General features: G+C 45.9%; 3 protein-coding genes and 1 long non-coding RNA gene across 5 annotated transcripts; 1 reads left to right on the top strand and 3 right to left on the bottom strand.

Moving 5' to 3' along the window:
* The first annotated feature begins 3,119 nt into the window (after positions 1-3,119).
* On the top strand, positions 3,120-8,991 carry LOC141497637 (uncharacterized). Of its 2 annotated transcripts, XR_012471394.1 has the most exons (4): positions 3,120-3,308; positions 6,456-6,555; positions 6,902-7,051; positions 8,509-8,991. It is a non-coding gene; the product is annotated as an uncharacterized LOC141497637 (long non-coding RNA). The 2 variants fall into 2 exon arrangements; XR_012471393.1 differs by lacking the exon at positions 8,509-8,991 and having other exon boundaries at positions 6,902-7,158.
* A 4,024-nt stretch (positions 8,992-13,015) lies between these two features.
* Positions 13,016-21,290, bottom strand: TPGS1 (tubulin polyglutamylase complex subunit 1). The gene is made up of 2 exons (XM_074204933.1): positions 20,748-21,290; positions 13,016-17,538 (listed from the first exon to the last, which is right to left on the bottom strand). The coding sequence occupies exons 1-2, from the start codon at positions 21,167-21,169 to the stop codon at positions 17,010-17,012; spliced, it is 951 nt and encodes a 316-aa protein (XP_074061034.1). The 5' UTR covers positions 21,170-21,290; the 3' UTR covers positions 13,016-17,009.
* Positions 21,291-26,368: 5,078 nt separating this feature from the next.
* MADCAM1 (mucosal vascular addressin cell adhesion molecule 1) lies at positions 26,369-31,281 on the bottom strand. The gene is made up of 5 exons (XM_074200391.1): positions 31,148-31,281; positions 29,113-29,394; positions 27,749-28,072; positions 26,935-27,411; positions 26,369-26,819 (listed from the first exon to the last, which is right to left on the bottom strand). The coding sequence occupies exons 1-5, from the start codon at positions 31,236-31,238 to the stop codon at positions 26,662-26,664; spliced, it is 1,332 nt and encodes a 443-aa protein (XP_074056492.1). The 5' UTR covers positions 31,239-31,281; the 3' UTR covers positions 26,369-26,661.
* A 16,593-nt stretch (positions 31,282-47,874) lies between these two features.
* On the bottom strand, positions 47,875-67,648 carry LOC141501182 (hippocampus abundant transcript 1 protein-like). The gene is made up of 12 exons (XM_074204932.1): positions 67,393-67,648; positions 59,614-59,709; positions 57,606-57,668; positions 56,269-56,396; positions 55,765-55,879; positions 53,686-53,904; positions 53,249-53,362; positions 52,626-52,697; positions 52,415-52,527; positions 51,956-52,053; positions 51,528-51,694; positions 47,875-51,438 (listed from the first exon to the last, which is right to left on the bottom strand). The coding sequence occupies exons 1-12, from the start codon at positions 67,474-67,476 to the stop codon at positions 51,226-51,228; spliced, it is 1,482 nt and encodes a 493-aa protein (XP_074061033.1). The 5' UTR covers positions 67,477-67,648; the 3' UTR covers positions 47,875-51,225.
* Positions 67,649-69,745: the final 2,097 nt, after the last annotated feature.

Genomic DNA, 69,745 nt, shown 5'->3' with positions numbered 1-69,745 from the left:
GCGAGCCCGTTCCCCCCCCCTCCCGACCGGCCTATCCAAGGGGGAGAGGAGAGGGGGGCCGAGCGCGCAGGCGCGCCTCAGCCGCGATCGGGTTTCGCCCCCAGGCGGAGGCCGCAGCCGCCCCAGCCGGGACTACAACCCCCAGACACCTCTTCTGGGGGACGCGGGGCGGGGCGGGAGGTTGCGGGCGTCGCAGCCCGCGGCGGCCCCTGGCGGTCGGGTTGGTTGTTTTGTTTTGTTTTGGTTTTTTTTTTGTGACGTCCCCCTCCCCCCACCTGACCGGGGGAGGGCGGGGCTGGGGCAGGAGGCGAAGGCGGGGTGGGGGGTGGGGGTGGCGACTGGAAGTGGGTCAGCCTGGCTGGCCCGGACCCGGACCCGGACCCGGACCCGGCCAGCCCCACAGATTCTTTTTTTTTTTTTTTTAAAGAATTAATCATGAAGCAACTGGGTGTGTTTATCCTGGAGAGGGGAAGGGGTGGGGGGCTCCAGGCCTGGAAGGGCGCGGCCGTGAGCCCCGAGGCCGGACTGGAAGTAATGAGCCCCCCGTCATTCAAAGGACTCAAGTTCTGGAGGGCCTCAGGGGTCGGTGGTCCTGCTCTGTGCCCCCACCCCATCTGCCATCGCCTCCGGGCTCCTTTCCTTTGTCTGCGTTGGACTGGAAGACCAGGGCAATCTAACTGTGCAGAGGCCATACTGGCCGGAGCCACAGGCACTATAACTGACCCGCCGGCCCTGCGTGGACCCCATAGCACTGACCAAGCCACAGAGGTGCAGGCTTTTATTTATTTATTTTTTTGATACCTCATTATGCCCCACTACAAATGCCTGAGTTAGATGTGATTTGGTCGACTCAAAGCGCCGGCCCTGGAGTCAGGTCTCAGGCCCCATATGTGTGGCCTTGGGCAAGCCACTTAACCCCATTTGCCTTGGAAAAAAAAAAAGAGGTGCAGACTTTTAATAAAGTATCTCCTCCAGTCCTGGCAAGGTCTCTGTAAATCCCTGCCCCTGGGCACAAGACGAGGCCCTATCAACAAAATAATGGATCCCCACCCTAGCCTGAAAACATTAAATCTTTCGGCCCTCAATCTCTTTTCTCTTGAGTTACTGCCCCAATCTATCCCATCTAATGAACTTATCTCCCGGCTTCTTTAAAAGCTAACTCTTTCCTCAGTTGAGTTTTTCTATCTCCCTTTGGGAGACCAGCTCACTGTTGGCAAGCATGGGCCACCCAAATAAACATGCTCATATACCTCTCTTATAGCTGCCTATACCTTGAAGGTGACCCCTGCTCCTATTCTTCTGGTGCTGCTGCTGCTAACCCCCTATCTCTCTCTCTCCCTTAGCTTCTACCATCCAACTTTGTTTTTGTTTATTTTTTTTCTTATGCGAGGCAAATGGGGTTAAGTGGCTTGCTCAAGGCCACACAGCTAGGTAATTATTAAGTGTCTGAGGTCAGATTTGAACTCAGGTACTCCTGACTTCAGGGCCAGTGTTCTAGCTGCCCTTTAGCTTCTGGCATCCACAAGAATATGTAAATAAACTTTTTTGTCCCTCAATTCTTTCACCTTCAATCCACGAAGCCTTTCAGCTGACCTCATTTTCCAGCAACATGATCTTTGCTCTGTTGGAGCAGATGGTCAGTTGCTTCAACTCTTGGATGACTAACTTATCAAACCTTGATACCCCAATTGGAAAGCGTGACCTAGGGCTTGCAGGTACGCAAGCAGTGTTCTGTGCTGTGACTCAATGACAGTGAAAGCTCCTTGAGGGCAGCCTTTTGTTTTGTCTTAGTCTGCCTGGCACGTAGCAGATAATCAGTAAATAAAGACTGGTTCAATTGGAATTTGTTTCCTTTGGCAACAGGTGCTTAGTTCAAAAGGACATGCCAGGGTGTTTAGTTTCTGGGCTGGCTCAAACATCCAGAAAGAGGCATAGCAGGGGTGGAGCTGGGGTTGGGGATAGGGGGGTGGGTGGGTCCAAACACTATTGCCCCAGCTGCTTGTTGATCCACTGGTGAGGACTTTGGTTTGTCACCGTTGATATATCTCTATAAGATATAAAGGTCTTCAGTGCTTTTCCCTATACCCTGCCCTTTATTGTAAGGGTCCTTTGTTGTTGCATTGTTGATGTCTCCCACTACAATTTTGCTTTTATATCCCCCCTTGTGTGGGAGAGACTAAAACATTGGCCTCAAAAGATGGACAGCTAGGATTCAGGACAATCTGACCATACCTATTACATATGGCAAAAAAAAAAAAGTGAAGTCATCTCATCCCCTTTCCCCTAGCACAGTGTATGCCATAGGAGAGGATGAAGCCACCGTTTTCTTTGACCTTGGCCAAGTCCCTTCTGCTCCTCCCTTTGGGTCTCAGAAGCAGCATGGTTCGGGTGATGGTACAAGGCTTATGATCAGCAGAGATATGAATCTGAACCTCCCTTGATGATAATTAATAGTTGTGTGACCCAAGTTGTCCAAGGGACTAAACTTTTCCAAGTCTCATTCTGTCTGTAAAATGGGGATAATGATATCCAAAGCACCTAATCTCATAGGGTATGGAGGGGACCAAATTATATAATACATACAAAGCATCTTGCAACCTTGAAGTACTATACAAATGACAATTATTATTTCCTTTTCTATTAAATGAGATGGTTGGCTTTGTAAGGTCTTTTTCATCTAGGACCCCCTTTGTTCTGTGAATAAATTCAACAGGCTGTCCTGTTCATAGAGAAGAAGAGGGGGTTATTGTCCCCTGAAGGTCTTCAAGCAAAGATTGGATAGATGGCACCATATTGGGGGTTTTGGGGAGGGCATTAATGGTCTGGGATGAATTACACTAGTTGATTCTGCTGAGATTCTGGCAGGTAGAGGGGAAGATAAGACAGGGACAAGAGATGGATGAATCATCTTTCTCCTGCCCTCAGAAACTCACAGTCTAGTTGGCACCCTGCATATGAACATGGAAAGATTAAATGATAGGGCAAGATGAAAATAACTTCAAGTCAACAAGGGGAGAATGTCACAATGCCGGATATGATTCACTGGAAGATGAGCCTGTCAGTGATGTGGGAGTTCAGGATAGGGGAAATCAAGGAAGGCTCAGCAGGGGAGGTGGTATTTGATCTGAGCCTAGAGGGATTTGTTTAGGGGAAGGCATGTGGGAAGGCAGCATAGGAACTTTTTGAGAAAGAGGAAAGGGAACTTCTAGGGGTGGACATCAATGGGCGTGTTTTGGAGACAGAATAAACCTGTCTGACTGGAACAGGGAGATTTCTCAAAGGGAAGAAGGGGGAGCTAAGTTGAACAGGTGAGTAGGTGACAAATGACAGGTTGAAAATATAAACTTTTTTTTAAATAGGGCAATAGGGATGTGTTGAATGTGTTTGAGGGGGGATCTAGGTGGTACAATAGATACAGTGCCAGCTCAGGAGTCAGGAGGACCTGAGTTCAAATGTGACCTCAGACACTTGATACTTACTAAACTGTGTGACCTTGGGCAAGTCAGTTAACCCCATTGCCTCACAAGCACCAACAAAACAAAAAGATTTCATGTTAAACACAAATACGTATGTACAATATTCACCAGACCCTTCGCCTCCAAGGGGAGAGGAATGGGAAGGGAGATTGGAAAGAAATTATGTAACTTAAAAATATATTCATGTGCATGTAGATGAATGTTGAAAAACTTTCATAACATGTAATTGGAAAAATAAGATATCAATTGGGAAAAAAAAAGAAATGTGTTTGAACAGAAGACGGGTATGCTTTGAGAAAATAATTCCGAATCTATGAAGAATAAGTTGGAGAGGCAGAGACCAGATATAGGGATGCCAGTAGCAGATGATGAGAGAGGATGAGGAGAAGGGGAAGGGAATAAGCAATTATAAAGTGTATACTATGTACCAGTGACTATGCTAGGAACTTTAAGAATATTTTTTCTCTGCATACCAAATCATACTATTTTCACTTTTTATAATTTGTTTTATGTATTTTCATTTACATGGTTTTTTCACCTTTAGTTCTGATTCTTATCTCACAACGTGACTAATATGGAAATATGTTTAACATAGTTGAACATGTATAATGCACAGATTATTTGCTGTCAAGGGAAGGGGGAGAGAAGGGAAGGAAGGAGAAAAATGTGGAACTTAAAATCTTACATAATGAGTGTTGATCTTAATGTAATTGGAAAAAATAGAATATAAAAATATATAATAAAAATAATATTTCTCAATGGGTGGAGGAAGGACTGGAAGAAGGGAAAGAACCTGGAATTTTCAAAAATTTGTTTAAATGGATGTTAAAAATAATTTTGTAAACTCTATTCATAGATTCTTTTAAAAATTATTTTGTTTCATGTAAAAAAATTTTAACAATCAGTTTTTAAATGGTTGACTTCCAGATTCTCTCCCTTGACCCCCCCACCACCCTTTCCCCTCCTTGAGAAGACAAGCATTTTTAATTTTATTATATATATATATATATATATATATATGAGATCTTGCAAAACATATATCCATGTCAGCCATGTTGCAAAAGAAAGAACAAAATAAAATAATAAAGCTAAAAATGTTTCAACCTTTGTTCAGAGTTCAGCAGTTTTCTCTCTTGAGGCGAATAATACTTTTCATCAGTAGTTCTTTGGAATTGTCTTATTTCGCTGTCTTGAACAGAGTAGCTAAGACTTTCATTGTTGATAATTTGTGTTACTGTGTATAGTGTTCTCCTGGTTATACTCATTTTTCTTTGCATAAGTTTATATATCTTCCCATGTTTTCCTGAAACCACCTGGCCTAGCATTTCTTACAGCACAGTAATATTCCATCACAATGATGTGCCACAGGTGTGGTGTTATTTGTCCTTCATTCTCCAAGAAGACTATGGTACTGTCATGGCAAAGATGTGAATTGGATTTTAGTGAGGGGTGCTGTGCTAAGTCACCAGTCTCACTTTCTCCTCTAGAGTCATCTGGGTCCATGGCCAGATATGAATCAGGACAACCAAAGATGGCCCTAGATGCCAGGCAATCAGGGTTCAGTGACTTGCCCAAGGTCACACAGCTAGTAAGCATCAAGTGTCTGAGGTCAGATTTGAACTCAGATTCTCCTGACTCCAGGGTTGGTACTTAATCTACTTTACCACCTAACTGCACTACAAGCTGTTCAGCTATTCCCCAAATGATGGGCATCCTCCTTGATTTTCATTTCTCAGCTACCACAAAGAAGCCACTATATATTTTTTTGGTACAAATAGATTCTAATAATAATGGAAAAAAAATTATCTCATTTGATCCTCACAACAATTTGGTGAGGTAGGTGCTATTATTTATTCTTCTCATTTTGGGGGTTGTTTTTCAGTCATGTCTAATTCTTTGTGACTTCATTTGGAGTTTTCTTCACAAACATACTGGAGTGATTTGTTATTTCTATCTCCTGCTCAATTTACCCCTGAGGGACCTGAGATAAACAAGGTTAAGCAACTTGCCCACACATCTGGGAAGTATCTGAGGCCAGATTTGCATTCAGGAAGAAGAGTCTTCCTGACTCCTAAGGCCAACATAAAAATCACTGTGCACTTAGCCACCTATCTTCAGTGAACAGACTTGCCCTGAGCCTCCCAACTAGTTGAGGTCAAATTTGAATTCAGATCTTCCTGACTTAAGGCCCTAGTAACCTACATTTTTATAGCAACTCCCAAGCATTATCTTAATTAATCCTCAAGATAATCCTGTGAAACAAGTATTGCAGGTTATTCTGATTTTACAGAGAAGGAAACTAAAATTCAATAAATCAGTGCCCAGCCTAGGGTCACACAGGTATCACTTATCATGAGGTAGGATTTGAACTCTGGTCTTGGTGACTCCGAAGTCTAGCATTCTAGCTAATGTGAAGTTGGAATCAGTGGGACTTGGAGATGAATGAGATGTAAAGAAGGAGGGAACCCAAGCCTGAGTAGATGGTGGTGCTATAATTAGAAATAAGGAAGCCAGGGGAAGTACTCAAATGGGTTTTGTTTGGGGAAGGAGACAATGATGAATATGGTTTTTAGACAATGACTGAGGGGGCAGTAAACCAGCCAAGCCATGTAAAATGTAGACATGGAGCTCTGGATGGATAGAGGCGGTTGCTGCTTGGGTCATGGTTCTAGGTCACCCCATATATGGGAAAATTAAAAAGAAGGGAGATTGTCAAGACATAAACAGGGGAGAGACAAGGATTTCCATAGCATTCCCAGAATCTCAAAATAAGACCTCCAGATGCCATCAAGGCTAATCCATTCTTGAACAAAGGCAATCCAAGCCAACAAGGATTTATTAGGCACCTACAGTATTTAATAGCAGTACGATGCTAACCAAGCATTAGGAAGAATTGAAAAGCAAAACAACCATAACAGATTTTTTTTTTAAATAGTTCCAATCCTCAAAAGGCTTATGTTACACTTGTGGAATCTATAGGATCCAACCTCTAGAGTTCAGAAACCATTTGGTCCGAACCCTTCATTTTCCTGATGAAGCCCAGACAATCCATTAGCAGCAGCCCTCTGGCTTTTACCTGGTAAGTACATTCATGTTGTGCTAGATTGATTAGGAGAGGGCCTAATCAATCAGAAGAGTTCCCAATCAACTTGATGAAGTTGGGGGAGGGGTCCTTGTCCTCTGGCAGGACCCAGAAGTCTTGATTGGCTCTTGGTGACCACTGAGGCCAGATCCAAAAAGAAATGGATGGCACTCAGGTGGACAGACTTTTCAGAGTTGCTGCCCCACTCTGATACATAAAGGAAGCTGACAGACCAGCTCATCTTCTTTTGCTTTCTTCTTTGCCTTCTATTGGGAAGACAGACAACAGGGGATAGGGAAAGTCCTGGGTTCTCATACCCCTCACCCTTATATCTTTTCTTCAGGTCTAGAAGTGGCTGCATTGAGGCAGAAATATGTGGGAGTTGCATGAGTGTGCAGGTAGACTGAGAGCCCAGAGATCCCAAGAATGGACTTGCTTGTCCCAAAAGATGGTAGCCACCAGGATACCAACAGATTTCCAACAGAAGCACATGGTAAAGAGATCATAAAAAAAATAGAAAAAAACAGGTGTTCAAAAATAATTATAGCAGCTCTTTTTGTAACGACAAAGAATTGGAAATTGAGAGGATACCCATCAATGGGGAACGGTTAAGCAAATTGTGGAAGATGATTGTGTTGGAATTTTATTGTTCTGTAAGAAATTGTGAATGGGTAGATTTTAGAAAAAGCTGGAAAGACTTGCATGAACTGATGCTGAGTGAAGTAAGAACCACACTAACATTGTAGGATGATCAACTATGATAGACTTAGCTCTTCTCAGCAGTATAATGATCAAAGATAATTATAAAAGGTTTGTGATGGAAATGTCATCCACTTTCAGAGAAAGAACTATTGGAGGCTGAATGTAAACTAAAACATGTGATTTTCACTTTTTAAAAATTGGTTTTATATTTTTTCCCTCATAGTTCTTTCCCCTCCTCCACTTTTGTTCTGATTTTTCTTTCACAATATGACTAATATGGAAATACGTTTAACATGTATAACCTATATCAGTTTACTTGTTGTCATAGGGAGGGGGGTAGGGAAGGGAAAGAGGGAGAAAAATGTGGAACTCAAAATCTTATAGAAAATGAATGTTGAAAACTATCTTTACATATAATTGGAAAAAATAAAATTTAAATTAAAAAAAAAAGAAGCACATGGTAAAGGAAGATATGTGTATGCTAACTCGGCCTAAAAGGGTTTTAAGTTCATGGCAATGTTCTGAAGCACCAAATTCCTTGTGGAGGGTAGGTTGACTGGGGTTAGGTATTTTGAATTTTACAGACAAGCCTTATCCTGGAATTTAATCACCATGATAGAGATTTCCTGGGAAACATCAATCTTGAAATTTACTTCATGGATAACAATCCCAAATTTAAAAAAATTCCTACATTTTATAGCATGTATAAGGGTATATTTCTTTTTTAATTTTGATTTCTTTTTATTTTCCAATTACATATAAAAATAGTTTTCAACATTCAATTATTTTTTTGCAAAGTAAATGGGGTTAAGTGGATTGCCCAAGGCCACACAGCTAGGTCATTATTAAGTGTCTGAGGTCAGATTTGAACTCAGGTATTCCTGACTCCAGGGCCAATGCTGTATCCACTGGCAACCTAGCTGCCCCTCAACATTCAATTTTTGTAAGATTTTGAGTTCCACATTTTTCTCCCTCCCTCACCCCTTCCCCATGACAGCAAGTAATCTGATATACATTATACATGTACAAGCATGTAAACATATTTCCATATTAATCATGTTGTAAAAGAAGAATAGAAAAAAGAGGGAAAAAAACCACGAGAAAGAAAAAACATGCAACAAAAATTTTAAAAATGGAAATAGTATGCTTTGGTCTACATTGAGGCTCCACGGTTCTTCCTCTGGATGTGGATGGTGTTTTCCCTCACGGGTCTTTTGGAATTGTCTAAGAGAATATTTCTTGTTGTAGCATGCTTCTTGGAAAATAAGGAGAATCACATACACCATTACCAAATTGTGTCTTACTCTGAGGGCACTTCCAATAAATTACAATAGGGGAGTGTGACCCAGGACGGGAAACGAGGAGTGTTCAGCAGCCCAAGGTATGTTTGCATCCTGGATTTATGAAGGATGACGTGGAGGAAGAGAGACCAGAAACAAGGAGACCGGTATGAGAGATGAAAAGGGGAAAGGCAAGAGAATATACATTTAAAAGAATATATTACATATACTGTGTATACTTGGCTAAGCACAATATTATCTCATTGGATGCATTATCCTTGGATCTTCACAACCCTGGAAGGTAGGTATGTTATTATCTTGTTGAAGCAAATCAAGGTGAAGTGACTTGGGGGAGTTGGGGAGGGATCCTTATCACCAGGTGCCACTAAGAATCTGAGAGGAGCTGTGGAGCATCCTGTGCAAGGTCTATAGAGTCATTATTTAATGTCGAAGGGACTCAATGGCAATATTCTCCCACCAATTTTCTTTAGAAGGGAGTTGATGGACTATCTGAATATATGTTTCAGGATGCATTTCTGGGCTTCCATGAGTCCTTGGGTGTTTAATGCATTCTGTGGAGGGCCCTCCCCTATGGAGCCTATGCATTGCTCTCTTGAGTACTGTACAGGATGGGAATTCTGTTATCCACATATGGGAAAACCTAAACATAAACCCAATTTGAGCCATATTTAGATCTTTTCCTGGAATAACTCCAAGGATGAGTGATGAACCTAAGAGAGTAACTGACCCTTTTTTTTTTTTCCCATTGGGGGGAAGGAGATCTCAGGATAAATGAAGTCTAATCTGTGTGAGCCTAGGGTCTTGAGATCAAAAGATACAACAAAAATTTGAGGAGCGAGAGAGTACATTTAAGAAGATCAAGAAATGGCTGAAGAAAGTTAAGGATCCTAAGAAGAGAATGTGAGGAGAATCCTTGCATTGATTCCCTTCTCTGTGTAAGCCAAGTGTCACAGTTTTCAGAAAGACTTTAAAGGAAAAATGGATCTGACTCATCCAGCTCCTCTGTCTTAGCATTTAAAACTCTTCACAGCCTGGCCTCTTCCTACCTTTTCAGCCTTCTTAGGAAGCACCCCCCCCCCACCTCCCACCCCTGTCATATTAGCCTGTTTGCTGATCCTCACACAGTATACTCCATCTTCTGCATGTCTTTGCAAGGATTGTGTCTTGTATTTGAAATGGGCAACTGGATAGTGCCCTGGAGTCAGAAAGACTCATCTTCCTGAGTTCAAATGTGACCTCAGATACTTGCTAGTTGTGTGCAGGTATGCAGTCTTACACCTCTTGACATGTCCTGGCTCCCTTCAAGCTCTAGACTCTGGGAGAGCTTTTTCTGATTTCCTCATGTGCTAATGTGGGTCTCTCACCTCCCACTCTGTGTGTATGTATATATAAATGTGTGTGTGTGTGTATGTGTGTTTATTTCTTGCTTATATCTCTTTATATACATGTTGGCTCCACCATTAATATGTAATTCCTTGAGAATAGCAACTGGTTTTTCTTTCTGTCTGGCAAAAGTAAAGACAAAATAAATAGTTGATGATTGATTGGGGGCTATCATTTCTTTGGATAGTTTATTTTGGAAGGAGAGCAAGATGGAGAGCCCTAGGGATGGGCATAGTTAACAATTGTTCTTACGCTTGTTTCTACCCACCTGTGGTAAGATGCACTCTACTGGGCAAGGCTGGCTCAGTCTTGGCTTAGCAGTCGAATGCTCTTTCCATTTTCTGATTGTTTACAGAATTGATTTACGCAAGTTCTCTCTTTTGCAATCCCTTCCCTTCCTTTCCCATCCCTTCCTTCTTCCCCATTTACCAGAAGTTGGGAGATTGAGAAGAGAAATGGTCAGGTGACACAACTTCTTCCCAGTTTTTCTCTGTTAGCTTTGATTTATTGTACTATTTTAATAAATCATATGACCACTAAAAAGTCAGTCTTCTCAGTTTTATGGAGAAGTTCAGTTGATCAAAAGCACATTTTACAAAATGCGGGGTAAAAAAAGAAAGGAAGAAAGGAAAGAAGAAACAAAGGAAGGAAGGAAGGAAAGGAGGGAGGAAGGAAGAAAGGAAGGAAGGAAGAGAGAAAGAGAGAGAGAGAGAGAGAGAGAGAGAGAGAGAGAGAGAGAGAGAGAGAGAGAGAGAGAGAAAGAAAGAATCTGCCTTTTGCTTAGGGCTGAGTCACAAACGAAGTTTCTATAATACTAATTTCTGAGTGATATTCCATTTCTTTTTCCCTAGGCTAATTGATGAATTCAGCTAGTGCTTCACCACCTGCTTTATGATTATTCTATATTTTGTTATTATTTGCAAGAGGTTTATTATTCTAAGAGTTTACAGATGTTCAGCACCTGGTGTTTGGCAACAGGCATCAGGAAAGCTTCCAGAGTTGTACACGCATTTGTTCCTCTGATGGCTGGAGGGAAGAGCCACCTGCTGGCTAGTTCAAATATTACTAGGTGGTGCAGTGGATAGATCACTGACCCCGGAGTCAGAAGGATCTCATTTAACTGTTGAGGAAACTGAAGTCAACAGAGATTAATTGACTTGCTCAGGAACACACAGCTAGCTAAGTTAATGTCAGAGGCTAGATCTGGACTCATATCCTCCTGATGCCATTCCCAGGGGGTCTATTTGCTATGACAACTATTGCCCAAGAAACTTGTAGAAAATTTTTAATATTTATTTTGTAGAGGGTGGCTAGGTGGTACAGGGGATAGAGTACTGGCCCTGGAGTCTGGAGTACCTGAGTTCAAATCCGGCCTCAGACACTTAATAATTACCTAGGTGTGCGGCCTTGGGCAAGTCGCTTAACCCCATTGCCTTGCAAAATCCTAAAAAAAAAAGTATCTTGTAGGGCCAGATAATTCTAATAAAAAGATAAAAAAATATAGAATTGAAAAGATTATTGGAAAAATAAACTTTGAATCCCTGTTTTTCTGTCTCTCTTTGGCTTCTTTTTTCTCATTCTCTGTCTAAGAAGTCATTCTTTGTTTCATTTTTTACATAGCTTTAATTACTGAATGGGCCTTACCTCAGTCTAACTGAGACCTATTAAAGATCTTAACTCAAAAAGGCCAAGGTCTCCCCCCTGCATCCGGGGTCATTTCCAGTCATCCTGATTCATAGCTGACCACTGGACCCAGAAGACTCCAAAGGACAAATGAAACTGGTGACTTGGTACAGCACCCCTTTACTTAAATCCAATGTAATGAACAGAATCAAATCAGGAAAACAAGGTACAAAATGACTAAGGAAAGAACAAAATAAAAACCTGAAAATCCTGTGTAACTATGACATATTTACCTCCTCTTTCACACCCCAAAAAGAGATGAGATAATGTAGTTCCCTTCATTTCTCTGTGTATGTATGTGTGTGTGTGACTATGGACATGCACTTATGTATATTATCAGACTTCATTGATCTGTTGATTAGTTTTTTGAACTGGCTTTTCCTTTTATTTATTTATTTTACAAGGATTATCTCTTTGGGAAGGATATCTTACTAAAATTAAAGTGATACAAAAGGAGAAACTCTTTAACAAATTCTAGATGATAGTGGAATTGATTATCAGAACTTACTTTGAAAGAGACCTTAAAGATTATATGCTATATCTCCCTTATTTTACAGATTTTTCTGTTTACTTGCTAATTCTGGTTCCTTTACAAAAGAAATATCTTAGGAAAAAACAATACCTTTAATTTACAGTATACTCAACTTTTACTAATGTTTAAGTTCATGAAATAAAGAATTTGTAATAAAAAAAGGAGGGGAGACTGCAGAGAGAGCATAGGACTTAGATGAGATAGGTGGTAAATAGTACAGCTGAGACTTGAACATAGGTCCTCTAACTTTAATGGGCAGCTAGGTGGCACCATAATGCACAGAGCCCTAGACTTAGATTCAGAAAGGCTCTTCATGAGTTCCAGTTTGAGTTTACTAGCTGGGTGACCCTGGGTAAGTCACTGAACCCTGTTTGATTCAGTTGCTGTCTCTATATTACAATAGTTATGGTATCACTATTTATGGTAGCAAAGATTTGGAAACAAAGTAGAAGCCCAACAATTGGAGACTGGTTAAACAAATTGTGCTATGTGATTATAATGGGATAGTTTATGCTTAACAGATATGAGTACAGAAAAGCATCAAAAGACTTCTATGAACTGATGCAGAAGGTATGAAAGAATAGGAAAATAATAAACTCAAGACTGAAAAAAAAGAACAACAAATCAAAACTCATTGCTGCAAAATTGTAATGACTAAGCTTGACCCCAAAGAGGAAATATGGGAAAAACTGCCTTTTTTTCTATTTTGGTTAGTTTTGAGGAACTTTTTTTCTCTCACCAAAAAAGTCATATAAGAAAGCTCTTGTGCATTGGGAAATGCAGGTATGTAAAAACAAAAGATCAACAAAGATTATTTTTAAAAAATAAACCCTTTTTGAAGTGAAATTTCACACATGATAGAGATATATATGTTATCTCTCTTTATTCTCTTCCTTGATGGCTTCATCAACACTCAGAGGTTTAATTCTCATCCTTATGTAGGTGACTATATTTATTTTTTTGTTTTTGTTTTAGGTTTTTGCAAGGCAAATGGGGTTAAGTGACTTGCCCAAGACCACACAGCTAGGTAATTATTAAGTGTCTGAGGCTGGATTTGAACTCAGGTACTCCTGACTCCAGGGCCAGTGCTCTATCCACTGCGTCACCTAGCTGCCCTAGGTGACTATAGTCAGATATCCAGCCCTAGTCTCTCTTCTGAGCTTTAGTCCCTCATGGAAAACTCCCTATTGAAGTTCTTGATCTTTTTTGTGCCCTGGATATCCTCAGGTCTCTGGTGAAGCCTATGAATCCCTTCTCAGAATAACAATTTTCAAAATTTTCAAAATTTAGTATTTTAATTTTCCCAATTACATGGTAAAAGAATATTAATCTTCATAAAACAAATTCATAAGATATTGAGGATCCCAATAGACCAATTATATTGAAATGTTTTCTAAAAAACTTGAGGCTCAAATGAAGAACCTTCATCTAGATATCCCATAGACTTGACTGTCCCCAAACCACCTCTTCCCCATTTTCCTATTGTTGTTGAGGTTGTCAGTACCTACTCCCACCCATTTTTACAACAGAGGCAATATCTTTTACTCCCCATTCTCCCTCACCCTGTATAGCCAGTTGTCAGATCTTATCACTTCCACCCCTATAGAAGGCCCAGCATCTGACCATTGCTCTGTTCTACCGCTTGATTCAGGTTTTCATCACCTCTCCCTTATATTCTTGCAATAGCTTCCTAACTGCTGTCTTTGCTTCAGATCTCTTGCCAACATGATTTTCCTAAAGCAGAGATCTGACCATATCACCCCTCTACTCAGGAAACTTCAGTGGTTCCCTAATTATCTCTAGGATAAACTATGAAATCCTTTGTTTGGCATTTAAAATCCTTCACCACCTGGTTTCAACTCACCTTTCAGCCTTTTCATACCTTACTCTGCTTCACAAATTCTGCAGTATAGTCAATCTGGTCTTCTTGTTGCTTCCCTTCTCCCTCTCCCTCCAGGGAACTTCATATCCTACCTCCACCATATTGCATTGACTCTACACTTTCTTCTCACCTTGGACCTTCAAAAAACTTTCCTTCAAGACTCAACTTGTGCGAAGCCTTTCTTGATTCTCATTTCATCCTCCACCCTGACCCCCAGCATTACTTGTGCCTATTGTTTACATATATCTCAACATGCATTTACATGTCTCCCCTGATGGATTGGAAAACTCCTTGGGGGCAAAGATTGTTGAATTTTTTCTTTGCATCCTTAGTATCTGGCCCACAATACAACTTCATGCTTCCACATGACCTGATAGCTAACCTATTTTCAAAGTTTCCTTGAGCTCTTTCACTGATATGGACATTCTTTCCATACACACATAATTGCCTCAGACTTAAAAATTTTTTTTCACTTAATAGTATTTTATTCTTTCCCAATTATGCATAAAGATTGTTTTCCAAATTTGTTGTTAGATGGAATTATTTTATAACCTCTTATATTTTCAGTTGGGTCTCTTTGTGACCCCATTGGGTTATTTCTTGGCAAGGACACTGGAGTGGTTTGCCATTTCCTTCTGTAGCTCATTTTACAGATGAGAAACTGAGGCTAAGAGGTTCAAGTGACTTTTCCAGGGTCACACAGCTAGCAAGTGTCAGAGACCAGATTTGAACTCAGAAAGAGGAGTCTTCCCAAATACAGGTCACTGTTGTTATTTAGCTGCCTTTTCTTGAATGCTTAATTGGACCTTTGTTCTTAACTATTGGCTGTGTTCTTAAGTTAATGTGAGGATCCTTTTTGTCCCTGTCTCTGGCTCTGGTCCAAGGCCTTGAGTAAAATGGTCAGGCCAGGCCAGGCTTCCCAACCCTCAGTCTGATAGTCCTTGCTTTGACTTCTGAGTTTTGCATCATGAAGAAAAATGCTACTATTCGTCAGCAAACATCAAAGAGGGAGTCTTCCTCTGTACTACTGCTATACCACAAAAAATGACCTGGATGCTCATAAAACTACTTTCCTCCCTTTGTGAGGAGGGAGAGGACTATGGCTAGGAGACATTAATCATCAGACTGATGGGCTGATAGGCTGGTTAGCTTTGAGAAACCATTCTGTGTTGACTTTTATTCTTTGTGAAAAGGGGTGGCTAACTGGAGAGTCAGGGAAGTGTAGTTAGAAATGGGGATGATATAAAAATAAAAGATAGAAACTAAAGATTCTTTATGAAAGCCTATGCCCCTCATTTGGAGCAGCTCTGTGCTAAGATGTGTTACTTCTGGCTCCAGAGCCAGTTGGTTATGGCTATTCTTCAATGTTCCCCATTTGGAGGGAGTTTTGTCATTCTGTTCCTCCCTGGTATGGCTGCTGGTTTTTCATTTGACTACAGGATTGAGAAATGGGCATGAGAAAGCAGTTACATCTCTGCTACCAGTTGATCAGCTCACATCCCCCACTATATATCGTTAAGGGTTGGTGGAGAGCTTTTGTCTTAGTTTGAAATATAGGGCAGAATTAAGCATGTGTTCTTATTGGAGAGGAAAAGAAAAAAACAAGTCAAAGAGAGCGGACATTCTTCATGAAGAAAGATTCCTAGAGGAGGGAGGAGCCTGGGATCTCAGGAAGAGGTGGATCAGCCTTGGCCAAGAGGAACATCCCTCCTTTGGAGACAGGAAAGCTAGAGGAGAGGTTGAGACCCCGCCGAGGTACAACGATAAGGAGATCGTGGCTCCTGTTAGACAGGAGGTGAGGTCATCTCCTGAGTGTGTATGTGTGAGTATAGGCAGAGAGGGGCACAAGGGGGTGAGGTGGGGGCCAGGCCAGCCCCAGGAATGGGAGGCCCAGCAAAGGTCAGACAGGAATTTGTAGGTTGGAACCATTTCATGACTTTCTCTAACAGCTGAGGGGTCGGGAATGGGGGAGCCGGTGGACACCTGACTCTCAGGCCCCGCTTGCTCTCAGCTTCCATGTGTGAGCCTTGAACACAGGTCTGTGATCTGGAGCCATTCTCTCAGCCTGCACCAAGCATCAGAGTCACCTCATCTCAGAGGCCCCAGGCAGCATCTTTCATCTAGCACATGGAGTTCAAGGGGCTCTGAGTCCGATGAAAGGCCCTGCTCGGGACTGATTGACACTGCTTGAGGAAGATGAGGACAGAACGCTTTTGTCCCAACCAGGGAAGCTTTTACTTTCTGGCTGACATTGAGAGTGGGTCAGAATAAGCTGCCTTGACCATCCATAGAGACAAAGGTGGACAGAGGTTATAAAGAATTTATTACTTAAGAGTGAAGACAGAAGCTTGGAATAAATGGAGCCCCAGCCCAAGGAGGAGAGAGGGTGCCATTAGCCTCAGAGGAAAGCCACGGGTGGACAGCTGGGGAGAATTGGGCCTCAAGGCTGAGTGGGCAGCATGGGTAGTTCTAGTTCCCAATTTCTGCCCTGAAAAGGATCTCAGGACCTGACCCTTCTCCTCTATGGGAACCCACCAGGATTCTAATTCTCATCTGGGGGGGAGAGCCTTTCAGGGCTTGGGGGGGGGGGGGTTGAAGGCTAGAGGGCGAGTACTAATCTCCCAAGACTGGTCCTTAAGGAGAAATGAGACCAAAAAACTTGGGCCAGGAAAGAACTGGTCTCTGGTCTGTCAGGCTCCCTGGCATTCCCAACATGCCCAGGCATTTTGCTTTTGGGAGAACCTGAGCAATGTGGGCTGCCAGCAGCCCAGGCCCTATCCCTTCCTCCTAGGAATCCCCAAGTCAGCCAGAGGGCTTTTCCCAGCAACTGGAGAGGGAGAATGAGGTATCTGAGGGCAGAGTGGAAGCAGGGGTCAAGAGGAAAGGGGGGGTAGCCTTGCCCTTTGACCCATTATCCCAAATAGATCTTGGGCTAGGTTGATCCCTGAAAGGCTTGGCAGCTTTGGGGTTAGCCCACAGGCCTGACCTTGGCAATAAACAGGGTGGCAGCTTTCTCCAGGAACTCGTCCCTCAGCATGGCCGAGTTGGGTTTGTGGGCCAGTAGGGCCCGGTCCATGGCCAGCGCAAGGCAGTCGGGGCCCAGCTGAGAGCCAGCTTCGAGGTATCGACTGGGGGCTTCAAAATCACCTGCCACGAGGGCCCCTTCCAGGGTGTCTAGCACCGCCTGGCACACTCGGCGGTCAGCCTGGCCCGAGTCATCCAGGACCTCGTAGAGGGCATCTGCTCGGGACACAAACTCCAAAAGCACAAAGCAGGTAAGCATGCCGTAGCGGAAGATGTCAAAGGGGACAGCCTCATGGTCCCGGCACTGGATCTTTCGCAGGAGCGGGGACACAATCTCCTCAGGGGCCTCCCCGTCCCTACAGATGCGTTTCAGCAGCTCACTGTAGGTGCGCCCGTCAAGGCCTGGCCTCTTCTTCCGGCCACTGGCGCTCAGGCACTCGTAGGCCACACTGACGTTGTTGTTGAAGGCAGTTCTGTAGGGGAGGGGTCAAATGAAGCTATAGGTGAAGTATGTGACACAAGTCCTCCTACCTTCCCCCTCCCTCTGGATGAGGACCCCACATGACTGATGGTTCAGCCCAGAACATCCCTTCATCCCACCCATGTCTGACCAACCCAGTCGCCTGCCCTTGGAGAGCTCTGGTTCATTTCTTGTGACTGTTGTGCTGCTGGTGGAAGGCTGGGGGCTCCTCCAGTTAAGGGCCAGGGCTGCCCGAGGGCACTGCAGTCTGCCCCAGTGACAGCTCCCTTAGCTCAGCTTCCAGAGGGCAGAACTTCTAGCCTTCCTCCAACCTCACCTAACCCACAGCACTTGACTGTTGTTTTTTTTAAACCAGGAAATTCACAGTCCACATGCCTCTTCTACAGTTTGGCTTAGTCACCCCAACTTGGGGAAGGTGCTATGGCAGCCATTGGAGCTGTGGCCCACTCCACATCTACCTGTTCCCCTGACATCCACCTCTGCCCTCTTTCCATGTCTATCTGGAAATTCCAGAGTTCCTTTGGACCAAGGATTTCCTGCTATGGGATTTCTTTCCTCACAAAGGACTTGGAGATTAGGGTAAGTAATAGGATTGGTTCATGGAATTGAGAGGTGGTAGGAAAAAAGTTGAAATTCTAAAGCGATGGGGCTAGAAACATGTAGTGGCTCGTCCTTTTTCTAGTCCCAATACTTTTGCTCAAAATCTTTTTGCTGCTATCTTTTCCCCTTCTCTCATCAGTGATCTCATCTCCTCCCATGGGTTTATTCACCAGCCCTTCCCCCTGGCCACCTATGACTACTAAGTCTATATTTAGTTGTCAGCTCTTCCCAGCATGGCACCACATCTCCACTTGAATGGTTATTTGGTGTCTAAAACAGGCTCAAAATGGAACTGGTCCCAGGAACACAGGTTTACAGCTGGAAGGGACCAGGGAAGTCACCAGCTGAAACCCCAGAATCTGCAGTGATAAGAGAAAAGATTTGGACCCTCAGCCTTTGAGTCCAGACCTGTCCCTCTTAGACATCTGTTTTCATTGTGACACCAACATCCTTTCTGTGATCCAGATTGGAAAGCTTATGCCTCTGTTTCTCTCCCCACCCCAGTGAGCTGATTAGGCATTGCTACTTAGCAACTCTACTACCATGGCATCTTTTTTATAAAACTCTTTCTTTACTCAGCTAGTCTAGCTTGGCATCTTGAACCTGGGTGTTGACAGTTCTTAACCTCCAGTCTCTCTCTTCAATTCATCACACAGCTGCCAAACTTCCTCAGGTACTGGTTTGACTATCACTCCCCCTGTGGCTCCCTACTGCTTGGAAGATGGGATTTAGCTCCAGATCAGCTTCCCAGTTTTAATTCACATGAGATCCCCATACCCTCCCCCTACTGTTCCCATTAACTGGCCCTGGGCTTCAAGCTGTTTTCCAAACTTGACTTTCCAGTTCCTGGGTTTTTGCTCAGGCTGGACACTGGTGACTTCTTCCTAATCTGTCTTGCTTCTGCAAGGCTTATCTCTCTCCAGGGCCCTCTGATCATCCTCAAGTACTTTGTCTGATCTCCCCTTTGCCCCCTCCATTCCTTGTGTTAGCTCTGGCCATGTCATATCCCTGCTCTTCCCACCCCCCCAACCCCAAGTGGAGTGCAAGCCTCTTGGGAGTCAAGACTGATCATTTTGTTTCTGTAAATCCAGGACCTAGCACACTTCCTTGCACAGTATATACAGAAAATGCTTGATAAGTGTTTGGTGGATTTGTGAAATATCACACCTGGGAAGGGATCTTAGTTCAAAGCCCTGAAGTCCAAAAAAGGGAGCAGGTTGGCTCAAGGTTACATAGTAAATCAGAGGCAGAGCTGAAACTAAAACTCAAGTCTGCGCAGGCCTTTCTGTCCAGAACCATAACTGCTGTCTATGGGTCGATGTGCCTCTGGAGGGGAGGGAGCAGTGTTTGTGGCAATGTTCTCCACTGCCCCTCCTCTTCTGGCCATACCCTAAAATGTGATCGGGAAAGGAGGAAAGGCGGGGGACAAATTAGTCTGAGTCCCAGAGGGTTGGACCACTGAGTCAGAAAGAAGCTAGTGAACTGTTTTCTGGAGAAATGGGTGAGGATCCAGGGGGGACTTCCCAGGCCTGTTCCTGTCTGACCCAGTTCCTGCTCCTCCCTCCTACCTAGGCTTGGTTTCTGTCTTCAAAGTCATCTTAAAGGGATTTGTCATCAAGCAGATTATTGGAAAGATAAATGAGGTAAGGGCATAAACAGTGATGATTAGACCATCAAATAATAAAAGAATCATCATTACAAATGGGGTTTGTATATGGCTTTTCCCCCTAAGTACAAAATGATGCTGGTTTGGGGGGGGGCAAGGAAATGAGGTTTAAAGAAGTCTGGTGCCCCAGTTTGTTTGTTACTGGAGAACTGAACAAGGGCCATTGTCCACGGGGAGAAAGAACCCCAAAGGGGCGGCTTTTACTTCCAGTGCCGGGTTGTGGGAGACAGAAAGAAAAGGCAGAATTGCAGAGGGGCAAGTTGGGGAGGAAACAAAGCCGAGGATAGCTAATCTCTCCTAAGGGAGCAGTATGGGAGCGCCAAGGGAGCTGGTTCTGCGGTGGAAGTGAACACCAGGCTCCGCCGCTGTTGCTAAACTTCTCTAGGCCCAAGTTTGTAAAGCCTACAAAACAAAGGGGGCCCAGCTAGATGCTAGATGATGCATAAGGGCTTTTCCAGGCCTTTCCAGATGGAGGAGAGGCCAAGTGATTTGCCCAAGCATTTAACACAAAGTGGCTGCTGTTCACGGATAGCGGGGCAAATCTAACTGTCCCTGTCTCCACATCTATGTGTACGTCGGCCGCCCTAACCCTAATTTGTCTTCCACACTCACTTCCCAGCCTCAAAGGTCTTTTTCCGGCCTTGTTCTCCCACTCGGGCAGGGCCCTCCCCGCCCCCAGCCGCGTGCGGGGGTCTGGGGTCGGCTCCGGTTTCAGGGGCCCGGGGCACACCTGGGCTGACGAGGCCCGACAAGCGGCGCGCCGCCCACCACCGGGGGAGGGGCGTGCGGATGCCGGAGTCGGAGACTACGATTCCCGGCGTGCCCCGCGCTCGCCCGAAGGACGCCGGGACTCGTAGTCCAGGGAGGCCGCGGCCCAGCCGCCCGGAGGGGCCGGCGGCCGGCTTGCCCGCCCGGCCCGGCCCGGCCCCCCGCACCTCTGGGAGTGATGAGCCAGGCGCAGGTGCCACAGCGCGCGGCCGATGCGCTGCTGCTGCAGGAGAAGCAGGCCCGGGGGCTCCCCGGCGCCGCCGTTGGCCGGCGAGCGCAGGCCCAGGTTGTCGAAGTAGTGCGCCAGGAAGGGGAGCGGCTCGTCGGGGCGCGCCTCCAGCACCTTGAGCAGCGCCGCGCGCAGCATGGCCGTCACCCCGGTCTGCCGCAGGAACTCCTCCTCGCTTTCGGCAGCCGGGCCCCGTGCCGGGCTCGGCCGCCGCGCCTCCGAGGTCCCCGCCACCGGCGCCGTGGGCCGCCGCTTCTCCGCCATCTTCGCCGCGGGCCGCCCGAGGGCCGGAAGCGCCACCATCTTGGCACGGGGCGGGGCAGGAAGCGGCGCGGCAGCCATGTTGGCTGCTGGCGGCATCGGCGCCGCTAGCGCCTCGGAGGTGGGTTGCGGAGAGTCCGGGGGGGGGTCGGCGAAGAGACCCTACCTCTTATTTAAATCCTGTCCAATGAGACGGGGGCTCTGAGGCCCGGGCCCCATGGCTGACCTTTGCCAGATGCCGGCCTGTCCTCCCCACTGGCTTGCTGGGGAAAGCTGTTCCTGGTATGATGCTGTCGCCCCTCCATCTTGAGTGTGGGCAGAGGGCCCGCCCCCTAGCAACGGCCGCTCCTGGTTGCCAGGGACGCCAGCCACGCGTGCTACCGATCTCTGCTGGGGGGATGGGGGGCCATGTTTTTGTTTTTGCTTATTTTGTGCGGCCTCAGGCTGAGATTCGACTCCACCCTGGGCTCCAAGACAGTTATTTGGGGCCCCCACTCTGGAGGCCGGATCAGGATTTCTGCCTTCTGGGAACTGGCCGTGGACTCTGGTCACAGGGATAGTCAGCCCCTCCCGTTAGGGAGCCACACGTGTGCAGAAGGGGAGCCCCTGCCCCTCAGCCCCCCCCCCAGGATTTGAGGTGGAACGGGGGAGCCCTTTTCCTCGGGAAGCCCTTGATATGTGGGGTAGACTTGGGGGTCTGCCTTCTGAGATTCCTTTTCATGAAGGTGAGACAGCAATTGATTGCCCTTGCCCCCTCCCCCCAAGTCTGAGGGGTCACCTTGTCTTGGAGTATAAGAAAAAGGACCCAGAGGAAAACACTGAAGAAAACTTTTAGGGGCAAATGTAAATGACTGCTGTGCAAACTGTGGACTTCTGATTGAATGGAAAAGCTGTGATGCTTCCTATACAGGTCCTGTCAGGTACAAATTCAAAGACAGTCCTTGCTGTGACCAGGAGCACCGATGCCAAGGGGCTGTGGTGGTCAGGGAAGGACACCTTTATTTGGAGACCTAGAGGGATGGCAGCGACTGGACTAGAGAGATGGTCAACGAGAAAAGGGAATCCTGGTTGGAAACAGTCATTACCCAGAGTTTCCCCTCTCCATACATAAGGGATCCCATTCCAGTTTTGTCTCCTTGAATGGATTGCCCCGCTATCATCTCCATTTTCTCAATTATTTTCAGCTTCTCCTTCTGTATTTGTTGCTTCCCTACTGTCTGCAAACATAACAATATTGCCTCCATCCTCAAAAATCCTTGATACATTCACATCCATCCATCATGCCATGTGTCTCCCACCCTTTTGTGGCTAAACTCTTTGAAAAGAACATCTATGGAATAGATACCTCCATTTTCTTTTACTTTCATTCCCTTCTTAACATTTTATAATCCGACTTTGGACTTCACCATTCAACCAAAACTGCTCTCTCCTGGTTTCTTAATAGCCAAATCTCAATCCCTAACCTTGATTTCTCCCAAGTCTTCTGTATTGTCCTTTACCCCTTTCCCTTTAGTTTTTTGTGGCACTGCCTTTTCCTGGATCTTCTAGTGGTCTGACTGCTCCCTCTCAGACTCTTTTGCTGAATCTTTATCCGGGTCACATCCAATATAGGTGTTTCACAGGGTTTTGTCATGGATTATCTTCTCTCTCTATACTATTTAATTTGGTGACTATCAGCTATCATGGATGATTCTTCAGTATACTCATCTGACCCTAACCTCTCTTGCTAATCTCCAGGCTTTGAATCTCCAACTGCCTTTTGGTCATCTTGAACTATAGGCTTCTTAAACTCAGCGTGTCCAAAACTCAATTCGTTTCCTCTTCCTAGCTGTCCTATGACTGTTGAGTCTTACTTGCCTCATTCACCCAGGCTTGACACCTAGGGGTCATCCCTGGATTCCCCATTCTCTCTTATATATCCCATCAGTTGCCAAGTGCTGCTATTGATTTTACTTTTGTAATCTTTCCCATCTACATCCTCTGCTCTCCTGACATCACCACTGCTTTAATTCATTTAACACCTCAAGGTTGGACTGTTGCCATAACCCACTGGCTGGTTTCTCTGTGTCCTTCACTCACCTGCCAAAGTGATCTTCCTAAGTAAAGTTAAGACCAAGAACCGAGAACCAAGACCAGACTCAGTAAACTCCAGTGGCTGTCATCTCCAGGATCAAAGTTGTTGATTAAAACAGTTTGTTCCACCCCCTACAACCTTTCCAGTCTTTCTACCATGCCGCCCTCCAGCACAAGCACAAGGATCCAGCAACACTGATCTCCTTAACTGTTCCTGGGTGTTCTCATTTGCCATCTTCCATTCCTGGAAGACTTTCCCTCCTGGTTTCCTTCACATGCTAGCTCATGTCCTATCCTCTAGACTATAGACAGCTTTTCTGATTCCCTTTAATCCAGTGCCTTCCCTTTGTTGTCTCCACTATCTTGTTTGTGCATTAGTAGTTTCCATGTTCCTCCATTAGATTGTTCTATGCCTTTCTTTGAACTCTCATCACTTAACATCATTCCCAGCCATGGTTACTCCTTCATGTCTTGGTTTCTGATCTGTTTCCATTTGGAATGGAAGGACAGTTAGTCTGTTGGGGATCCCTCCCCAGTTTCTGAGAATGTAGTTTAGTTTATGCAGTGATGGCAGAGACTCTGTTCTCAGTCTCCCAAAAAGCTCATTTCTGGACTGGAGGGACCTATCCTGTTCAGGTGACCCTGTGGGGGGGGGGGTTCTGCTGCCTTCCCCTCAGAGTGGTACATTTCTGACAATAGTGGCTGCCTTCCTCTCAGGCAGGGGATTCCCTAAGAGCAGGAACAAGCCAGCTCCCCCTGGGGGGGGGGCAGTATCCTGAGGACCAGGGCATGATTTTCCACTCCAATGGAGACTTATTTGCTTTAGAATTTTGGGAAACTCAAAAGTAGTAGCTGTCGGTTTATCTTGTCCTGGGGTCTTGTTGGAGTTTTTGATAAACTAAACTTTCTTGGATAATTATGGCTGGTAGGAATTTTACTTCTTCCACAGGTCACTGGTGGGGAAGAAGCAAAGAGAGAATGAAGGAACTTTGACCACTCTTAGGAAAAGTGAGTAGAGAAATGGAATAATATTTGGTCATTCAATCAGATACCCTGATTTTTAGGAGAAGTGGTCTTGTTCATGAGCTTGTGCTCATCAGGAGGAGGATCTGGGTCCCATTAGCTCAGGGCTCTTCCTCAGCCACTTCTGTTCCTTTGGAAGTACTTAATGATGCATAGATTACCTTGGACATCAAAGTGGTGACTACAGCTCCTTACATGTTGCAGTTAGTCATCACTCTGAAATTAGAATGCCTAGGCTTGGCCCCCAAGAAGAGATATTGGAGGAAACCTGCCCTTTCATTCTTTGCTGAGTGGGGGGAGCATGGGTGAGGAGTGCTACAGAGAACTCCAGATTTCTGGGATAATATTGGTTAGTTCTGCTGAGCTATTTTTTTAATCTTTTGTTATAAAGGATGGTCCTCCAGGCAAGGTAATGGTGGGAAAACATTGGGAAATGCTGGCAATGTAAAAATAAAAAATTTCAATAAACATTTGTTGTAAAAAAGAAAGAACTCCCACTAATGATAAGGTCTCACTTTTCTTTATGAAGCTTGCACAGCTTACAGTGCATTTTTCACACCAGTCTTGGGTCTTTATTGATGCTAAATTTTTATTGCAACCAATTCTCTCTCTGGATCTCAGTTTCCTCATCTTTGAATAATTTGGACTTTCCTCCTGACCTTTCTGCCAATTCTGAGTTAGATTGGGCTTGGGTAAAAAGGAGGAAGGCAAGTCCCAAGAAGGCCCAAACCCCCTTGGCTCCAGACCAGGCTACCCTCCTCTTTTATTTCCTCCTCCCAGCACAATCCCCTCATCCCATCATGTCCCTCGGGCCTCTAATCTCATGATCTCCCCACCATCTTTCATAGACTAGACTTCTCCACTTGTGGCCCTTGGGAATCTCAAACTCTCTTCGTCCAAACCCTTCCCCTTTTTCTAACTTCTCAGTTTCCCATCAGAGGTATCACTTTCCACTCTGTTAACTGTGTTTGAGATCTTAGAGTTGTACTTTTTTTCTTTTTCTTTTCTTTTTGGTTTTTGCAAAGGCAGTAGGGGTTAAGTGGCTTACCCAAGGCCACACAGCTAGGTAATTATTAAGTCTCTGGATTTGAACTCAGATCCTCTTGGTTCCAGGGTCAGTGCTCTATCCACTATGCCACCTAGCTGCCTCCCTTAGTGTTGTCCTTAACCCCCCACATCCAGTAAGTGGTCGGATGTACATTTTTACCTCCTTCACAGGGTCATGACCCAGACTGAGACCCTAAGGACTTCTCACCTAGACCTTTTCAATCACTTATTGATCTCTCTCCCTCCAGTCTTTCCCTGCTCCAGGTATCATCCCCTCAGCTGCCCAGACCCCCTTTCCCAAGAACAGACTTGGGGAACTTCTTCAGGAATTTCAGGGGCTCTCCTTGAATGCTGGGAAATCACTTTAGTACCCGTATGGAGGATGGGTCAAAATAGGGAGAGATTTGAGGAAGGGAAACCAAACAGAAAGCTATTGCCCTCATCCTTGCCCAGCTTCCTCTAAATCCTTCTGAGGCCCAATGCTAGTGTGGTTAGTCCCCTCTCCCCTACCTCACCCCTAGTTTATATGGAAGCTGGATAGGTTTTGTTTGCATACACGTGTGCTTCTGAGCCCCTTATCCCCAACACTGGATTGTGGGCTCCTTACAGGCAGATCCTGGGAGGAGCTTGTTTTGCACTCTAGCCCCTAGAATGGGGCAAGGTATGAAGGGAGTACTCAGCACAAGCCTATTGATGTCCTTTAGGGGGCTGTGGGATGCTCCATCAGAGGCCATCTAGTCTAATCCTCTCATTTTACAGAGGAGAAAAACTGAGGCCTATGAAGGAAGGAAGAATTTATTAAATGCCTAACACTTCTAAGTAGATGCTACCATTATTCCTATTTTACAGTTGAGGAAGCTGAGAGAGATGGAGGTTAAGTGACTTGCCCAAGGTCACATAGTTTAGAAATGTCTGAAGTCGGATTTGAACTTGGGTCTTCCTGACTCTGGCTGGGCCTGGTGCTTCATCATCTGCACCACCCATATCATACAGCTAATAAGCAACAGAAACAGGGCTCGAACCCAGCCCCTATTCTGTATTAAATGTGGAAATGAGTGATCCCTAAGGTCCCAGTCACTGGGGATGTTCTTTTTTCTAAGGCCCCTCCCAGTTTGGACAGACTCTCAGTTATCAGAAGCAGCAGTCCATAGCCAGATGAGCTCTTTATTTGTCAGAGCCGTTGGGTGACCAGGATAGCCTTCCCTCTCTCCATCCCCACCCCAAGAGAAGAGTTAGTTGGTGAGAGTGAGCTTGATGTGACTCAGCGGAGAAGAGACCTGCCCACTGCCTGTCCCAAGTGGTGAGGACTGCTCCCCTTCCAGGAAGCCAGTGTCCAGGTTCCTCAGGTTCCTCCCCTTCCCCCTCTTACACTGGCCTGCACAGGGACCAGGGATCCTACTCTCCATCCTTGATGCCAGCAAGAGTGAAAGCCTCATCTTCAGCCAGGACTATGGCAGTCCGGTTTCATGGCTGGGCATGGCTTTGGGGACAGCAAAATCCTCAGCCCTAAACCATCTCCGCAGCCGGTAAGATACAAAGACCATCAGGATCAATCCTAGTGTGCAGCCACCTGTCCATAGAACTGCTGAGTAGTCCGGAGCAGTCCCTGGGAAAGCAGACGGGGTGCTGTGAGTGAATTGCCCCTCAGCTTTCCCCATCACTATCTCCCCCACTCCCCCAGACCACCCTGCACCCTGCCTTACTAGCCCTGAGGGACTCACGGACATCTTCCAGGTAGTAACTAGCCTTCTGGTCCCCGGGTTTGACTTGGCACTGATACAGCCCCCAGGTCAAGGGCCCTGGGTGCAGCAGGATCAGGGTGGCTTGGACCCCAGCCTCCTGTCTCTGGTAGTCCTGCAGCCTGCCTGGAACCTGAATCCAGGTCACATTTGGAGTTTGAATCCAGGTCAAAGTTGCTTCAGGTTCACAGATTGCCTGACATATCAGCTTGAGGGGCCCCCCATGAACCCCTGTCTCCTGGGACAGGAATATATGGGGGAAACAATAGAAAGATCTGGATGTTGAGGAGGAGGGTGGTGAAGACCCAGAGCCCAAAGTTGGGGAGGAAACTGTGATGTTGGGGAGGCTGGAAATGTAACCCTTTATAGTTGAGGCTTCGGAGGAGGGCAGTACCAGTCCCACAGTGGTCTTTGTTGGCATTGTGGTGCTTGGTTCTGGAGATGTCATCCTGGAAATGACTGGGAAAAAGGAGGGGGATGGCTTCTCTTCAGACAATCCTCCCCCAACTCCTAATGAGAGGCTATGTCCTTCCCATCCCCCCACCAGAAGAAATATGGCATGGGTCTCCTTGAGGGAAGGAAGTGGTCCATTTCCAGAGGAAGGAAGGAGATATTGTTCCTAAGAGTCTCAGAGCAGGTCAAATATTGTTCTAAGTGGAAACTAAAGAGCGTCCAGAATTGGGGGGGGGGGGGAGGCTGGGTCTTTAGGGAAGAAGGCAAATTATTCTAGGTGGGCCCTTTGGAGGAGGTGGGCGAGTATGACTTGGGCTGGTTGGGAGTGGAGTGGAGGACTCACCAGTTACAGCCCGGCTATGGTTGAAAATCTGTTGCTCCAGCTTCATCTCTACCAGGCAGCGGAGCTCAGCTCCCTGTGCCACCAGCTCTGCTGGCAGGACCCAACTCTTAGAGACCCAGAACAGGCCCAACTCCTCCCTGGTTTCTGCTTCATGTTCCTTCTCCTCTTCCTCTTTCAAGTTCAGTCCCTCTAACTTCTCATCTCCCAGGTACCAGGTGAATGTCAGGCTCTCAGTAGGATAGACTTCTTGGACTGAGCAGTTCAGGATGGCATCTTGCCCAGGATCCTGGATTTTTAGGGATGCTTGAAGCTTGTCAGGAAAGGCTGAAAGAGCCAGAGGGGAGGTTGATGAGGGATGGAACTGGCTCCCAGCTGTTTATGTCTATCTCTCTCTTGCCACTCTTGTTTTTGGTGGGAAGGAGGAGCAATTGAGGTTATTTGTCTTGCCCAGGGTCATAGCTAGTAAGTGTCTGAGGTCACATTTGAACTTGGATCCTCCTGAGTCTAGGGCCATAATGCACTATAGCACCACCTAGCTGCCCCTTGCCATTCTTTTTAATCTCTGTTTTTCTGCCTGTTTCTCTTGGCTTCTTTTCTCTCAGCCTTTGCCCAAAAGATCATTCTTTATTTCTTACCTAGCCTTAATGACTGAATGGGCCTTGCCTCCGTCAAACTGAGACCTGTTAAAGACCTTAGCTTAAAAATACCAAGAGGTCTCCCACTGTATCTGGGGCCATTTCCAATTGTCCTGATCTCTATCTGACCACTGGACCCCGTTGGCTCCAGAGGAGAAATGAGACTGGTAACTCAGCACAGCCCCCTCCCCTCTACCCTCACTTAAATTCAGTTCACTTGAAAGTCATGTCATCACCTTCCTGATGTCGTGGTTTTCTTTAAGACCAAAGGACAAACATCAACAGCCTGCCTCATAAAACATGGGCTGTCAGACCTGGAAGGGCCATAATAAATCAACTAGCCTTAAGCTTCTCATTTTTCAGATATGGAAACTGAGGTACATCAAAGGGAAGAAACCTGCCCTAAGCCCTGCCTTAGCACAGTAAGATGGGATTGGAGCCAAGTCTTCTGTCTATCTACAATGGACTGAGTCATTAGCAATAATTAATTATCTCTTAGGTTCTTTCAGGATTTTCTCTTTATCTAATCCTCCCAATAACTTTATTAGGTCAGAGGATGGATTACCTTACCCATTTTATAGAAGGGAAAGCTAAGGCCCAAAGAAGAAGGGATTTTGGCCCAGGGTCAACACTGGGGAACTGAGGCAGAGCAGGGACTCTGCTGGCTGATGGGAGAGACTGACAGAGACCCTCTTGCCTTCCCAGGTTTCTTGCCAGGATGTGACTTACCATAGACCTGCAACTTGACAGTGTTCTGGTAGGTTTTGCCTTGGCAGGTACTGGTACATAGCTTGCTCCCGGCCATAGGGACTGTGGCCTCAGGGATAGTCAGAATGCTGAGGCCTGGCACGGAGTGGACATGACCTAGGCTGGTGTCCAGCCCCCTCCATTGCACTGTGGCTTCCTTCTGAGGGCAGATCAGAGAGCACCTGAGCTCAATGGAATCCCCAATTTGGACAACTGGCCACTTCGGCTCCACTTGTAAAGGGTTCTCTCCTTTCCCAAATGCCCCTAAGGAGAACATGGAGAAAAAAAGTGCCTCTGGGTTGGAGTGATTGTAGGGAAGGGAGCTCTCTTGGCCAGGGGCAAGGGTTTCAATCAGATCACCTTTCAAGGCTGAAAGATCCTCTTAGCTATCTCTGGGCTAAGGTCTTAAACATCATAAGATCATAAATTGGATTTAGAGCCAAAGAGACTGGAAACATTCTAGTTCAACCACCTCATTTTTCAGATGTGGAAACTAAAGTGGTTTTCAGTTCAAGAGGCAGAATTCAACCCTAAGATCCCCCAAAGTCAAATTGCTTTCACCATTCAACACAAACACACACACCCCAGGGACCCCAAGGTGTGGTGAATGCTTCCTAGCCATGGGACCTTGCAAAAATCACTTCTCACTAAATCTTAGGTTTTCTCCTCTGTGTAAAATTAGGGATTTGGATGAAACAACCTTGAGTTCCCATTCACCTCTAAATATTTTTGGAAAGATTTTATTTATTTTGAATTTTATAATTTTCCCCCTAATCTCACTTCCCTTCCCCCACCCCCAGAAGACATTCTGTTAGTTTTTACATTGTTTCCATGGTATACACTTATCAAAGTTGAATGTGATGAGAGTGAAATCATATCCTTAAGGAAGAAAAAATAAAGTATAAGAGAGAGCAAAATTACATAAGATAATGTTTTTTTTTTAATTAAAATTAATAGTCTTTGTTCGAACTCCACAATTCTTTCTCTGGATACAGAGGGTATTCTTCATCGCAGACAGCCCCAAAATTGTGCCTGATTGTTGCACTGTTGGAATGAGCAAGTCCATCAAGGTTGATCATCACCCCCCATGTTACTATTATCACCTCTAAATTTGTGATTCTGTGGTTGGATTGTTAAATGCTCTGAGATGCCCCAGAAGCTTGGCTGCTTTCCCATCCCTGTTACTCCTTCTCCTTCCATCATTTGGTGGGACTAGAGATCCAGAACTGTGTCCTAACTCTGCAATGCCAGGGTCTCCAGCCACTGAAGTCAAGGAATGGCCTTACAGGGACTTTAGAACATGGAATGTCAGAGCTAGAAAGAATGTTGGAAAAATGAAGACAGAACGGGGCTGGCTGGGAACACAGTCTATAAGAACAGGGAGGGAACCTTAGAATATAGAGGATGGAATGTATGAACTGGGAGAGACCTTGGAGAGAAATGGATGAGCAAATAAAAATGTTCTATGTGCTGGAGTTACAAACAGTAAGAGGGTTCCTTGCTTCTGAGACTTTAAATTTGAATAAGGTAGAAAATATTGAGACTCAGAGGGGTGTGGGAGTATGGGGAGCTTCTTGAGGCAGCAAAGCAAATGGAAGATGGGTATGAATGGATGGTTAGAAGGGAGGCTCTGGTCTGGGGCCAGCTAGATAAAGTTTCCACTCAATACCAATCAAGATATCTAAGCCCTCACTTTTCAACTGGAGAAATCTAGGCCCCAGGGGTAGGGGGGTAATTTAGGATCATAGACTAACTCGCTGAGGCCTCTGAGATCACTCTGGTCCAACCCTCTTATTTTATGGATGAAGGAACCAAGTATGGTAGAGGTTAAGTATCTGGCCCAAGGTCAGTAAGTATAGCTGGAATTTGAACCCAGGTCTCCTTCCTTGCTCCTTTCCACTACTCCATGGTGACTTGCTTAAGGTCATAAGGCCAATCAGAGATAAAGGCAGTACACCATCACCCACAATTTTACCAGGAAATCCTATTTGACAGGTGAGGAGGCAGGGGAACTTACCCCAACTATTCTGGCCTTGGAAGAGGAAGAAGAGGAGGAGGTAGAGGCGGCTTCGATGGGTGAGGAAAAGAGGGAGGGCTGCTTCATTCATAGCTCTCTGTCCCTCTGATGCAGCCACCTCACAGCAACTGAGACTCCTCTTTCCTTTCTCTTTCTGAGGCCCTTCTGAAGACCCCTCTTAAGTAGTCAGCCTGACCCCGCCCCCTCCTTCATTAGACCCTGGAGGATTTCCAGTGGTGGGGATTTCTCTCTGCTCAAGATGGAACTTTCCCATATCCTGGGGAAAACTGATGGGTCAGGGGAAGCTGAAGCAGTGCCAAGTTGGGGAAAGAATTAAGAGAGGTCTCCTGTCCTAGAATGGACATCCCCCATCTGAGGATTGAAGTGGGGGGGTTTGGAATTGGATATGATTGACTCCTGAAGCATAGGAGAAAGCCTGGGTTTTTGGAATTACCAGGTCAAGAAGATACAGCTTGCTCCAAAGAGAAGTCTTCTCAACTCCCTCTTGGTGGGGAGTGGAGGTAGTGAAGTACTCTCCATTGCCATCCACGTGGTGCCAATGCAGGGCTGATACCAGAGTCAGGACTCTGCCACAGGCTAGGTAAGACGATCTCAGGTTATGTCTTCCTAATAAGATCCTCCATGTCCTTCCTTTCATCATGGAACAGCTTTGGTTCTATAATCTATGGATTCATATTCTATTTGAATGCTTACTACCTGTGGACCCTCCAAGTTGCTTCATTTTCAGGAGTCCCAGTTTCTTCCTCTGTTAAATGAGACTGTAATATAAAGCCCTTGACCTTTATTAGTCCATTTGATCCTATGGTGGAGGGGTGACCCAGTTTTGGGGTATCTGCCAAAGGTGGGGTGACTTTTTCCTCTCTGTGTCCCTCCCATTGTGGCTGCCCCTTCAAAATCAAATTGCTAGGAGCCTGCCATCCCCAAAGGGCTGTGGGAGAAACCTCAGGCCTGGGTACAACTCTCCTTGGAATCCAGAGACCAGTCAGGGATTGGCTGCTTCTTGGGAGGAAGGAGACATTAGGACTCCCTTGTTGTGAGGAGGACACACAGACCCAGAAAAGAAAGACCTGGAAGCTTCTCTTCCACTTACTGGAAAGCTTCAAGGACTGTGTGGGAAGTCAGGTTTAGAAAATATGATAAGGCCCAGGCTTACTGATAATCTGTCCATGTCAAGGCTTTTCAGCCTGCTATCTGGAATTCCCCATTTGTCTCCTAGGAGTCTAGAGGTGATTTTAGATCTAGCCTCCCCCTTCTCAATTTCTAACCCAGATTCCAGAAATTGCTTCTTCCTGCCCATAGGAACTTCAGACAAAACTCTGCTCCCTCTTCCCTGATTCATCCTTATCTGGCATTCTTCACCAACCTCAAGAACTCTATCTTCTCATTCTCCTATCTCCTATCCTCTAGTCATCACAAGGGTAAGGCCGGGTCTTGTGTGGACAAGCTCAACAAATATCCATACAAGTCCCAGGGGCAAACACAGGACCTGAAAGTCAAAGGTTCTGGTTCAGCTGGGTGCCTTTGGGCGAGTCTCTGTTTGAGCCTCTGCCTTTTTCTGGGTCTCAGCTTCCCCATCTGTAAAAGGAGGGAGTTGGACTTACCTGTCTCTAAAGCTACTCCTGGCTCTGACACACTGTGTCCTATCTAAAGTCCTTCTCAACTCTGACATTTGACATCTAGACCTTAGAGGTTGTCTAACTCATTTCGCAGATGAGGAAACCAAAGATCAGGTAAAATGGTAGCCCCTAAAATGATTATCACCTTAGGTACAACCAGAGAGGCAGGGTGTCCAAAGTAAAGGAGATGACAGTCCTACTGGCCTTTGCCCTTCTTAGATGACAAAGGGGAAAGGAAGAAATACACATGTAAATATCTATATCTATCTATCTATCTGTCTATCCACACACACACACACACACACAGAGAGAGAGAGAGAGAAAATACATACATGTCAAGTGCCAAGAGCTTTTTACAAATGGTATCTCATCTGTGATACCTCAAAACAACCTTGGGAAATGTGAGTTGTTATGAGCTCCATTTTTACAAATGAGAAAATTGAGGTAAACTGGGATTAAATGATTTGCCTAGGGTCACACACAGACATGTAAATGTCTAATCTGGATTTGAACTCAGGTCTTTCTGACTTCATACTCAGCCCTCTATCTACTGCACTACCTAACTGCCTTTGAAGACATTGCTTTCAGTTGTGGGTACCACACTTCAGGAATGACATAGATAGGCTGGAGGCTTTGCCTCTGTTTGTCTCAGTTTTCTTTTCTGTAAAATGGGGAGTTGTCCTGAGGATCAGATGCAATGATGTTTGCGATTTGCTTTATAGCCACTATTATGTCTGTTTCTAGAGAATGTAAACTTGGAAGGCAAAGACTGTTCAGGTTTTTTGTTCATATCACCAGTATGATTTTTGGAATGAAGCAGGACATTTGTTGGTTCTGAGGTCCCTTTGAATTCTGAGTTTCTGTGAATGGATGGACTCAGACTCCTTCAAGGAGATGGTAGTTGAGCTTCAGACTCAGGTCTTTAACTCCCCAGTCCTCTTCCTGTCTACTTCCCTGGCCTGTGTCTTCCAGCTTTGCCCTTGTGCTCCTGAAGGCTCCTTCCTTACAGCTCTGGAATTCTCTATGGTAATTCTCAGAGGATCTATCAGTATTGCTGGGGATGGGCAACTTTCCTAACTCCCTTCCTCTGCTTGTCCTCTCTTGAGGTTTGGGCTTTCCATTTTCCTGCATCCCCCTCAAGCCATCCCACTCTTCTCTTCCCTTAGTCCTCCCTGAGTCCTTTTCAGTTCCAGTAAGGGCTAAACAGGAAGCCAGACAGAAGGTGAAGGTCAGAAGTGGAGACCCAAAGGGTAATGAAGAATAGGCAGAGGCCCTGGGCACATCCCAGTAGAGCAGGCTGAGGGGGCTGGGGCTCTTCCCCGGGAAGCTGGATCCTTAACCCCAATCTTCCCTGTTTATTTTTGCTCCTAACACACCCATCTTATCTCTGACTCAGAGGAGAAGACTGAGGACAGTGATTAATGGGTTACTTCCCTCCTCAATTTCCTAGCTAAATTAGATCTGAATTCCTAGTACCAAGTCTCTGGTCACCAACTGCCCCCTCCACCTCCAAGAGAGTGAGGCCATAAGAACTGCCATTAAAAAAATTCCTCAATGAGACCATGTCATGTTAAAAGGATGTATTGACTCCTTAGGACAACCCAGACCAGTAGGATGGTTAGGCAGGAGTTCTCCGCCTTCTAGATTGGGAAATTTAGAGCTAGGCAAGGCAAAGTGACTTGTCAGAAGTCACAAAGGAGATCTTGGTTTGGTGTGGATAACAAGAGCAGAAAGAATCCTGGCCTAGAAGTCAGGAGATGTCCCCTTGGATGAGTTACTTTTCTGAGTCTCAACTTGCCTTTAAGCAGTCTTCTAACTCCAACATTCTAGACTTTTTGATTGCCCGACTGAGGTCTTTTCTATCATGCCATACCACAATATTTCCCAGATCACCTCATGGAATCATGGATTTTAAAACAGAAGGGAACCTTAGAGCACATTTTAAGTTGAGGAAAGAGACTTAGAGAGGGATGTGACTTTGCCACAATCACACAGGTTATAAAGTAGCTTATCTCAGATGCCCACCCATATTCTCCAACTCCGAATTAAGGGCTCTTTCCACCATGTCCCATTACCATATTCCTGGGAGGAAGGGGCAGGTCAGCTTTTTTTGCTTTGAGAGTCAGGAGCAATCATTTGTGATTGGCAGAGCACAGCAATGGTGGAACCTTTGAGAATGGAATTTGGGTCACTTGCCTTATCCAATCCCAAGTTTTGCTAGATTTGAACCAGGGTTGTTGGTTCTCTCTCTTGTTCTTCATGGTTAGAGTTAGTCTGGAGTAATGAGTTCAATAGCTACCCTGACCAGGCTTTTCCCAAATAGCTGGAGTTAAGGTCCTAAAATTGGTCCTAAATTCTCCCACCTGTTTCCAGGCTTTATCCTGGCTCCCTATCCCCACTCAGAGGAGGAATCCTGTTGAGACAGCTCTAGGAGCTCTATCCTCCCTAGCAAACCAAACTATAGGTTCTCCTAGCTTGAAGAGAAGAGTATAGGCTCATTTGGAAAGACACTGGCTTGGGAGGTGAGGGTCTAACTTTCAACCTTGGTCCTGCTTTTGATAACTCCTCTCTAAATTTTAGCTTCCTCTTTTGTGGAATTGGGATAATAATCCTTGCTCAGCCCCTCCCCCGGCTTTTTGTTGTGGTTGCTTTTGTTTGTCCTCCATTTTCATTATTTCATTTTATTTTTCAGTTACATGCAAAGAAAGTTTCCTACATTTATCTTTTTGCAAGCTTTTGAGTTCCACATTTTTCTACCACCCTCCTTTCCCTTTCCCTTCCCCATGGCAGTGAACAATCTGATAAAGGTTGTCCATCTACAAATGTTGTTGAACATATTTCCATATTAATCTTGTTGTAAAAGAATTAGAATAAGGAGGAAAAAACCATGAGAAAGGAAAAAACAAAGAAGAAATTTAAAAAAGAGAATATAATTTGCTTTGCTTTGCTTTCAGATTCCATAGTTTTTCCCCTCTGGATGTGGATGGCATTTTCCATAACAGGTCTCTCAGGATTGTCCTCGATCACTAAACTGCTGAGAGGAACTGCAGTCCACCATACTTTATCATCTCAACAGCGTTACTTGTAATGTGTACAATGTTCCACTTTAACAGTAACATAGTGTATTGATCAATTGCTCATCTCAGCAGTACAATAATCAGAGACAATTCTGAAGGATTTATGATGGAAAATACTATCCATATCCAGAGAAAAAACTATGGAATCTGAATGCAGACAAAGCTTACTATTAAAATTTGTTTTATGTTTTTTTCTTTTTTTTATTCAGATTCTTCTTTCACAGCATGGTTAAAGTGGAAATATATTTAAGATAGTTATATATATATATGTGTGTGTGTTTAACCTATTAGATTGCTCCCTCTCAAGGGAGGGAGGGAGAAAAATGTGAAAATCCAAAACCTTACAAAAATGATTATTGAAAAGTTATCTTTGCATGTAGTTAGAAAACTAAATGAAATAAAAAAAATACATACAACGTTCTCCTAGTTCTACTCACCTGACTCAGCATCAATTCAGTTCTTCTAAAGTCCAGCCATTCATGATATTTTACAAAACATTAATACTCCAAAACACTCATATACACTAACTTGTTCAGCCATTCTCCACTTGATGGGCAACCGCTCAATTTCCAATTCTTTGCCACTACAAAAAGAGCTGCTATAAATATTTTTGTTCATGTGGGTCTTTTCCTCTTTTTGATGGTCATTTTGGGATATAGATCTAATTGTGGTAATCCTGGATCAAATAGAACTGTATGCACAGTTCTCTTGCCTTTGGGCAAAATTCCAAATTGCTCTCAGGAATGGTTGGATCAGTTCACATTCCCACATCCTCTCCAATATTATTTCTTTCCCTTTTTTTTGTCATTTTAGTCAATCTTATAGGTACCCCCGAGTTATTTTAATTTGCATTTGTTTACATCAATGATTTGTAAAAAGAAATGATCTGTTGCATTTTTTTTTTCCTCTGAAAATTGTCTGCTCATTATCCTTTGACCATCATCAATTAGGGAATGGTTTGTCCTCCATTTTCTTTTTTTTATATTTAATATTTATTCTCATTTTGTACAAATAATGTTTTATTATACATTAATAAAATATTCTTGTTTAAGAGTAAACAAAATACTCCCCCCCCAAAAAAAATATAGACTCACTTGAGCGATAAAGTAAAGGGGAGAGAAAAAAATTAAAATTAAAAAAATAATAGTAATAATTGTAGGTCTGGCCAGGTGGTGCAATGGACGAAGCACCAGCCCTGGAGCCATGAGCACCCGAGCCCACATCCAGCCCCATAGACCCAACAATCACCCAGCCGTGTGACATACAAGTCACCCCAACCCCATTGCCCTGCAAAAACCAAAATAAGAAAGACCCAAAATAAAATAAAATAGTAATAATAGTAGGCGTGGCTGAGTGGCAGACAGAGCATTGGCCCTTGAGTCAGGAACACCCAGGTCCAAATCCGGCCTCAGACACCCAAGGATCACCCTGCTACGCGGCCCCAGGCAGGCCACCTAGCCCCATTTGCCCTGCACCCCCCCAAAATAATAATAATAAAAAATGTGGTTGAGTCTTTGTTCCAACACCAACAACTCTGTCGCGGGTGGATCACATTCTTTATGGTAAGTCGATCGCAAAAGTTACTTCCATATTTTTCCAATGTTGCCATTGCTGATCGCAACTCCCTCCTTTCGTATTTCTCCACTATCATGTACTATATTTTCTCTCTCCTTTCACTCTGACTCTGCTGTAGGGTAGCTAAGTGACACAGCAGACAGATCCCTGGTCCTGGGGCCAAGAGACCCTGAGCCCCCATACCACCCCTTAGGCCCAGCATCCACCTGGCCCTATGGTCCCAGACAGGCAATCCAATCCCAGCCCCTTGCAAGAAGTAAAAAGGAAAATGTGTTATATCTGACCACTCTCCCCCCATGGTCCATCCTCTTCTCCATCACTCACATTCCCCCCTTCCTCCTGTCCCCCCTTCTCCTTCTTACTACAGATGCCTATACCCCATTGAGTATATATGCTGTTTCCTCTCCTAGCCACCTCTGATGAGAGCGAAGATTCCCTCATTCCCCCTTGCCTTCCCCCCTTCCATATCATTGCAATAACTCATTGGAATAAAGAAAAATCTTATTATCTGAAATATCTTGGCCTATTCCACCTCTCCTTTTTCTTTCTCCCATTACATTTCCCTTTTTTTCTATTGACTCCATTTTTACACCATATTTTATCTTCAAATTCAGCTTTCTCCTGTGCTTCAACTATAAAAGCTCCTTCTACCTGCTCTATTAACTGCGAAGGTTCATATAAGTATTATCAGTGTCATTTTTCTATGCAGGAATACATTCAGTTCATCATCATCAAGTCCCTCATATTTTCCCCCCTCCTTCAATCTCTATGCTTCACCTAAGTCACCTAAGATCAAACCTTCTGTTCAGCTCTGGCCATTCCAATAGGAACATTTGAAATTCCCCTGGTTCATTGAAAGTCCATCTTTTTCCCTGGAAGAGGACATTCAGTTTTGCTGGGTAGTTGATTCTCGGTTGTATTCTAAGCTCTTTTGCCTTCCGGTATATTATATTCCAAACCCTAAGAGCTTTTAAATGTAGTTGCTGCTAAGTCCTGTGAGATCCTGACTACAGCTCCATGATATTTGAATTGTGTCCTTCTGGCTGCTTGTAATATTTTCTCTTTGACTTGGGAGTTCTGGAACTTGGCTATAATATTCCTAGGGGTTTGTTTTTTGGGATCTCTTTCTTGGGGGGATTGGTGGATTCTCTCCATTTCTATTTTGTGCTCTGCTTCTAGAATATCAGGGCAATTTTCCTGTAGTAGTTCTTTGAAAATGATGTCAAGGCTCTTTTCCTATCATGACTTTCAGGTATTCTAATAATTTTTAAATTATCTTTCCTAATTCTGTTTTACATATCAGTTGTTTTTTCAATGAGATGTTTCACATTTTCTTCTAATTTTTCATTTTTTTGGTTTTGTAAATCTCGTAAATTCATCAATCTCCCTGAGTTCTATTCTTTGTCTGAAGGATTTGTTCTCCTCAGAGTTTTCTTATCTCTTTTTCCATCCGGCCAATTTTGCTTTTTAAAGCATTCTTCTCCTCAATAACTTTTTGAACTGTTTTATCCATTTGACCTAAGCTGGTTTTTAGCATGCTATTTTCTTCAGCATTTCTTTGGATTTCCTTGACTAAGCTGCTGACTTCATTTTCATGTTTTTCCTGCATCTCTCTCCTTTCTTTTCCCAGTTTTTCTTCTAACTCCCTCATTTGATTTTCAAAGTCTTTTTTGAGATCTGTCATAGCCTGAGTCCAATTTCTGTTTTTCTTGGAGTCTTTAGATGCAGGAGCTTGTGCTTCTTCATCTTCAGACTGAGTGTTTTGATCCTTCTTGGGAACATAGATAATGTATTTCTCAATGGTGTTCCTCTTTCCTGCTTGCTCATTTTCCCAGCCTAAGCCTGTTTTGGGGGTGCTTCCTGAGCTTTTGGGACACACCCACAAGGATCTCCGTGTGTGAGGCTCTGTTCTCCCTCCTGGTCTGTGAATGACCATAAGCACCCCACCTCGGCCATGGGGCCAAGGTGGGGGGGCCTGCTGTTGTATGGGGGTTCTAGACTGCAATCAGGATCTGAATGTGGTCAGAGCCCCAGAGTCCTGTTCCGGGGCAGAGCTCGGCAGTCTCTCTTCACTCCCCTCCCTAGGTTCAATGGGCTCATGCCCTGGGGGCTCCTGCTTACCGGCTCTGCCTACTTCTGTTTCTAGATCTGGGCTGTGCTGGCCAAGCTGCTCTCTGTGTGCCCTGAGGGCTGGGCTCCATGTGCTCGCTCTGGCAAAGGTCCCCCCCCCCGCTGTTCCCCCACTTTGTGCCTGGTGCTCCCCAGGGTGCAGCCCAGGAGACTCCCCCACTGCTGTGAGCCACGGCTTCCAGTGCCCTGGGGCTGCCTCCTGGAGGCTGAGAGGCTGAAGTTCTTTCGCTCTGGCGGGCACCCCTCTGGCTGGCCGCTGCTCCAACCCCAGGGAGTAGAGCCTTTCTGCTCTTTTCCAGGTTACCTTGAGTAGGAGAACTGCCTCACTGGGTCCCTCTGTGGGTTCTATCTCTCAAAAATTCAGTTAGAGTCCTAAGTTTTGAAGATTTATGAGAGAGTGCCTAAGACACACCTGTTCTTGTCGCCATCTTGGCTCTGCCCCCCCTCCATTTTCAAAAAGGATCAGTGACCTTACAAGGTGAAGTCTTGACTTTGACAAGAATGGAATTTAAAAGAGGCAGAATTGCACAAACTCTTTAGCTTCTCTCTCCGAGTCATCTAGGTCCAATGGCAAGACAGAAATTCAGGAAGACTGTCAATGGTCTGGGATGCAGTGGATGACCTTGGCATCTTTGATGTCCATAGCACTTGTTTCAACTGACTTCATGGCTGTTGGAACAAATTGTTCACATCTGCCTATTCTTCTGAGGGAGGTCTGCATCCTTGGGGTAGTCATCTTCCTAAATTACTGATGGTTTTGAGGCCTATCTATTTACCTCAACCTGGTTTAGCTTGTCTGCTGAGATGGTTTTACTGGGTTGTGATTGCTCTAAATGCTACAGCTTCTTTGTGCCTCAGATGACAGGTGAAAGGGGGATCCCAAAGGTAAATGAAGAGCCCTGAAGGGGGTTCAGTGAGCTCTCACACCAAACATACTAGACTTCCTGGAACACCCCATAGATCCCCATCTCAGGCTAAAAGTCAAAGGAGATAAGTCTATATGGATTCTAGCAACTATAACATAGTAGATACTTAATACTTGTGGATCCGTAACATTAATGGTTAAGAAAAGGTTTTCAAAAGAAAGCCATAGAGCTCTGAGGAAATATATATATTTTATTCTTAGTGCTTATATTTCAGGCACTATACTAAGAAATGGGAATACAAGCATAAAGATAGTCCCTGCCTTCTGAGAACTAATATTCTAATGGGAAAAGATTTTACAAAGAGGAAGTAAAAGAATGGAAAAGTTAGGGGGCTGAGCCAGGAAAGAAGTGAGCAGGGCACTGATGTGGATACTTTCTCAAATGGTGATTGGGGAGAGGAGAAATGAATGAATGAATGAATGAATGAAAAAATATTTTATTAAGAGCTTTCTATAATGAATACAAAGGCAAAAGTAAGATAGTTCTTGCCCTTAATAAGTTTACATTCTAATAGGAGGGAGATCACATATAAAGGAGTATAGTGCTTCTGGAAGTTCCAGGGATGGCATGAGAAGTCATAGGGCTATAAAATGTTAATACTGTTTTCCAGAAGTATTGATGTTTTGATTTTATTACTGTTTCCAAAGTAGATGATGGATACTTGTAGGGTAGGAGGGAGGGGATACTTTGGAAGGGCTGATGACAGGTAGTATGCAGAAAAGCATGGTGGGTTCAGGAGCTAGACAGAGTGGTTTCTCCCCAATGAAGACAGCACCTTCCAGGGTGGTAGTTTCCAAAGTGAATCTGGTCTGAGGTCCACACGAGAGGATTTCAGCAAAATCAGGGCAGAAGACAAGAAGGATTTGGTGGTGAAGGTCAGGACTAATTCTAGTAGGATATAGTTGTCACTGAATCTCTAAGCCTCAGTTTCCTCATCTGTAAAATAAGAGATTTGGCCTAAATGTCCTTTATGAGGCCTTTCCATTTTCAAGTCCTATGATCCTTCCATAAATAGATTTAACTCTGATACCTGTCTCTTGTTACCACCAGGTGGCTCCATAGCCCTGAAATTTCTCAGGTTTTTATTTCATCTTTTCAGGACAAGGCTTTTTGCACCTTCCAAGGTGATAATCATGCTCATTGTCAAAGGGGAGACTCAACCAATACTGAATGCTTGGGTCAACTGGCTGAAGAAATATGGCCAAAAAATGAGTTGTCACCTAGCTGTGTGGCCTTGGGCAAGCCACTTAACCCCGTTTGCCTTGCAAAAACCTAAAAAAAAATGAGTTGTCCTCAAACCATCTACAGTCTCAAACCCTCTTCCCACTGGGGTCCCATTATGACTGTCCCACTCATGTTTTTGTCTCTTGCACTTTCTCCCCTAATAGATAGATGCTAAGCTGCTTAAAGCTGGAGACTAGAATGCTTTCCTTAGACCAGGAATTACCCTCACCACTAACATTCAATAGTCAGGTTTAGATGCCTCTGCTCCCTCATTTATAAAATAGAAAGACATTTACTTCCTCCTTTCCTAGGTTGAGAAATATCATGGGATCACTGTATGTTAGAATTGGAATGGACCTTAGAGAACTGTGGAGATAAGGCTCCTCATTTTAAAAATGAGTTTTACAGGTCTACAAAGGGAAGGTGACTTGCCCAAGAAAACACAAGTCAGTGGCAGGAACCCAGGGCTTCCAAATCCCAGGATGGGGATCTATTACATCACATAGCCTTTCTACCTGAAAATGATAATGTATTAATTAGTGGTATCTTTTTCTTTTATAAATGAGGATTTATATACAAAACCCAATGAACTCTGAAATAATTCTCTGAAAGTAAGTACCACACCCAGGAGTTATTACCTCTGTGTGGTTTTTCTTAATGATTTTTTTTAGAATGTATGTTGTTTATCCCATTTGGGGTTTTCTTGGCAAAAGTACCTGAGTGGTTAGCCATTTTCCTCTCCAGCTCATTCTACTGTTGAGGAAACTTAGGCAAAAAGGGTGGCTTGCCAAGGGTCACACATAGCTAGTGTCTGAGGCCAGATTTGAATTCAGGAAGATGATTCTTGCTGACTTCAGGTTCATCACTTTATCCACTGCACCATCTAGTTGCCTGTATTAGGAAGTATACTTTGTAATTTATCAGTATTGTTAAAAATAAAATTTACTCATCTTTAAAAATAAATCTTTTTTTATTTTAAATTTTTTTTAGGTTTTTGCAAGGCAATGGGGTTAAGTGGCTTGCCCAAGGCCACACAACTAGGTAATTATTAAGTGTCTGAGACCAGATTTGAACCCAGGTACTCCTGACTCCAGGGCCGATGCTTTATCCACTATGCCACCTAGCCGCCCCTTAAAAGTAAATCTTAAGATTTATTCATCTTAATGAAGCAGATTGTCATAGAAAAAATTCTACCCAGAACAAGAGAATAATGTTCTAGGCCCTCTGAATCTTTACATTCTAATGGATTGTCTATACAGATGATGACTAGAAGATATATCAAGTCAAGTCTCTCCTGAGCTCCAGTCCCATATCCTTACCTATTAGATGTTTCAAATTAGATGTTCCATTGGTATCTCAAACTCATTTTCTTTTCCTTCAAATTCAACCCTCTCCTGAGATTTTCTTTCTGTGGAAGAAACCACATCCTAGTCACCAGGTTTGCAGGCTTGGTGTCATCTTTGACTCCTCAGTCAGTTGCCAAATCTTGTCACTATTTCACAACATCTCTGATTTGTCCCCCTCTGCACTTGTACAGTTACAAAGCTAATACAGGAGACCATCACCTCTTGCCTGCCCTATGGCTATAACCCTTCTAGGCTGTTTTGCCTCTCCCCACACCAATCTATCCTCCACACAACTGCCAAATTAATATTCTTTTTTCCACTTCTTTTCTTTTGTTTTGTATTTTATTTCTCCCAATTAAATATAAAATAATTTTTAACTTTTGTTTTAAAAATTTTGAGTTCTAAATTCTCTTTCTTCTTCCTTGACCATGCCCCATTGAGAAGACAAACAAGATTAGACATGTGTAGTTATGCAAAACATATTTCCATATTAGTCATTATAGAAGAAAAGATATGCCCCCCCAAAACCAAGAAAAATAAAGTAAAAAAAAAGTATTCTTAAATTTATATTCAGATACAATCAGTTCTTTTTCTGGGGATGAGGAGTATTTTTCAGTATAAGTCCTTCAGAGTTATCTTGGATCATTGTATTGCCAAGAATAGCTGTTATTCCCAGCTGATTATCTTACAACACTGCTATTATTGTGTACAGTGTTCTTCTAATGCTGCTCATTTCATTTTGCATTGGTTCATGAAAATCTTTCAAATTTTTCTGAAAGCATCCTGCTCATTATATTTTATAATACAGTAGTATTACATCATTATCATATACCACAACTTGCTCACTCATTCTCACATTGATAGACATCTCCTCAATTTCCAGTTCTTTGCCACCAAAAAAAAAAAGTCATGTTAACCAAACTTTTCTGAGCCAAGTTTCTAACCTGGGTGTGACAGAGCTGACCAGAGACAGAATGCCAATAATAAAGTAATGGTTTATTAATTACTTTCTTTGCAAAGATCTGATTTGAAAATCATAGGATTACTCCTTTCTTGGAACTCTGCTTTACTGGAGTTCAGGCCGAGAATATATATTCATAATCATAAGGGGAAAGGGAGGAGGATGGTGGATCATAGAACAATTAGATTTGGGGCTTGAGTAATCTTCCAAGGACAAGCCCACCATTCAGGACATTACAATGATCACATCACTTGTGTCCATTCAGATAGGACACGGGAATGGCCAAGCTGATTGTGTAGTCTTGGGAGTATCCCATAATTCTAGACTTGGTTATAGGTTATACTGATCCACTTCACTTAACCCAGGCAAGAGCAGGTCAGGGAAAAAATGCAGGATCCAACATGATTGACTTCTCCTTTGTTTCCCAGGCCCAGAGCCTGCCTATGAAAAGGAAGCTCTAAAAAAAATCCAAAGTATTATATTTTATATATCGATCAATATAAAAATCACAAGTCTCTTGACAGCTCCTATATTTTTATACATATAGGTTCTCTGTTTTTTAAAATCTCTTTTGGGATACAGCTCTAGTAGTGGTATTGCTAGATCAAAGAATAGGCATGTTTTATAGTCCTTTGGGCATAGTTCCAAATTGCTCAACAGAATGGTTGAATTGGTTCACACCTCCACCAACAAAGGATTAATTTCTTATTTCTCTCACACCCCCTCCAACATTTGTCATTTTCTTTCTTTCCTATTAGTTAATTTAATAGGTGAGAGGTAGTACCTCATTATTGTTTTAATTTACATTTCTCCAATCAATAGTGAGTTAGAACATTTTTCATATGGCTATAGATAGCTCTGATTATTTCATCTGAAAACTGACTCATCATATCTTTTGTTCATTTATCATTTGAGGAATTGCTATTATTTTTCATAAATTTGACTTACTTCTTTATATATTTGAGGAAATGTGACCTTCATCAAGAGAAACTTGCTTCAAAAAATTTTCAGTTATGATTGCTAACTGCATTTTCCTCTATCCTGTTTTTCCCCCACTCTATTTTATTCTATCCTTTCATCCCATCTCTCCTCAAAAGTGTTTTGCTTCCAACTACTGCCTTCCCCCATCCACCCCTCACTTCAATCAGCACCCCTGGCTCTCTTCTCTTAATCCCTTTCCCCCTTTACTTTCCTGTAGGGTAAGATAGATCTCTTTACCAAACTATGTATATATGTTATTCACATTTTGAACCAGTTCCAATGAGAGTAAGGTTCAAGTATTCTCTGCCATTTCCCCCGATTTTCCCTTCGCTGCAGAAGTTTTTTTCTTGCCTCTTTTATGTGAGATAATCTTCCCCATTCTATTTTTCCCTTTCCCTTTCTCCCAGTGAATTCCTCTTTTTTAATCTTTTTTTTAGAAATCATCCCTTCATATTCAACTCACTGTGCCTTCTGTATCTCTGTCTCTCTCTGTCTTTCTCTCTCTCTCTCTCTCTCTCTCTCTCTCTCTATATATATATATATATATATATATATATATATATATATTTCTTCTAATTGCCCTAATAAATGAGAAAATTCTTTAAAGTATCATTTTCTCATGTAGGAATGTAAACAGTTTAACCTTATTAAGTCTCTTATAATTTCTCTTTCCTTTTTACCCTTTTATGCTTGAGTCTTGAATTTGAAAATCAAATTTTCTATTCACCTCTGGTCTTTTGATCAAGAATACTTGAAAGTCTTAGATTTCATTGAATTTCCATTTCCCCCCTTAAGGAATATACTCAGTTTTGCTGTGTAGGTGAATCTTAGTTGTAATCCTAGATCCTTTACCCTCTGGAATATCCTATTCCAAGTCCTCTGATCCTTTAATGTAGAAGATGTTAGATCTTTTCTTATCCTGACTGTGGCTTCACAATAAAGGAATTGCTTCTTTCTGGTTGCTTGTAATATTTTCTCCTTGACTTGGAAGCTCTGGAATTTGGCTAGAATATTCCTAGAAGTTTTCTTTTTGGGATCTTTTTTAGGTGGTGAACGGTGTATTCTTTCAATTTCTCTTTTATCTCTGGTTACAGATTAACAGGACAATTTTCCTTGATTATTTCTTGAATGAGGTTATCTAGGTTCTTTTTTTTGATCATGGTTTTCAGGTAGTCCAATAATTTTAAATGATCACTCCTGGATCTATTTTTCAGGTCAGTTTTTCCCCCCTTAATTAGATATTTCACGTTGTCTTCTATTCACTATTTTAGTTTTGTTTGTTATTCATGATTTTTTCATAAAGTCATTTTTAAGGATTTATTTTCTTCCATGAGCTCTTGGACCTCCTTTTTTCAGTTGACCAACTCTATTTTTTAAGGAATTTTTTCCTTCAATGAACTTTGTATCTTTTTCCATTTGACCAATCCTGCTTTTCAGAGCATTCTTCTCATTAGGTTTTTATATCTTTTTTTTTAAAGCATTTGACTTACTCTTGTTTTTTAAAGTGTTATTTTCTTCAGGATTTTTTGTGCCTTCTTTGTTGATTATCTCCAATTTATCCTATCTGCATCCTGGTAATTGTTTGCATCTTGCCTCCCTCATTAGACTAGGAGCTCAAGGGGTAGTGGGGGGACCATCTCTTACCTTTCTTTTTATCCTCAATATAGTACTTCATGAGTCTTACTTGATCATCACCTCTAAGAGCAAACAGTGACCTCCTCTGTTCCACATCTAAAGTTCTTCACAATCTGGCTCCCGCTGCCTCTTCTAACCTTCCTCACCTACATTCTACATCTCAGCCAAGCTGTCCTCATTGTTCTTCAGATATGACACTCTGCCTATCATCTACATGCCCTTGTCTTAGCTTTCTTTCATACCTGGAATGTATTGTTTTTGGAGGAGGCAGTCTGGGTTAAGTGACTTGCTGATGGTTACACAACTACTAAGTCAAATTTGAACCCAGCCCGACTCCAGGGCTAGAGCTTTATTCATGTGCCACCTAGCTGCTCCTGCTAGAAGGTATTCTCACTTCTTCCTTAAGTCTCCCTTAAGACAATTTCAGGACCACCTCCTTGTATACTGAGCCTTTCCCGATCCCCAAAGACTCTAATGTCCCCCATTATATCTGTTTTGTACATAACTACAGATAGACCTATCTGTCTGGATAGATGTTTCCATTTGTTCCCTCTGAGGAAACCCAAAGCCCTTGGGCTAGCATGGATTAGCCCACATTTGTCCTGGTGGCCCAAGTTTCTTCTCCAGAATCTGGCACTTAACACAATTAAGTTTACAATCTCTGCTATATGTGTGATGAAGCCAGCAGCATGGCACTTCTGGACCTAAGAGCCAAACTTGCTTTGGTCTGGTCTTCCAAAGGCTGCTGCTGGTCTCCTCTCAGGAGGGTCCCTTAGGGAGCCCTCTCTCTGCCTCTGGGATTTTATTGAGCCAGACTTTCACATACAAGTGGAGATCTGTATCAACTCTGGAAGCCAACCATTCCATATAGGCAGGTCATGCCAGGTGGCTTGGACTTTCCCTGTCCCTGCAGACTAAAGTGCAGAGGGAGGGGATTGTGAGAGACAAGAAAGTGGCTTCCATTGGGTATAAATTATGATTGGTGACTGGCAGAAGGCTAGGGCCATGACTGCTGCATTTCCTGTCACGGAAACCTCTTGGAAAACTAATGAGAGGAGCCTCATGAAATTTTCCTGGAAGGGAAGGTAACAAAGGATTTGGACAGCTAGCCATGACCTGCCAAGTCTAAGGGCCAACCAAACTCTTGCCAAGAAGGCTGGGAGTCACTGAAGCCATCAGACTTAAGGCTTGTGTGTACCTCTTCAATGTAGGACTGGGCGGGGCATTTTGGCAAAAGGTACCTTTTTGTCTATTTGGCCTGGCTGACAATGCTAGCATCAGGGGTGGAAAGGGACCTCATCAGTTAGATGGACCAATGCTAAGCAAGTATCTCACCAGGCCGAAACACAAAGGGAGAGACTTTTTTTTTCTTTGCAAGAAAGCAGCTGTTTAATAAATAACCAGGAAGGGGGGGGCACCTGAATCTAAACACAATCTGAAATCAACTAAATATACTGAGTTATCGGCTAAAAACACAAAATCAACAACACACCAGGGGGTTAACGTCATCAATTCCAAAGTATAGGGCTGGTCCCTTCTTAATGAAAACATAGATTGGCCACAGTAGGGAATTGGGGGTGGGAGGAGTTCCTGGAGGGAGGAGGACCAAGCAGGACAAACCATGAAACCCTGGCTACTTGCCAACAGCCAATTCACATCATTGTCTCCATGTTTCAAGCCACAGCAGGCCCAGTGGGCCCCCTTCAAATCCCCCAGCTTAGGTCCCTGAGGGCATGCTAAACTAGAAGAGAGCTAGGCAGAGAGGATGGCAGGGCCATCCTGGAAATGCCAGAGGAAGAAGGGGGTGCCTTTGGCCTCAAAGCAGGGGACGCTGTGGCCACAAGAACATCCCGGGGACAGCTGGCCTGGGGCACATGCCAACATTCCAATAGTGGCACTACCTGGCTGAACAGAACAGCTACACTGGGGGAAAAAATGCCCTTTTGAAAAAACTGGTTCACACTTTCCCCTCCCCACTACAACATAAAATTGGCAGAAAGAGTGGTCTCTGGACAGCTTCCAGGACACATGGGCCTATCAGATCCACAGGGGTCTTCACACAGCCCTGGCAACTAATGTCTTTCAAGGACTGGGGGGAAAGGCAAGAGGTCCAGGATGTCACATGCTTCAAAGAATTTTCCTTGGGGGGAAAGGGAAGGTCAGGTTATTGGGAGCAACCTGGTAGGACCCTGAAAAGGCCAGGAGTTGGGTGGGGGGGGCTTGCAGGAATTGAGACCATGGGGCCTGGTCACTGCCCTGTGGCTTCTGGGGTAAGGGGATCAGCTGTCCCCACTCAAGAGCTCTGTTCCTGAAAATGCCAAGATGCCACGGGAGACCTTTCTGCTACCTAGGGGCTCCTACCTTGATAACCCAAGTTGGTCTATTAACTTGAAGATGTAATAAAAAAAATTTGTTTTGAAGTGGTCTTCCATGAAATGGTTTTGAAAGGATGAGTGAGATTTTGCTTTTCTGATGATCCTACCCAAAGGATGGGTTAACTGTTGGAAAGAAACCCCTCATGGGGTCACTGGGCTTAGGTTGCAAGGGGAAGAGGAATGAAAAAATGGGACTTCAGGGTCCTTCTGTCCCTGCAGACTAAAGTGCAAAATGTCAAAGCCACCCCCCTCCACCTCCTCCTCTGGGGTGGGTTCATTTCCACAATATCTGGGAGGCTCTGGCTCCAGCATTGTGGGTCCTGAATAAAGGAGACATGGGCAGGCCAAGGGCAAAGCAACTCTGGCCACCAGCCCTGCCAAGATATACAGCACCCCCAAAGGAAGTCCTCTCTTCTGGAGGTTCTTGGATCCATGGTGGGGGGCCTTGTTAGAGATTCACTTAAAAGCCTTCCTCTTTACTAAAGTTGTAGACCAGGGATCTCCAACTGTTCTGTACGTAAACTAGTTTAAGCATTGGCTGAGAAGGGTGGAGAGCTTGGGACCCCCTTCTTGGGGAATGGGGGGTACAACAAAGCTTAGGGGGTGCTGGGGCTGTGGCAGAATCTTTCCCGGGGTGTGGGAGGAGGGTGGTCCAGGAAGCCATCAGTGCTTTGCTGGGCAGTAGAACCACAGATTGCTTCAGGGCTGATGGCACCAGGAGGCGACTGACCTTCCCAGACCACAACTGAGGGATAAAACTGGGGCACTGATGGCAGCTGACCCTCTCCAGGGGCCCTTCTCCATACAGGGGAGGCAGACCAAGTGAATGGTCCTCATGGGCAAGGGGCACCAGGAGTCAAAGCAAAAGCAACATGGGGAAAACTGTCCACTTTCCTGTCACCAGAGGGGTCAAGCCTAGGTAACTCCTGCTATGTCAGATGGTTAGTTATTCTAGCATCACATGGGCAGCCTGACCTTCCTTAAAGGTGCTTTGAGGTGACCTTCTGAGCTAAGTCCTCTGCTTCTCTCTCAAGTGACTGCAGGCAAGGAGATGTCTTGGTCTTTTCCTCCTCTCCCCCTTCCTGGGCCTGGAGGGGTAGGGGCTGGGAGGACAACAAGTTATATTGACCAGTCTTCACTCCCAAGAACTGACCTCAGAAAGACAGAGCCAGGGCCTGGAGCACTTTCTAAAGGAGAGCTTTTGGTTCCAAGGACCCAGCCAGCCAGTTATTCCAATGACCCACAAGCTCTAATGCTTTTTGGATGGCAGCTGTTGGGAAAACTGGGGCAGGGTCAACAGATAGGTGAAACCAGCAAGAACATACCAGTCCCTATGTGTACCTGGCTATTTCCTCCGTCAGTGGGGTCCCCAAGCCTTCCTCCTCTCCTCCAGTTCAGAACCACGACAAACTAGGCCCCCTGGCTACTACCAGCCAGATGGACCTGATTAAAGAGGTCCTCCATCTAGGGTTCAGGGGTAGGTGAGTAGGGAACATTGGGAACCCCTCACAAAGGAGTGAGAAATTTTGCCTTCTATGATACCATCAGGAAGGACTCTCTGTCTGAGAGTATCCTGGGCTGGGCAGGCACATTTGGTTGGGTACCAAGGAAGAGGGGGCCATGGGGTCAGATCAGTTCTGGCTGGAGCTGACAGTGGGTCTGCTGTTGCAGGGGGGTGGTGCTATCTTCCATTCTGGGACTTCAGACCCAGGATAATCTTTCTGTCCTCCCCCCTCACCCAGTGGACCAATAGTAGATTCCCCAAGGGGAATCGAAAGTGCCTCCCATGACCATGACGGTTGTCAGAGCCTGGGAAGGGAGTGGGCCAGAACCTGAGATTTGGCCACGCTCTTGCTCCCTGGCAAGATAAGGATTTGGCAGGTCCCATTTCCAAGTTCACAGTTCCCCAGAAGCAGGTGAGTTTAACACTAGCCTGTCTTCATGTGATGTCGTCCCAACTCCTTTCTATTCTCCAGCCCTGGGTGGATGACAGAAGCCTAGTTTTGCACCATTGGGACTGAGTTTGTGGGTAGCTGTGTTTATCTGTGTTTGGCTCTGAGGGCCGCAGTCTTCTTGGTCCTCTCGTTTGCTATTAGTGGTATGGTCCATGACCACCTCCCCTCCCACCCCTGGTCCAGTCCACATCGAGCACACTGCCATCGATGGGGGTGGGCTGAGTGGAGGTGGAGATTCCTTGCCTCTCCCTTCCCATCATACACTGCTGTCCACCAGGAGGGGCTCCTTCCCATCCAAGCCACCTGCCTGGGGGCTGTGTGTGTGGCTCTGGGCACCATTGCTGTGTTTCTTGTGGCTGCCAGACCGCAGTGCAAGATGATTGTGCTCAGGGATGAACAAGGCCACTAGGAGGGACAGCAGGACTGAGCACGCTCCAAAGAGGAAGGGTGGGCCTGGGATGATGCTCCGCTAGAAGGGCAAAGGACAGGAAGGAGTTAAGTCTGAGGGTCCATTTTGGAGGAAGAGGGTGGGGAGGGCAGGGCTGGGTGGGCCCTTACCTCATCTGAAGGGTTGGCCATGTTGGGCTTGGTGGCCTTCTCTAGGCTCTCTACTGCCACCATCTCATTCAGCTCCACATGAAATAGGTAGAAGACAAAGCCATACAGAGCTGGACCCAGGCCGTTGCACAGCCCCCGGATGCCAGTGATCATTCCTTGAACTACACCTATGGGGGAGGAAGGGAAAGGAGAATTCTAATTCTTAAATGACACTCTGTATTATGGGCAGGCACCCCCCACAGCTTGGTCTCAGCTTCAGGGACCAAGGCCTGTAGGATTAGCTGGGGTGGGGTGGGGGCTTCCTTCTGGATGGGGCCAGTCTGCTACCTTCACTGCTGCCTCATGGGCAGAGGGGACACAGCCCTTCTGTTCCATGTGTGGAGGGACAAAGTCAGAGCACCACCCAGCCCAGGCAGGGCTGCAGCTACCTTGCTGGTCAGGGTCTGCGTTCCGAGACACCATGGCGCTGATGGCGGGGAAGGTAATGCTGGACATGGCTGCCACGGCGCCTGCGGCCCACATCATCCTGGGGAAAGGAAAGAAATAGGACCTTGCCTTAACATGGATGCCCCGCCCCTCTGGATACAGAGACCCAGGTCAGAGGACAGGATCCACAGCACCCCCTGGTGCCCTGATGATGACAAAGTGGGGGTTCCTGGGGTCTAGGCTGGAAAGAGAACTCCCCTCATTTCTAGAAAGTGTGAATTAAAGGAAATGGAGGGGGAAGAGATATCTGGGCAGCATCAAAAGTCCCCCTTCAGGAGGTGCTCAGGGAGGTTCATTGTGCCCCTTGGGGCCTGGGCTGCCTCAGCCTCTGCCTGGGGCATCAGGGGAGCGGGAAGGACAGCAGGGAGGAGGGAGCTTGTGGCCTCCTGGCCGGCTCTTACCAAGGCTGGGAGCCAAAGCCATACCAGGCCAGCTGTAGGATCTGGAACCCCAGGCCAAGCAGGATTGTGTTCTTGTTCCCTATGGAGCGCATCAGGATTCCCAGCACCACTGTCTGGAAAGGTAAAGAGAAGGTACCCATGTGGGGCAGGGGTGGGGTCCGGGGGCATCAGGTAAGAAAACAATAGGACAGGGGTGGGCAAGGAGCCTCACCTGAGCCAGGATGGACAGAATCCCCACCACACCAATGAAGGCTGCCACTGTTTCTGAGGAGAAGCTAATTACCTGCAAAGACCAGAGAAGGGAGGAAGTGTCTGGGCTTATGTGGAAGTTCTAGTCCTTTCCTGCCCCTTATTTAGTGCCCAACCTCTCTGTAAACAGGGGGGGAGGGGGGTGAACTGGGGATTGGGGGCCGGGGGCTGTCCCATCTCAATTTCACTTCCCTCACTCCTGGGGGCTGAGTTCAGCTGCTGCTGACCTTGTCCCTGGAGGGGGAGGCTGTCACTTCTTCAAGGGAGAGGGGGATTGGATGGGCCTTAGGGGATCCAGAGGAATCCTGATGGCTCCCCCTCCTTAGTTTCTATATCTGTCCAGGCATCTAACTCATCTCTCCCAAGATGCCCTGTTATACAGGCTGGCAGCCTCTTCCCCCTCAACTTGAAGCAAGTCTCTATTTGGGAGAAACCCCTGCAGGGAAAGTGGATGCTGTCCCTAGTATCTTGGAACCCACCCTTTCCAGTAGAGGTTCCAGGGGCTCAGAGGACCCTCTGATGGCTGCCCAGAGGCCAGGGTGCCCAAGGAGGGTGGCTTCAGTTTCTGACCTTGGGCTCACTCACCTGGCGCAGGTAGAGAAAGAAGCTGGAGTACTGGCCGGCTTCTGGCAGGTAGGAGAGGAAGACAGTGATACAGATGAGAAGCACGGTCGAGTCCTGGCCCACTTTCCGAAGAGACTGCGGGAGAAGGTTAGGGATTGACAGAGTTAAGAGAAAGAAGTCTGCCCTATAAGCAGGCGTGGAGGGTTGTGATATGAAAGCCAGCAAAACTCACCACCCCCAACACAACAAACCAACAAAGACTGGCTTCTCCCTCCGGGCCCTGGCTTCCAGGGCTTGAAATTTCCATTAGTTACTCCTTTGGGGGAGAAAGACCCATTCTACAAAAGGCACCTGAGGAAATGGGGCAAGGGTGCCCAGTGACACTGAACATCACTAAGATGCCAACCCTCATCAACACAGCAGAGAGAAGGGGAGTGGGCAAAGTGAGGGCTACTCACGGCAAAGGGGTCAGCTTGCTCCCAGGAGATGGGAGCTCCCCAAGACACAGGTCGCATCTCCTCAGGCAGGGACTCGGGCACAGCCAGTAAGATGAAGCCAATGTCCAGCAGAGCCACTCCTGAGGCCAGCACCACCACCAGCGTGTCACCATAGGCGCGGGACAGGTAGGCACCAATGGCTGGGCTTGTTACCAGGCTGGCAGCGAAGGTAGCAGAGACCTGACGGAATGAAGGACAAAGAAAATGCTCACTTAGCCTTCAGAGATGAGAGGTTCTCTCCAAGAGAAGCTCCAGCCTGTGTCCAAAGGGGGCTGATGAAGCAGCCTCTGGGTCTGGGCTCATTTTGTCATTCATGCTTTTTATATTCACTGGACAATTCTGGGAAGGCTCTGGTGTCAGTGCCATAAGGTGCTATGGGTGGGATACAACTAGTTGGGGATTTTTTGTTTTTTGGGTTTTTTTGCAAGGCAGTGGGGTTAAGTGGCTTGCTCAAAGGCCACACAGCTAGGTAATATTCAGTGTCTGAGGCCAGATTTGAACTCAGGTACTCCTGACTCCAAGGCCAGTACTCTATCCACTGCACCACCTAGCCGCCCCTAGTTGGGGATGTTAAAGAGAAGTCAGTGAGATCCAGGCTCCTCACCTGCTCTGGTACAAGAGAGGACCATGATATCCAGTAGAATGGAGGCCCCGAGAGTTACAGAGGTCCAGGAGGATAGATTGCAATCAGAGCCCGCACTAGGGAGAAGGACCTGGGTCCCAAGGAACGGCTCAACCTATGTGTGCATGCATGTGTAGACACAGAAAAGTGCACACATCCTTCCAACCCTCTGTCTTTTTAGATGCTATCATATACACAGGAGCAGAGACAGGGGAGGAGAGAGCATGTGCAGGGGGTCAGCTTGGAGTAAGAGGAGCAATGAGAAGCATTTATGAAGAGCCTCTGAGGCCCAAATACTGGGCTAAGTGCCGATGATAGAGACCAAAGCCACTAACATCCTCCAGGGGATGGGAGACCATATTTAAACACAGAGTCATCATGGGAAGGTGCTGGAGAGGGGACCAGGAGAACCTTCCGGGAGTCAACATGAAGGCAGGGACACTCTCTAATGAGGGGAGCAGCAGATGTCACATCCTGTCCGGAAACAAGGAGGACAGGTGAGTGGGAGGATTAGGAGCAAGAGTCTGGAGAGAGGAAGGCTGAAGCCCAGCTCTGATGAGGAGATATTTTATGCTCGAGCAGAGAGGGAGCCAATGAAACTTCTTGAGCAGGGGAGCGATGTGATCTAATCTGCTCTAGGATACCTGGTCTGGCAGCTAGTCAAAGAGGGACTGGAGAGAGAAAAGCCAAGAATCCAATGCGATAGCCCATGAGAGAGGGAGGAGGCCTGGCCTGATCATCAGTGGAGAGGAGACGGGAGGGAGACACTGTGGAGGACCTCGAAGGCCAGGTTCAACAGGTCTGGCTGTCTGGTGGGCAGACTTTAGAGACTACAGACGCGACAGGGGCTCTGGTTCAGAAAGGGAGTCGGGTGGATGTGTAGGACAGACTGCCTAGAGAGGAGGGTGAAGTTTTGGAGGCTAAGAAGGAAGCTAAGCAATGGGCAGGTGCAGAGTGCTAGAGGAATAGACTAGGGGGACCTGGGATGTGAAATGTCTGGGGAGGAAGAACTAGAAGGATTTCCCACCTAATTTCCTGCTGGGGTGGTGAGTAGGAAGGAACATAGAGGCCAGCTTTTGAACCTGAGTGACCGGCAGGATGGTGGTGCCAGTAACAGAAAAGGGGAAGTGAGTGCTTGCAGGTTTAGGACAGAGAGAAAAGAGATTCCCAGCTATATTCTGCAAAGGGGGGAGGCATTTAATTAAAAGGGGAGAAATGAAACACAGGTGGATCCAGGAAAGAAGGAATGAAGATGTGTCATGGAAAGAATCCTGGCCGAGAGGTCTCTGGGAGGCAGCAGAGCACCCCCTCCTCTCTGCAGGTGTCAGGACAGCCAGTGGGGTGGGATGGGGGGCACTGAAATCCCAGGGCACCATCTCCAAGTGGTCACAAGATGAGGGTTTTGTCTCTTGGCTTACCAGGCCATATGCTGTGCTTCGCTCATGTTCCTGGGTAATGTCGGCCACATAGGCAAAGATGACAGAGAAGGTGACTGCAAAGACACCTGACATGGAAATGACTGCAAAGTACCACCTGAAAGAGAAAGGGCAGCTTTGTTATTGCCTCTTCAGTGGGGAGGACCTCCAGTGGAACTGGCCTCGTGCCCCTGTATCCCTCATTCCCCTGGGCTTTGGTCAGACTCTGACAGTCTCTTCCCATAAGCAAATCTCACTGTGTTTTGATTTCAGCAGTTTCACCTTTGCTCCTTCCCTAAGTAGTTTCCTAGATGTGTCCTCTCTGGTGAGCACAGGGCCCTGCACTGTGGGCAGGCACTATCCTTGCCCTCAGGGAGTTTGCCATCTGGCAGAGGCTAGGGAAATACCAGGAGACTGAAGAACTCAAGGGCCGGCCACAGGGGGAGAAGGGCAAGAAGGCTCCCCCCGGATCTAAGCTGTCCCACCACCCCATGACCCCCACCTCACCATGGGCTGATCTTCATCAGGGGAATGGGTGCACAGGTAAAGAAGACCGTCAAGAGCAGGAATGACTTTCTGCCCCAGACATCTGAGAGTGCACCAATGAGAGGAGCACTGAGGAAAGACAGCAGACCCTGGAAGACAAGAAGAGAAGCACATGGGCTTCTGGAAGGCCAGGGGTCTGTGGGCAGCAGCAGCTAAAGAACATGCCAGGCAAGCAGGGGGAAGACTGCTACCAACAAGGGCCATTGGGCTGAATGGATAACTTGGTACCCCCTCGCATCCACAAGGGCTCACCCTATCCATCCTAAACCAGCTTTGGCAGCCACACAGGCCTGTGAGAGTTTGGGCAGTGGACAGGCACTGTCCCTGAGTCTTGTCCAGACTGAGCCCGGCCTTGAACTTGTCCAGTCTGACAGGTTCTGCAGGTATGAAGACAGTTTGGTCCCCCTAGCCCACTCTGCATTCTGGTCCTGGTTAGAAAACCAGATTTCAAAATGAAAGTTGGCAGAAAAAAAACCTCTAGCACAAATACTTTTTAAAATTGAATAATGGTAGCCTAAAACTTAATATTTTTATAAAATATTGTAATATTGACTTGTTTTGTGGATACACTTGAAAATAAAAGTTCTCCTTGAATGCAAAAAACAAACAAACAAAAAAAACAAATTTCATGTCTCTGCTCCCCACCCATGGTGAGAATGCCCACTCCTAGCAGAGACCAAAACTCTTTCTACCCAGTGGCTACTGGAACAAATACATCTAGGTTGCCAGAAGATTCTGATAGAAGATCATGGAAACTACAAAGGAAGCTTGAGGGCCTTGTAGCTAGCTAAAGTGCCAAACCTGGAGTCAAGAAGACCTCAATTTAAATCCTGCCTCAAACACGTCTTAGTTGTGTGACCTTGGGTAAGTCACTTCACCTCTGTCTGCCTCAGTTTCCTCTTCTATAAAATGGGGATAGTAGCAACAGTACCCACCTCGCAGGGTTGTTGTGAAGATGCAATGAGATCCTATTTGTACAACACTTTGCAAACCTTAATCCACTAAATAAATACTAGTTATTCTGCTGCAGTTGGCTTCCTCCTCCCACCCTCCTGGCTCTGTCCATCAGACATGGGGAGAGAGTGTGCTGTCCCCATGACTCTCCTGCTTTGTCCTAGATCCCCCCCACAAAGGGGCCCATTGTTCCTTGGCAATGTCCGTTTGTCCACTTGGAGCTGGACAGAGGCCATGGCCTGGTGGTAGGCGGAGGACAAGTGGCTGGGGCTCTAATGGTAACCAGGGGAGGGGCCTCTAACACAAAGTGAGAATGGATATTCGAGGTGCTCACTGAGCCTCACCTTGACTCCGTGGATCAGACCATTCATCAGGAAGGTGTGCTGGGGGAATGTCTGGTGCAATACCTGTGGATGGGACCAAAACACTATAAGGCTATGAGGTCTACAGGCTGTTCTCCCTACCCCCACTCCAGGCCACCCCTTCTCTGCTGCAGTTGCCCTTGTTCAGGGGGGTGTGGGATCCTGGGGGTGTGGGATCCTGAGGGTGGGGTGGCGACTGAGGAGTCAAGAGACCCTGTTTCAAGTCCTGGTCCCACTGCTGATTCTAAGTTAATTCAGGCTCGTCTGGCAAATAGAGATAGGAAAGCCAGCCTATTCACCTGACAAGTAACATGTGGAAATCTGGGGGGGGGGGGGGGAGAAAGACTGTTGCTAGACCCTTTGGACAATGGCCTCCCCAAACTCTCTCTACCCTTGGTCCTTTCTCATTTACTTGAAGGTTAGTTAGCTCCTTCCCATGTCCTTTTTTTAAACCATTTTCCTCTAGACCAGTCTAACATTCCTGCATTTACCCAGAAAATAGATTTCTAGGTGCCACTGTAGCTTGATAAAGGCAATTTTCTAGAAATGGAATATCGAACAGGGGGCACCAGCCCATTAAACCTTACCATGTACACAGGTACCATGGCTCCCCAAACAAGCTGGGAAATCAAGCTTCTCTTCTCAGGGGTTGCTGGCTGAGAGATTTTGGCCCTCTTCTCCCCCCCCCCCAATTGGATTTTGGAATCTTTTCATTAAAGTAACCCCTCCGTACTTGGTGTGCTCATAATCTTTTCCTTTGTCCTTTCAACAGAAGACAACCCCAAGCCAAGCTACCTTAGGCTGAACGAGGTCAAAGCTGTTTTGTACTCAGATGGGAGACAAACACAGACATTGGAAGTTGCAGGGCTGGGGTTGGGGCCTAGGGTAGGAGGGTGGGATCTAGGGGCTCTTTTCTTCAGTACAAAACTGAAGCAGGTCCACAGGCTGGGAACAGGGAAGCAGATGAGGAAAGGAGGGCTTTAGGAAAAAAAGGTGAAAACATTAAGATCTGGATAACTCAGTCCTTCAAAAGAAAAGTAGCTGCCACCTTTATAGTCAGAGGGACAAAGTACTTTGCACCCATTATCTTTGAAAATCATAGAATCACAAGAGTAAACCTGAAGCAAGTCCAACCCTTTCTGAAATCTGGAGTTCATGTTATCCTCATGACACATTTGGGAGAGAGAGGAGCATAGAAGTTTTATCCTCCTCATTTAATAGATGAGAAAACTGAGCCTCAGCCCTAAGAAGTTACTTGTGCAAAGGCCCAAATAAAGAAATAATGTAAATCCTGACTTTGATAATCTAGTCAAGGAGATAAAGCATGTCCCCAGGAGGAATCAGATAAGGTAAAGGAAACCAGATTCAGTCCCCTATTAAGTGGCCAGAGCAGCCTTCGTTTATTCCTTAAGGTGACTGGAGGATTTATTACATCCTCTTGGTCAGACCATGGCCCAAATCTCAACTGCTTCATTCCATTCTGCCTCCAGTCCTCTGGTTTCCTAAGGGGACGGTGTTCTTACAGCTTGTCCTAACCTAGGCAACAAGGACACAATGTTCTATTCCCTGGGGAGTGGGGATCTGTATGGCTGGACTGAGGGTGAGTCTGTCATCTCTCAACTGGGCTTTCTCAGTTCATCCCTGACAAAATGGCAGCACTTTTCTTTCTGGCATTTACCAGACTGAGAGCAATTTCTGGCTTTGCTCTTTCAGGGAAATCACCATCTTCTTAAGAGATAGAGGTAGACTCCCCATCTTCTTAGTAGCCAGTGGTGGGTGCTTCTTGGGGTGAGGGAAAGAGAGATGGAAGGGAGCCCACTCTACTGGCCCTGTGTCCAGAAAAGTGACAGCAATAGCCTGAGCTCTGGACAAGCTCCTCCACTTTTTAGCTTTATGGGAATTTTCCCAGCTTCTACTAGAAACCCATTCTTCTCCCAAGCTAGTTTTATTCTCCAGGTCTTGGGGCTAAAAGGGGGCAATTAATACTCACCGTTAACATGGGAGTCGTGAGCAGGCCCCAGGCAAAGAACTCAAGGAAGATCACCACCACAGCATGGTACACGCTAGGCTCACCAATCCCCTGTCGCTGAAAAACAACATGGCTAGTTGGTACTTGAATGAAGAGGAGGGAACAAGGGAATCAGCCTGGGGGGAAGGAAGAAAGGGGGCTGATTAAACAGTTCTCACTGAATCAAGACCTTGGAAGGTCTTTGTTTGCACTGAAAAGCCAAGGGTAAACATCTCCCAGGCTATTATCCCTGAGTTCCAAGGACCAGAAGTTCAGCCAGGCTTAATCAATAAGGTCACAGGTTCAAGGGTTCAAAAGGTCTGAGGAATCCATGTGCCCTTCAGTGCCATTGTAGCTGGCATGGTCTGGACCCCTGGATGAGGCATTCCTTTAGAGGTAGCACACCAACTCTGCTTTTACTGATTAGAATCCTGGGTGCAACCAGCCTTGGCTAGCTTAACTAGAGCCTAAATAGCTGATCATTGTGTCCTCTAAAGACTGGAAAGCTAAGATGTCACCCAATTTGGGAATTCAAATGTTACTCCAATCATGAGGGTACAACTGGGCCAAGAATATCCAGTCCAAGAAGTTTTAGAGACATCAGATTCAACCTAAAGAATGCCAAGGCCAGTCTGAAATGGAAATCCTTGTTCTTGGCCAGTATCCTCAAGCTTTAGAAAAGGTAATAGAGTGGGTCACAGAATAAGAAAGATCTGATAATCTGTTTAATTTAGGAATAGCCAAAAACCAATGATTCCATCAAGGGCTGAAAGTTGGCACAAAGCCCATTAAGCCTTTCCCAGACCCCCAGCCCTCCAGCCTAATACTCTGGTGGACCTCAAATAGCTGCATTCCTTCCCTGAAAGGCCACCAGATCAAAAAGTTGAGCTACCCCCCCCCAATCTAGAGGTAGCTTGATTCTTGAGGTCACGCCATGGGCTCTCGACTTTTCAGCAGTTTTGCTCCAGCCAACCCTGGGTAATCTGTTTCTTGTTCCAACCAGTTCAGGGAACAGGAAAAAAAAAAAGAATAAAAAAAGCCAAGACCCTTTTCCCAGGCTCCAGAAGCTTCCAGGTCAGTGGCAGGGCACAGCTGCTAGTGCCACCTCTCCAGCTGAGATAGTGGCAGAGGGGAGTCAATGCAGGGCCCATGCACTCATCTACATGAGTAGAGTGGTCAATCCTGTTTTATCAGACCTCATTAAAATATACCAAGGAAAGCTTTCCTCCCTGTTGGACAACATCCATCTCCAGATTTTTAACTATTCTTTGAGTAGTAGAATGGAACAAGCCTGGCTTCCAGGCCAGATAGTCATCCTACCACCCTCCCTTCTCCAGGGCATGCTTTACTCCTCTAGAATATGTAGTGGCTAACCTAGATCTCCTTCCAGGTCTTTCCCAGCTCGAATATTCTATAATTCTGTTGCTTGCTGAATTGACTCTTCTATCTCTCTCAAATTGTCTTTTAAGAGTTAATGTTTAAGAGGGAAAAAGAGCTCAACACACAAGTCACCCTTAGATTAGCTATGCCCAGCTCTGCCTCTCAAAGCAACTTCTCAAGGGGACTGTAACACTCTGATACAAACTCTGGCTTCTCAGCTCTTGTTTTTTTTTTACCTAAATAGCCTGCCTTGTCCTCAAGTTTTCCTCCATTACTGTTCAAACAGATACCAAGTAAGATGGGAACTTTTGAGATACTTGTTCCCTCATTTCAACATCAATTAAGGGCCTACTACATGTCAGGCCCTGTGCTGGGTGTGATGAAGAAAAACAGATCAGAGACAATCTCATTCTTATCTTCCCTCTGTGAATTTACTAATAGCAAGATATACAAGATGGGAGAACACAATAAAAGGCAAAGGAGCATGGACCAAGACTCAGCAGGGACTTTAAAGGTCATCCATTCACCCCCTTCAATTTATGAGACCCAAAATGTATTTGGAAAATTTGAGGGAGAATCATTTTGAGTTAGGGAAACAAGAGGAAGATTCAGGAAAGGAGTGCCCCCCCCCCAGGAGGATTTTGGAAGAAACACCAGTAACTATTGGGCATCAAGGTCCTCCAAGATGGGTGCATATTTCCTCTACACTTGGTAACTCCCAACTCCCTAAACACTCCCAAAAGTAATCATCAGGGTCTATGCTGGGGGTCCATCTCCTAATTCATCTTGACTCAGAAAAACATTCACTGGTGATGACTCGAAAAAAGACAACACAGCCAAAGGTAACAGAGCTTCCAAGGGATTCAGAAGAGAAGACGGAACAAAGGTAGGTTTTGTTCATTAAACTGATTCTACTCTGTTAAAATATAGGGTGCAGGGTGGCTAGGTGGCACAGTGGACAAAGCACCGGCCCTGGAGTCAGGAGTACCTGGGTTCAAATCCAGTCTTAGACACTTAATAATTACCTAGCTGTGTGGCCTTGGGCAAGCCACTTAACCCCATTTGCCTTGCAAAAACCCATATATACATACATGCATATATATATATATGTGTATATATATATATATATATATATATGTATATATATATATATATATATATACATACACACACACACACACACACACACATATATATATAGGGTGCAAGGTTTATGGTTTTGTATGTGCTTTTACTCCTTTCATACTTGGTTATTTCTTTTTGTAGGGGTTGTTTGCACATAGAAACTCATCGAACAGGCTGGGTCCTTCAGTAACTTTGGATGGAGGTCACCATTGATCTGCTTCACTCTAAATCTCAGGTTCCACTCAAGAGTCAGGGAGCTACAGGTTGGCCCATTTTTACAAAGGCTCTTGTCCAGGACTGACTTGCTTCCAGGGTAAATAAGGAAGCCAGCTTCACCTTCAGTTGAATACAATGATCAAAACAACTTTCTCTCAACAGATGATGTGGTCACTGACTCTAATAAACTAACAGCCTCGGATGACATCCCCAACAGCCCTAATGACAACTCTTACAGTTAACACCGATTACATAAAACATCTTCCCTAGAAATGAGTTCCTATGGTGCTTCTGGAACTATGAATTTATTTTTCCTTCTTTCTTTGTAAGCTTTGGTGATGCTGTCTGCATTTCTATCAGTCTTTCTGGGCAGATCCCAATTAGCCTTCTCTTATAGTAAGAAAGTCAAACCAACTGACATTGCTCCCATATCCACTTTTGTTGCTATTAATTTAACATTTACTCATACGCTACTTTGTACTGTTCTCTAATTGTTTTATTTCTTAGCTGCATATCTAAGATTTCAATTAGATTAGATACTTGCTGGGGGGGGGGCACCCATTCCTTCTCCTGCCACAGAATCTCAGGTCTGTCCAATTCAGAGGTCAAAGAGTTCAATCTATCATCCACACAGCACCCAGCAAAAGGCTAAAAAAAGATTCTGAAATGAATAACATGATATAGAGGATGGCAGGGCTAGAAAAATCCCCCCGAGATAGCTAGTCCAAGAAAATAGATCCAGAATGAGAAAACTCCTTGCCTCTATGCACACAAGAGTTAGTAGTGGAGCTGGGACTAGAGGCCAGGTCTCTTGACTCAGCTTAGTAGTCTTCCCATTCAACTAGAATGCACAATGCTCCGGTTCCTTTCCTTTCTATCTGGTATAAAAGAATTTCCAGCCCCAAGCAAATAAATTAAAGTTTATTTACATGGCTGAGTTATCATGTGATATATGCACCAGCAATTCAGAAAACATCCTCTAGCCCTTTGAATCTGACACTATATTGACCTTGTTCCTCTCTAATCTAAGGTTCCCTTGGAAAGAATATATGGGTCTGAAATGTCTTGAGTGGGTGAAGAAAAACACAGAAATCAAAGGCCAACAACCTTAAAAAGTAGAACCAGTAAAAAGGAAATGAAAACTCCTTGAGAAAAATCCATCCAGTTTATAGACTGAACCATGCAAAGATATGGATGGAAGATAAAGGCTTAAGAAATGATTGGGCAACAGTTTCGCTCCAAAAAAAATATCAACTGACTAGAAGGTTGGCCAAATCAAACAAAATAAAATTTAACTGTGATAAATGTTTGGTAGATAGGCACTAAAAAAATCAACCACACAAGTATATGATGAGGGAGGAATGCTTAAGATTAGGTAACAGTTCATATGGAAAAGACTTAAGTCTTTTTGTCTTCAAGTTCAATATAATTGAACAACACAGTGATGTACTTCTGAAAAAAGCCAACTTGACCTTACTCACTGAAAATTATCAAGTCACAAAGGAGAGAGGTGACAGTCCTATGGTCTTCTGTCCTAGTCAGAGTACATAAAAGGTACCAAGTCCAGTTTTCAGGACATGTTTTTAGGATGTAAACTGACAAACTGTAATATATCCAGGAAAAAAAGGCACTGGAAAAGTAAGACATGCAAAACCTCGTTGTATGAGATACAGCTGAAATAAGTGGGGATGGTTAGGCTTAAGAGAAAATTTTTGGGAAAGGGACATAATCACTATCTCCAAAGATATAAAAAGCTATAATGGGCAGAGAGGGAAGAGCAAAGACTGATGGGGGGAAAGTTCTTGGACAGATAATTTAAAGTAAACATAAAGGAAAAACTCATCTAAGAATCAGAACAGTACAAAAATAGAATGGGCTGCTTTGAGGGCTATCACTGAGATATCTGAGCACTGAGAATATGGTTGAAAGGAGTCATGCCCTGGCTTGGGGTTTGTTGCATCTGATGAACCTAAGGATCCCTTCTCTGAGATTACCACAGGTTCTTCCCTCTTCATAGTCTTCATTCTATTTGCTAAGAAAAAAATTATGATATATATTCCTGCCTTGGAACATATGAGAACATGTCACTGGGTAGTATTTCCCCTTGCTTAGAATCTGGAGTCACTGAAGCTAAACCCTGAGACTCAGGATCGGCTAAAACCTCAGCCAATGGGAATTCTAATATCCAAATGCAGGCAATTAGAAAGAAGGATGGAGATAAAGCCAGCCTCTCAAGCAGACTACTTGATAACAATGAAGCTTAGCCCACCTTGGCCCAGCCAGTGACCCCATGGTCTCAAGTGACCCAAACTTCATGTCATAAGATGTCATTTCTCTTAGGTTCTGCTAGTTTCCATCTCCAAAGAATGCTGGAACGCAATTCCCAGCTCTTTACTTGATAGCAGATGGACAGAGTCAAGTGAAATCAAATTGAAAACAATCCTGGAACCTTCGAGGCATTGCATTGATTGGTGACTCAGGGCATGGGGGGAGGGAGGCTCAAGTTGAATATAATATAAGATACTGAACTTTAACAAAATAACTTCCAAATAGTTAAATTGCAATTCTGAGTTTTACTATGAAGTGGAAGCCACACCTGTGATAATCATGGAAGCCAGAATTTAGATTTTCTTCCTACACCTATCCAACCCTTACATGACTGCCTTCAGGGATGCAGGTCCATCCAGGGAGGTGGTCTTGGACTCATCCAGATTGTAGGTGGCTCCCTAACTTGGCCAGTGTCTCCTCTATCCCCAAAGCTCTGGGGCTGGGAGTGGGAATAGCTATAAGCCATATTTCAAGTATCTTGAGATAGACAGACTAGAAGTAAGATATCAATAGAGATTAAAGATGGAAGAAGATAAACCAAGCATGATCAAAGTATGCCTCGATGAAGTTCAAGATAGGGTCATTAAAATCAGACCATTTTACTAGGGTGATAGAGAAGCAGATGAGGAGTTAGTGAGTGTGGGTGGTGGGATACAAGAATTTCCTTGAGGGACTGGAAAGCTTGGATCCAACAAACAGTACAAGGTCATATAAGTCAGTGGCACAGCCAGTACTAGAAAATCTGGTTATTTTAACTTCAACCCCCTCTCCAATATACCATGCTGCCCTTCTCCATAAATGAGGAGTGGTGGCTGCAGGGAGCCAGTGTTGGAAGGGTAAAAGAACAAGATTAGGGAGAAGAGGACAAAGACAGAAGGAAGGAGAAAAAGGACAAGAGGGAGAATGTTATTTAAGAAGGTAACAAAGGCAACAGGAATGGGGGGGAATAGGAAGAAGGAAGTGAATTTGGAGGGGGCAATTTGGTATATGAAAGGAAATAAGGGGAAAGGAAATACAGGTATGTAGAAGGGTATAAAAGAAAGGAGGAGGAGTAAAAGGGGTTGTTTTATGTACATGGAAAAGGAGAATAAGGGCAGGAGGAGGTGAGAGTAGAATTGGGATGGAGGTAGTAGAGAGACAGAGGAAAAAGGGGCCAAAAAAGGAAGAATGGGTAGGGGGGGTGTGTGGGTGTGGCTGGTGAGGAGGGGATTGACATGGGAACTGGGTAGGAAGGGGATTTAGGAGATGGCTATAAAGATGGGGGGAATGAGTAGGGGTTGGACATTCTTTGTGTACATGGGAAAAGTGAGGAAAGACTGGGGAAGGAGCTGGGGGTATATGGAGAAGGAATAGAAACAAAGAGGTCTAAAGAGTCTAGCCGGGGAGCAGAAAGAATTGGGGTGGTCAATGTATACAGGAAAGGGGAAGTAGAAGGAGAAAGACCAAAACTGGGGAAATGGAGTGTGACTAAGAATTCATGGCCCAAGATTGGATCTGAGGTGAGGACATCTCTGGGGTCAGGCTGAGTGAATGAAAGGGGAAAATGAGGCAGCAGACTAGGGTCAGAATTGAAGGGAAAAATGGGGAAGCAGGGCCTGAGGAAGGGGGTGATGGGCTAGGGCCAAGGCCAAGGAAAAGCACCATGGAAAATCCTCATGGACCAAGGTTAGGGAGGTGTGTGGGAGGGGCTGAGAAATAACAAGGAGAAGAGAGTTCCATCCCAGCTTGTGCTAAATAGGTACCAAGAGGGATCTCGAGGGTGCGGAGGGGTGGCCATGGAGGCAGGGGGCTGAAGAAGACTGGGTGGGTGACCGCTTGTCACTGGAACAAAGGTTGAGCACCACCTTAGAGTAGAGTCTGGCAGGCAGAAGGGGTTTAATAAATCTGGCTGACTATGTGAGATATAAATGATGGAGCCTGGGTAAGGGCTGATGGAGAGCGATGGAGAAGCGGGGTGGGACCAAGTGGGTCTGTGAGATGATCCTGGGAGCTGGTAGGTTGTGAGAAGGAATGGGGAGCCACGGGGGGGGGGGGTGGAGATGAAGGAGGGCATTTGAGGAATGAAGAGCCTCAGAGACTGGGGCCTGGTGGGGCCGGGGCAGACAAGGCACACCAGGAGCTGGGCTTGGCCTGGGGCACAGCAGGGCCCATGCAGGGAGAGGGGCACCCCCTGGAGAGGGTTGGCAAGGAAGGACTGGGCCTGGGTGGGAACACTAGGAGGCGGTGAAGGCATAGTAAGGGTTGGCCTGGGCTGAGAAGTGGCCACCCCAGGGGGGCTGAGGGAGACAGACTAGGAGGTGGCGAGGGCACCCCAGGGGATTGGCAGGGAAGGAGCCCAAGAGTCTGGCAGGGCCTGGCTGGGTCAGGGGGCACCCCAGGGGCCTGGCAGGGCCGAGGCTGGGAGGAAGACACCCTTGGGGGCCTAGCTGCTTCTAGAGGTACCCCAGGGGCCTGACTGGATTTGGGGGCCCCGGGGCCCGGCTGGGTCTGACTGGGTCTGGGCCCCGGGGCCCGGCTGGGTCTGGCTGGGTCTGGGCCCCCGGGGCCCGGCTGGGTCTGACTGGGTCTGGGCCCCGGGGCCCGGCTGGGTCTGGCTGGGTCTGGGCCCCCGGGGCCCGGCTGGGTCTGACTGGGTCTGGGCCCCGGGGCCCGGCGGGCCCGGCGGGGGGCTCCCGGGAGGCCGGCGGGGCCCGGGGCCGGCCGCGCACTCACGGCGCCTCCGTCCTTGGTGATGATCTTCTTGGCCAGCAGCACGCTGCGGTTGAGCCGCTTCTTCTTCTTCTTCTCCCCGGTCATGGTGCCGCCTCCTGGGCCCGGCGCCCCCGGCTCGGGCTCGGCCCCTTCATCCTGCAGCCCCGGGGCGCGGGGCGGCGCTCTCCCCCGCTCCCGGCCCGGGCCCCGCCCGCTCGCTGGCGGCCCGCCCAGAGGCCGCGGGACCTGGGAGCGGCGGCGGCGGCGGGGGGCGGGGGCGGCGGAGCTCCCGGCGCGGGCGGGCGGCTTCTCCGCCTCCTTAGCGACCCACTTCCGCCTGTCGCGGCTGCGTGCGCAGCCACCCCGCCTCCGCTCCGCCTACAACTCCCAGCAGCCTGCGCGCCCGGGTCGATCCCGTCCGCGCTCCTTCCCGCCGTGCTCTGCTGCGCCACGGGAGGCGGAGCCCCGAGTGAGGCGAGGGCGGGCTGGGACGGGAAGGAGGCGACAGAAAAGACTACAATTCCCATCGTGCCGCGCTCGACAAATACGGGAGGGGGGGAGCCGAGGCGGAGCCGGCCGCCCTGGCCTCCGCGTGGAGCGCTGGCCTCCCAGGAGGCAGCGCGCGGGGCTCCGCTCCTCCCCGCCCCCTCTCTCCCCCACCGTCGCGGGGCTCGGTCACCCCCAACGCGCTGGCTCCCGCCCCAGAGCCGGGCCCGGGGCAGCCGGACCCCCGGCGGGGCCCTGTTTGCGGAGCCCGGGAGTCTGCCGGCTGGGGTCTCCCAGCCGCTTCCGCTCCCCTGTCTCTGGGCCCTCTGGCCCAGGCCCCTCCGCCTTCCTCTGCCACCCCGAGGCGGGGCCGGAGCGAGGGCGCCCCCGGCTGACAGCACCCACACCCGGGGCCGGGGCCGGGACTAGGGCTGCGTTGTCGGGGCGGGGGCTGGCGGGCGCGGAAGCGCGTGATGCCGGGGCCGGGGCTGGCGGCCGGACAGTGGACGGGGGAGCCGCTGCCCGGCGGCGGGAGGGCGGCCCGGCCCGGCCCGGGAGGACAGGTGCAGCAGGAGCCCCCGCAGGCGGAGCTGGGGCCGGGCTGACATCGTGAGAGGGCGGCCCGAGCCTTGGGTTGTTTTGTTTTAATCTTTAAAAATGGAAAAAGTTAAGGAAGAAAGAATTTAGAGCTGTCCAAAGTCAGATTAGGACTGCTCAAAAAGGGATCGGCTTCCTTGAGCTCTTGGTGCCCTCCCAGAACCGGGGTCATTAGCATCCTTCACAAGCATTTACTGAGCCCTACCGGTCCTCTGGATCCATATATATATATATATATAATCTGGCCACAGCGATCTGGAGGAGCAAGTGAGGCTGGTGACTTAGCACGGCCCTTCCTCAGTCACATCCAAGTCCCCTGCATGTCCTGGCATCACCTGATGTCGAGAATGAAGGAAAAACATCATCATCATCATCATCATATTATTATACTAAGCACTATACTAAGTTTTGAGGATACAGAAAAAAGGCAAAAACCAAATTCCTGACCCCAAGGAGCTCACGTTCTAAGGAAGACAAAATACAAACGTCTTCAACCGGAGACCGGATGACCGCTTTTCAGGGAGATTCTTGTTCTTTTATGTGTGGCCTAGATGACCTCAGAGATCCCATCAGACCCTAAGGTTGATGGGTTCTCTGAGGCAGAGAACGTATGGAGATTTAGCGGGAAATATTGTGTTCATTTTACAAAGAGGGAAACAGACTTGGTGATGAGAAATGTCTTGCTTGAGGTCAAATTAATAAATAGCGAAGCCAAAGCAAAGCAACTGGAAGTTTGATTTGAAAGTATAGCCATCCTTGCTATCTGTCAATAGAGGAGAGGGAGGGAAGGGAAGGAGGGAGAAAAATGTAAAACTCAAAACCCTGCATAAAAAAACATTGGTAAACTACGTTGCATGTAGTTGGAAAAACAAATAAAAAAATTAATTACCTAGCTAAAAAAAAAAGGATAAAGGATAGCACTCTGAAAAAAGGAGGAGTAATGACTTTATTGAAAAGAATATATGATAGAAAAATAAAAATTTTTTTAAAAGATAAAAGAAGTACAGCAATCTTTTGCCCAGTTTTGCCTCTAATTATATCTGACTACATATAGACCTCTCTCTCTCTCTCTCTCTCTCTCTCTCTCTCTCTCTCCATACACACACACACACACACACACACACACACACACACACATACTCACAAAGAGAATATGGGGAAAAGCTCAGGTTTTCTGTGTGTGTGTGTGTGTGTGTGTGTGTATCTATTTAATCTATATAACTATAGTGATCTATCTAGTATGTTGGGTATTGTCCATTTTTGAAGAGTGCCAAAATGACATCATTATATG

The sequence above is a fragment of the Macrotis lagotis genome, chromosome X, assembly GCF_037893015.1.
Source record: "Macrotis lagotis isolate mMagLag1 chromosome X, bilby.v1.9.chrom.fasta, whole genome shotgun sequence".
Lineage (NCBI taxonomy): Eukaryota > Metazoa > Chordata > Mammalia > Peramelemorphia > Peramelidae > Macrotis > Macrotis lagotis.
Note: the sequence above shows the minus strand (reverse complement) of the source record. Positions and strands in the feature narration are given on the sequence as shown.

Excerpts from the sequence above, each read along its gene's own strand:
- TPGS1 (XM_074204933.1), bottom strand. The coding sequence starts at position 21,169 with ATGCCGCCAGCAGCCAACATGGCTGCCGCGCCGCTTCCTGCCCCGCCC. Across the intron at positions 17,539-20,747 it reads CTGGCTCATCACTCCCAGAG|AACTGCCTTCAACAACAACG; the intron begins GTGCGGGGGGCC and ends CCTCCCCTACAG.
- MADCAM1 (XM_074200391.1), bottom strand. The coding sequence starts at position 31,238 with ATGAATGAAGCAGCCCTCCCTCTTTTCCTCACCCATCGAAGCCGCCTC. Across the intron at positions 27,412-27,748 it reads CCATAGCCGGGCTGTAACTG|TCATTTCCAGGATGACATCT; the intron begins GTGAGTCCTCCA and ends CCTTTTTCCCAG. Across the intron at positions 26,820-26,934 it reads TTACTACCTGGAAGATGTCC|GGACTGCTCCGGACTACTCA; the intron begins GTGAGTCCCTCA and ends CTGCTTTCCCAG.
- LOC141501182 (XM_074204932.1), bottom strand. The coding sequence starts at position 67,476 with ATGACCGGGGAGAAGAAGAAGAAGAAGCGGCTCAACCGCAGCGTGCTG. Across the intron at positions 55,880-56,268 it reads CTGATGAAGATCAGCCCATG|GTGGTACTTTGCAGTCATTT; the intron begins GTGAGGTGGGGG and ends TTTCTCTTTCAG. Across the intron at positions 51,439-51,527 it reads TGGCCAACCCTTCAGATGAG|CGGAGCATCATCCCAGGCCC; the intron begins GTAAGGGCCCAC and ends TTGCCCTTCTAG.